The sequence below is a fragment of the Cannabis sativa genome, chromosome 4, assembly GCF_029168945.1.
Source record: "Cannabis sativa cultivar Pink pepper isolate KNU-18-1 chromosome 4, ASM2916894v1, whole genome shotgun sequence".
Classification (NCBI taxonomy): domain Eukaryota; kingdom Viridiplantae; phylum Streptophyta; class Magnoliopsida; order Rosales; family Cannabaceae; genus Cannabis; species Cannabis sativa.
The window spans coordinates 76,673,105-76,735,146 of record NC_083604.1 but is presented as its reverse complement, the minus strand read 5'-3'; the positions used below and the strand labels follow the sequence as shown (position 1 = coordinate 76,735,146).

The 62,042-nt window shown below is 31.0% G+C and overlaps 9 protein-coding genes across 11 annotated transcripts; 2 read left to right on the top strand and 7 right to left on the bottom strand.

Moving 5' to 3' along the window:
* Positions 1–2,540: 2,540 nt before the first annotated feature.
* LOC115714400 (proline-rich receptor-like protein kinase PERK4) lies at positions 2,541–8,014 on the bottom strand. Its single transcript, XM_030643089.2, has 9 exons — positions 7,842–8,014; positions 7,008–7,652; positions 5,327–5,899; positions 4,528–4,614; positions 4,348–4,418; positions 4,162–4,238; positions 3,918–4,062; positions 3,323–3,484; positions 2,541–3,142 (listed from the first exon to the last, which is right to left on the bottom strand). Exons 2-9 carry the CDS (start codon positions 7,570–7,572, stop codon positions 2,891–2,893), a joined length of 1,932 nt encoding a protein of 643 aa, XP_030498949.2. The 5' UTR covers positions 7,573–7,652; positions 7,842–8,014; the 3' UTR covers positions 2,541–2,890.
* Positions 8,015–9,784: 1,770 nt separating this feature from the next.
* LOC115714424 (putative F-box protein At3g23950) lies at positions 9,785–12,281 on the bottom strand. 2 transcript variants are annotated; one of them, XM_030643128.2, is made up of 3 exons: positions 12,086–12,281; positions 11,840–11,994; positions 9,785–11,112 (listed from the first exon to the last, which is right to left on the bottom strand). In XM_030643128.2, exons 2-3 carry the CDS (start codon positions 11,975–11,977, stop codon positions 9,964–9,966), a joined length of 1,287 nt encoding a protein of 428 aa, XP_030498988.2. In that variant the 5' UTR covers positions 11,978–11,994; positions 12,086–12,281; the 3' UTR covers positions 9,785–9,963. The 2 variants fall into 2 exon arrangements, with proteins under 2 accessions (XP_030498988.2, XP_060970550.1); XM_061114567.1 differs by having other exon boundaries at positions 11,840–12,281.
* Positions 12,282–27,138: 14,857 nt separating this feature from the next.
* Positions 27,139–27,769, bottom strand: LOC115714465 (uncharacterized). The gene has a single exon (XM_030643189.2). It carries the CDS (start codon positions 27,767–27,769, stop codon positions 27,266–27,268), a length of 504 nt encoding a protein of 167 aa, XP_030499049.1. The 3' UTR covers positions 27,139–27,265.
* LOC115714418 (acidic leucine-rich nuclear phosphoprotein 32-related protein) lies at positions 27,139–31,952 on the bottom strand. Its single transcript, XM_030643117.2, has 2 exons — positions 30,325–31,952; positions 27,139–29,087 (listed from the first exon to the last, which is right to left on the bottom strand). The coding sequence occupies exons 1-2, from the start codon at positions 31,432–31,434 to the stop codon at positions 28,764–28,766; spliced, it is 1,434 nt and encodes a 477-aa protein (XP_030498977.2). The 5' UTR covers positions 31,435–31,952; the 3' UTR covers positions 27,139–28,763.
* A 4,517-nt stretch (positions 31,953–36,469) lies between these two features.
* LOC115714412 (plant-specific TFIIB-related protein 1) lies at positions 36,470–40,010 on the bottom strand. The gene is made up of 3 exons (XM_030643110.2): positions 39,141–40,010; positions 38,103–38,261; positions 36,470–37,520 (listed from the first exon to the last, which is right to left on the bottom strand). The coding sequence occupies exons 1-3, from the start codon at positions 39,747–39,749 to the stop codon at positions 36,690–36,692; spliced, it is 1,599 nt and encodes a 532-aa protein (XP_030498970.2). The 5' UTR covers positions 39,750–40,010; the 3' UTR covers positions 36,470–36,689.
* A 1,291-nt stretch (positions 40,011–41,301) lies between these two features.
* LOC133037168 (uncharacterized) lies at positions 41,302–42,691 on the top strand. Its single transcript, XM_061114013.1, has 2 exons — positions 41,302–41,341; positions 41,880–42,691. The coding sequence occupies exons 1-2, from the start codon at positions 41,302–41,304 to the stop codon at positions 42,689–42,691; spliced, it is 852 nt and encodes a 283-aa protein (XP_060969996.1).
* Positions 42,692–44,864: 2,173 nt separating this feature from the next.
* Positions 44,865–47,370, bottom strand: LOC115714464 (uncharacterized). The gene is made up of 3 exons (XM_030643188.2): positions 46,921–47,370; positions 46,601–46,816; positions 44,865–45,171 (listed from the first exon to the last, which is right to left on the bottom strand). The coding sequence occupies exons 1-3, from the start codon at positions 47,152–47,154 to the stop codon at positions 45,094–45,096; spliced, it is 528 nt and encodes a 175-aa protein (XP_030499048.1). The 5' UTR covers positions 47,155–47,370; the 3' UTR covers positions 44,865–45,093.
* A 1,943-nt stretch (positions 47,371–49,313) lies between these two features.
* Positions 49,314–51,594, bottom strand: LOC115714434 (uncharacterized). The gene is made up of 3 exons (XM_030643141.2): positions 51,167–51,594; positions 50,748–51,095; positions 49,314–50,045 (listed from the first exon to the last, which is right to left on the bottom strand). The coding sequence occupies exons 1-3, from the start codon at positions 51,452–51,454 to the stop codon at positions 49,563–49,565; spliced, it is 1,119 nt and encodes a 372-aa protein (XP_030499001.1). The 5' UTR covers positions 51,455–51,594; the 3' UTR covers positions 49,314–49,562.
* Positions 51,595–54,283: 2,689 nt separating this feature from the next.
* On the top strand, positions 54,284–56,300 carry LOC115714463 (thiosulfate sulfurtransferase 16, chloroplastic). 2 transcript variants are annotated; one of them, XM_030643187.2, is made up of 7 exons: positions 54,284–54,708; positions 54,795–54,854; positions 54,939–55,052; positions 55,150–55,223; positions 55,681–55,751; positions 55,848–55,901; positions 55,993–56,300. In XM_030643187.2, the coding sequence occupies exons 1-7, from the start codon at positions 54,614–54,616 to the stop codon at positions 56,062–56,064; spliced, it is 540 nt and encodes a 179-aa protein (XP_030499047.2). In that variant the 5' UTR covers positions 54,284–54,613; the 3' UTR covers positions 56,065–56,300. The 2 variants fall into 2 exon arrangements, with proteins under 2 accessions (XP_030499047.2, XP_060970549.1); XM_061114566.1 differs by having other exon boundaries at positions 54,424–54,708; positions 55,848–56,300.
* Positions 56,301–62,042: the final 5,742 nt, after the last annotated feature.

Below are 62,042 nucleotides of genomic sequence, written 5' to 3'. Positions count from 1 at the left end.
CTAGTTAAAGAACCCTAATTATTAGTTCTTTTTCCCAAGAAATCCAATCTCTATCCGTTCGCATGAAGGAGTAATGTTCTATTTATAGAGAAGAATCGAGTATGAGCGTACCCGAACCCGATACGATTTTAAGGTATCAACAACAACTAGACCATTGGATGGAGTAAAATACATTATTTATTGACTTTTGGGCCAATTCACTCTTATATCCACATATTCGTCTTTTCTCTTGCGCATCTTGCTCGAAAAGGACAACACCCCAATGTTGGTCAGTGACATCTGTTTGAAGAACGCATGTTACGTCAGAGGGAATCTATAAAGGTGGTAGATGTTGTGTGATTTCTTTTACCTTTTGACTGCTACAATTTGGTTATGTAACCATTATGGACTATTCTTCTTGAGTATATTACTGAGTAGTCATGTCAGTATAGAAATTCGGGGAATAAATTCTCAAATAATTGATGATGCCCAAGAATTGTTGGACCTGAACTTTCGTGAGATTTTCATCTAAAAATTTAAGTAGTTCATGGGCTATATATGGTTGGGCTTTTATATTGTCCTTTGGATAATTTCATCCTAAAGAATTCTATTTGCGTCTGTCCAATAATCATTTTCTTTTCAAACAACATGATACCATGGGCTTTAGTGATAGAAGCAAATTGGGCCAATAACGATTGATGGGCTTTTTCATCAGGAGACAATAGTAAAATATCATCAATATAGATGAGAGTCTTTTTCCAATATCGAGCCATATACCTTGGTCATAGCCTTTTGGAATAAAGAAGGGGCAGTTTTGAGCCTAAAAGGCAGGACGATCCATTGAAAATGATGATTTAGAATGCAAAAGGCTGTTATGGGCCAGTCATTTGGTTTGATGCCTAATTGCCAAAATTCCGCTTTTAGATCGAATTTCAAAAAAATATGGGCTTTGGATAAATTGGCAAACAATAAATTATTATTTGGTATTGGAAATTTATCATCTGCTAAGAACTCATTTAGGGGCTTGTAGTTGATGACCAACCTTTGCTTTTCTTGAACTTGCTCTGATCGATTATTAACATAAAATACATGATATACACATGGCGAGGAAGTTGACTCTATTAAACCATGTTGTTGTAACTATTTGCATTCAATGGTCGCAATTTGTTGATGTTCTAGATTCATGCCTGGGTGACTAGCTTTTGTAGTACCTTCAGGATACTAAGGATTACAAACTTATGTTAAAACGAACCCGATAATCTAAAAGTAGTTGGCTACTCAAATTTAGATTTTGCTAGTTATATGTTTCATGTAAATATCATTATCTAGTTACGTGTTTATGTTTGCTGGTGGAGCTGTGTCATGGAGGAGTAACAAACAAACCTTGATAGTGACTTCTACTATAGAGGCTGAGTTCGTTTCATGTTTTGAGGCTACATGACATGATGTATGGATAAAGAGTTTAATTTCAGGTCTTAGAGTTGTTGATTCCATATCAATGTCATTAAGAATGTTCTATGACAATTCAACTGTTGTTTTCTTGGCTAAGAACAACAAAAGTAGAAGTCAAAACAAGCACATCGACATTAAGTACTAACTATTAGAGAGCGTATCAAAGAAAATAAAGTGGTCATTCAACACATTACCACTGAATTGATGATTGTCGATCCTATGACAAAAGGCTTGTCATCTCATAAATTCAAGGATGATAGAGAACATGGGACTTGGTTCCTTTATATGTAATTTGTACAAATAAAATTATTATTAATGAAATTCTTATTTTGATATTTTCTTATATTTATGCACATCTTAATTTTTATTTAAGAAAATTTTAGAGGACCAGAATAAACATAATGTTTAAAATTTATTCGCTTAAGTACATTACTACATAAAAAATACTGTTATGTACTGAATATATCATTATATATGGAAAATAATACTCGTCATATAATAAGAACTTAATCGCTATGATTTATATGTTTATTATGTAATGAGGAATGTTGAGTTTAAGTGGTAAATCTAAATACTGATCAAGTGGGAGAATATTAGAATATTTCTAGTAATAGTACAACATCATTCAATTTGATTTTGCATTATCTCGCTGACTGTATTTGATCACAAATCAATATGTAATAAGTATGAATTTTCTAAATATAGTCAGTTTACGATTTACCGAATCATTCATTTCCTGATTTAATTTTCTAAATCAATTATCAAAATATTTTGACAACTAATGTGGAACAGATACTGATAAAGTATCTCACCTATAAATATAGGGTCTCGGTCCCCGTGGTCCTGACTCATTTTGTAAAAACAATAAATTCTATCTAAAAAGAGTAGAGATAGGTTGGAAGTCCGATTACCCAATTCAAAGTTACATTGAGAATGAAGCTCAAAGATCAATAATTAAAGGTATCAGGATCTCTTTCGTCATTCACATATACACTCGATTTGTTTTTATTATTCCCCTTTACAAATCCATTAATACTGTATATACTTTATTTTTTATAAAATAATATCTAACAAACAATTGAACTTTAAAGAAAATTTTACACACCTCATCAATCAAGTAAAATGAAAAATATAGCTTAGTAATTATTAAATACACAACAACAATTGATCTCTTTTACTCACTCACTCACTCACTCACTCACTCACTCACACTCACTTAGACACACCAAACATATTAGTTAAAATAATTTCGTAACTTTTGAAGTAAGTTTTATAAAATATCATGAACTAAACATATCAAGTTATCACAAAGTATATTCTCACATTAATGTTGTAACCCCAAATCCCAATTAAATGACAACAAATAATGTTACATAATAACAAACAAAAGCATAAACTAGTTGCTAATAAAAACGACTGCGTTTTGTTTTTGTTGCGAAGTCGTATTGATTTGCTAAACTCAAAAGTTTTGCTTTTGGTGTCCAGGAAGATTGGTCATTTCACGGGACTCATCACTAGTGGAAGTCCCAAACTCACTGCTCGGATATTCCTGGCTAGTCAAAGCCATTTTTCTAAACCTTTTCATGTCAGCATTATATGCACTCGCATCATAGTCTGAGCTCTCACTCGATGTGTAAATTGAGCTATAGCCTGGTCTCACACCTTCGTTCAAATCATCCAGCGAAACATCTCCTTCTAGGGCCCGAACAATCTGTTTTCACCAAAAACCCCAAAACCAAACCAAACATGTCTGTGTTAGAGTCTCACATTATTAATGTGTAAAAAGATAATACCGTATACCAATTTCATTACCAATTGGTTAGCTTATTAGGTTCTTAATTTTATTTTTTTCACTTTCTTTCTAGAGGCATTTTATCGAACATGTTGGTACCTGACTCATTTTGGGGCGCTTTCTGGCCGAATGGCGGATGCATGCGGCGGCAGAAGCGACCATGCGCGCCATCTCATGTGGGTTGTAATTGTCTTCCAATCGTTTATCAACTAACTCGTCATAAACACCAGTCTCAAGGGCAACTTGCATAAGTGGTCTAGCCTGTGTGTAATCACAAATTCATGCATGTGTCAACTATTATAACAAAGAGACCAATAATGTAAATAATGTATACAGAAATTTCATGGTGCACCCCAAACAAAATGAGTATATTGATGGCATGCATCTTTTTCGTGCATAATTTTATTTGTCAAAAATAAAATTCAAACAATTTATTGTTTTTATGTCTTTTTATTATTATTATTTTATACACTAGTGTCATCATAGAGTGTTTGAGTTTTATAAATTATTCTGAAATTTTATAAAAATATCTAAAATAATTATAATATAAAAAAATCGTAATTAATATATAACTAGATATCGAAAACACAATAAGAACATTGGTATACTCATTTTTCTGGAGTGTACCCTTAATCTATATAGTTATATATATTTTAAATGGTAAGAGGATTTGATCATGTATAGTTGAAATTACCCAATCAACCAAGCTATCATCCATTGCACTGTTAGGATCTACAGGTCGATGTCCTGTTATGAGCTCCAAGAGCATAACCCCATATGAGAAAACATCAGATTTATCTGTTAATTTCCCACTTGATGCATATTCTGGAGCCAAGTACCTGCATCATCACCATCATCATCTCATATACTTTCATACATTAATTAAATCAAACTTATTAATTAGTTATGTATTTAATGATCACTTAATAATTAATTACCCGAATGTGCCCATTACTCTTGTAGATACATGGGTATAGTTATCAGAAGAAAGCTTAGCCAACCCAAAATCAGCCACCTGCCATACAAAAACAAAATTAACAATTGTAAGATTAATTAAAGTGAGTTTTTAATATTTAATTTTATTTCCTTTTAAGAAAAAAGAAAATGAAAGAAATATATAATACCATGGCTTCAAAGTTGTAATCGAGGAGAATATTAGCAGTTTTAATATCCCTATGAATAATTCGTGGATGGCCTGAACATACCAACAATATTTCCAAAGTGAGAATATATAAACCATATATATATTTAAATATTTAATAGAAGTAGGAATGATATTTATATATATAAATATATATTATTACAATCTTCATGAAGATAAGCAAGCCCTTTAGCTGATCCCGTTGCAATTCGAAGCCTAGTTGGCCAATCCATACATGGAAGACCTTTCCCTGCATTGCATGCAAAAAATCAATTAACCAAAACATCATTATATATTCATTGCAAAATTTTACATCAAAAAAGTTAAAAAAGTCTAATTTTTCTTAATATGATGACAATGGTGTATGAAACAAGGTCTTTAAACCTTATAGTTTACCATATATCGAGTTTCATAACTCTTTTTCTGATTTTTTTAAGTTAATAATTTAGAGTATTTTCATTTTTACATTTTAATTTTTTTTTTTTTGATAATTTTACTAAAATTCATTAAGAAACCACATAGTAACCAATGGAGGAATCTAAATAGTAACTCAAATCTACGTAGCAACTCAATAATAATTATCGGAGCAACCTACACCGTAAAAATAAAAAAAAAGAAAAAATTAATCAAAATTTCAAAAGAAAAGTTATAAACATGAATGGGACCAATATAGGTGGTAATTCTATAAATTAAATGTACTCCCAAATCGTTTTAGTAATTGGATAAAAGTTATATTAAGTGTGATTAATTTGAAAAAAATTATAAATTTTATAGATTTTTATACTATTTGTATATGTACGAAAATATAGCATTGGAAAAATCAAAATAAAGGTAACCAGTTACCCTATTTTAAGAATTTTTACCTTTAAACCATACAAATAAAATTCCCATTAATCTAAAAAAAGAAAACTATAGTAGAATATTTATTTATAAATATATAAGAATTAAAATTAGGTACGCACCGTGAAGATGATATTCCAAGGTGTTATTAGGAACAAACTCATAAACCAACATTCTCTGTCCACCGGCAATACAATATCCGACAAGTGACACAAGATGTCGATGGTGTACTCTGCTAATGATCTCAACCTCTGCCTGAAACTCTCTCTCACCTTGACCACTTCCCGATTTTAGGCTCTTCACCGCAACTTGTTTCCCATTAGGCAAAACCCCTTTGTGCACGTACCCAAACCCGCCTTGTCCCAACAAATTCTCCTGCGAAAACCCGCCCGTTGCCGCCGCAAGCTCGTCGTAAGTGAAGGTGCTTTTGTTGAACCCAAGAGCCAGTGATGGAGAAGGAGGCGGCAGTGGTGGGTGTCGTGGTCCCGAGTAATTCGAGCTCATCTCACCGCTATTCATGCCTGGAGGAAGTGGCGGAGGCGGTGAAGGCCATGGACCGCCACCCCCTGAACCGCCACCTCCCGAACCGCCACCTCCTGGTGGCGGATTAAGCCTTACCACGTGATCTGTTCCTTGTGGGCCCATGTTCCAATTTGTATGAGGTTGATTGTTGTTGTAATAAGAAGCATTATTATCTGTTTCCCCAAAATGAAAAAAACAGAAGATCATCAAACTAAATGTACGTATGCATGTTTAGGGTACCAACTATTATGAGAGTTGTATTCATCAAAAAAAAAAAAATTAACCAATTATGAGAAATGCTAAAACAAAAATGTTGTGCATTTTGAGAGTTCTATTGGTGCTAGTTTTCAGAATAAATTAGTACATATTTTGATTTAAAATATAATATGTGGGAATTGGGATCCTCTAAAGAGCAATAAGTGTTCAAATGGAAAAATCTACCGTATATCTCCAAAGGGGTACGCTATCTTAGCATAAGGAGGATTTTGTTTTGTTTTCTTTTTTTTTTTTTGAGTCAATAAGGAGGATTTTATTAGTTTAGTTTTGTATGTACGATAATGTACCGCTGTATTTACTATGGCTATTTGTAAATTTACAAAATTTCTTGTATATTTTCACAGGCAATTAAGGTAATTCAACTAGTTATTTACTACCTGTATAACAAAAATTGTTGAAACTAGCATTTTCAAACAACTTCGATACAATAATCTATTAAGTAGTGTTTGGTTGGGAAGAATAAAAATATAAGAATAAGGAGAAGAATGAAAATAAGAATAAGAAGAGAATAAAATTTAAAATACATACAAATAAAATTGATAAAAAAATCATTAAATTTTTTATTTTGTTATATTGGAATGATCTTTCTTTATTTTTTAAAATGGAATAATCATTCTACTAAAATAGTAGAAAGAACATTCCATTGGAATGCGGAATGCTATTCTAATACTTTAAAATGTAACCAAACAAAAGAATAGAATGAAAATTGTTTTATTTCCATTCCATTCTATTTCATTACCTCAAACCAAACGCCGCTTAATATCTTGTCTTTCAATATTGCGGTGCAATCATATCACATCTTAACTTAACTGGGTATGTTATTGTTAAGCTTTCACAATTTTGGTTTGTATATTCATAATTATAGAACGTGTTTTAGGAGGTCCCCAAAATATGTTTTCAAATATGTTGACTTGGGGAGGTGGTGATTTTGTGAGTATTAAAAATTTACTAGTAGTATGAGATTATTTAAAGATACGTATTGTGGTATTATTAAAAAGATCAAACCTCTTGGACCTTGAGAAGGATCAGCGCCATAATATTGCACATGATCACTTTTCCTCTTCTTCTTCTTCCCAAAAACTAAACAAATGGCGATCAAAGCCAATATAAAAACCCCTGCTCCAACCCCAACTCCTATTACCAACTGCTTCGTTGAGCTTGACATCTCCGAGCTCGACGAGCTATTCGACGATGAATTCGAATGAGACGGCGGAGATTTAATGGCTCGCGGTGGCGGTGGCGGCGAAGATGAAGAAGAATGAGATGGCGGGGGTGGCGAAACAAACTCACTGGGCGGCGGGTTCAAAACATTGTTGTTAGGAGGTGGTGGAGGAGATCCATCGATGGAGGAAGACGGCGGCGGCGGCGGCAAAGAAGGAGGTGGCGGTGATGATGTTGTTGCATTTGGAGGGGGGGAACTTGTCGGTGGCGGCGGCGGTGTTGATGATGTAGGCGGTGGTGTTATCACCAACGGTGGCGAAGGCAACACCGGGGACGGCGGTGGAGTGGTGGCCGTGGAATTTGAATCCGGGGAGGGAGCAGTCACAGAAGATGATGAGGAAGACATCATCTAAAGTTTGGGAACCAATATTTTGTAGTTCACGAACCTTCACCTCCCCTGCAACTGCTCATCTCAAAGATTTGATGTCTCTATATACATATATATATATATATATAATATGAAAATGTTAGAAGCTATAGTAAATAAAAAATTAATTATGATTGCAAAAATGGAATATTCATTAAATCAAATATCAGAATAACAGTAGTAAAACTAATTTTCTTTTGTTGTATTATGAGTTATTTATTTTATTATGGGGTAGGGGACAAAAGAAATACCTGAAAGAAGAGAATGGGAAAGTTGGATTAATCCCAAACTAAAGAGAAGAAGAAAGGAGAGAAGGTTGTTGTTGTTGTTGTTGTTGTTGCAGAAAGAAATTCAACAATAGATTTGGGATTACAGAGTTCCTCCTCCAATGAGACTCCTACAAACTAGGGCTCTTCTCCTTCAAAAACTAATTTCTTAACTTAGTTTAATTTTGTTTTATCTTTTACTATTTTTTTCTATAATTAGTCTTTCATTTACCGCTTATAAATTATAACCACATACATTAGTTAATAATTATTTTCCAATTAATGAAACAAACTAACTAATTGCCAATTGGTCAATGTAGATTCAATTAAATAAAATTGTATAGTTAATTTTTTTTGTTATTTTTTAATGAAAAAAATGGTGTAATTGTATAGCAAGCTAAAGTAACCATAATAACCATCATGCAATTCTACCTGTTTATAAGGAAAATATCAAATGATTTTTTTTAGGGAAATAATTACCCATATACTATTTTTTAATTTTTTTTCTTTAAATTTACGGTTTGGATTTCTAAAGTGGTTTCAACGCTAGTTGCAATACGGGTTTCTATAAGAGGAAATTACATTCTATACCCTTTTCATATTGTCCTTTTTCATTTTTACCCTCTTTTTTAAAGTCTATCATTTTTACCTCTTTTTTTAAACATTGTACCAATTTTGCCCTTGTCACTTCAGGATACTCTCCATGTGACTCTCTTATGTCAGGGTATTTTGGGTACAACACATACAAAAAGAGGTATGTTTCAAATAAATATAAAATTAAAGGCAAATTTGGTTAATTGATTAATAAAAGAGACATTTTTCAACTTACCCCTTTCTATAAAGAATTTCGTAAAAATAAAAAAAAAATATTTTGAAGTGTAAAAATGAAAAAAATTCATTTTTTTAATTACATTGTTATTATATTAACCACTTATTTATCTAAAAAAAATCACTTATATAATATTGTATTTATCTTACATTACTCGTATAACAAGTCATAATCCCATGGTATAATTTTGATAATTGAATCAATGTGTTTGGAATTTATCAAAAAAAAAAAAGGAAACCACTTAATCTTTTTTTTTTCTCAAATTAACTTTATTTTGCAGAAAAAAAAAACAGACTTAAGATTTGAAACAAAGAAAAAACAGCCGTGAAACAGAGAAAACATCCTTTATTTTTATTTTTTTTGGAACATAGTGTAGTGTAGAATCGGCATTAAACTTTTTTTTTTACAGATATTGTATAATAATTTCTTTCTAAATGCAAATCTTCATTCACATAATGTGCAATTTAGCTTAGTTTAATAGAATTATAGAATTCTATATCCACAATTATCTTAAATTGGAAGGAAAAAGAACTAGCATAACTAACATAAAATTAAATATTACTAAATTACAAACAATAAAAAAATGACAATAGGCAATAAAATATTGTGTTTTCCTTAAACAAGTAATTTGATGACCCTCCAAACAAATGTGCATGTGTTTGTCATGAACTGAAAAGGTTTGAGTTGGATAAGAAGAGATTTGGTTTAATACCATATGTTGGAATTTTTAAACTAAAATCTACAACTTTTGATTTATATTTGTCATTTTGAAACCTGTGATTAGTGTTATACAATTTTAGGTGAATCTGTAACAGTACACCATATATTTACTTTCTTTTTTTTTTTTTGGTAGAATTCAATATCAAATTCTCAGGTATTATTGAGAAAATTCCCATAACAAAACGAGTTTATTCAGATGAAACTTCCTAATGATCAATTTTTTTAGAAATGGCTATAATAATCTAATAGAAAGACCATATATTATATATTACATTCATATTTGTGCAAAGAAAAACATAATAAAATATATTACCTTCTAATTATTTGTGCAAAGAAAAGAATACTGATCATTTACAGTCACAAATAATCACAATATAAATAATAGTTTCTTAAAGTGCAATTATCAGTCAAATTTAAAAATAAGGAAACTCCAACATTTGTTATTACAAACAAAAATAGATATAAAATACTAGCCTGCTTTCCTTTGGGTGAAAGAAAACACTGTTTAACACTTGGAAAAGAATTTTTGCCAAAATTGCAAAATCAGTACAAGATAGTTCAGTGATAAAAGTCTTGACTCTCAACAATCTGACTACCAACAGATACAAGACTATTCACATAAGGCAAACACTTAACATATTCATCACTCGTTATGCTATTATCATGACCATAACTAATGCCACTCAATTTCATCTTCCTATCTTTCACTTTATAAGCACCCAAAAATCCTCTTTTAGAAATAACCATCACAACCTCTCCATTAACACAAGGCAGAACCCTCAACTCGCCATTGGTTTGGCTTGGAGTTGAAGAATCCAGAGATATTCTGTACTTGAAACTCATATCCCATCCTCCATGGATGTCAATTCTTAATCCATCTATATTTTCATGAACCACAAAGTAACACAACTCCCCATTGATTTGTGTCAAAAAGCCTTGTGATGATGATGATAAGGATGATGATCCAGTGGTGGGAGGTGTTATTAACATACCATATTCCTCATCACTCAAATAAAATGCCAAAATTGTACCACAACAAGTTTCCCAAAATGCCACCCCATTTAAGCAAAATCCATCTCCTTTAAGCTTCAAAGCATCTTCTTCATAACATTCAGTACCCGAAATTCTCCAAGAGCCTGATCTCGAAGAGTAAATCTCGAAACAAACAACATGGTTTTCGGGTACAGCCACAGCACACACAAGCTCAAAATTCGCCTTGAAATTGAAAACCGAAGGGTGGAAATTGAGAGCTACCGCGGCTGAGTTTTGCCAATGGTAAAACTTCGGTTTTGGAAGCTTTTTCCATTCCTTGGTTGCGGGGTTGCAAATGTAGTAGCGAGGATTGTGTGTGAAGATGCTTTGGCAACAGAGCAAGCCGTGGGAAGCGGCTCTGATGAAAACAGATTCGGGTAAGAAACTGAGGGTGGAACTCTGAACCCCACAAGCCGAATGGTCTAAGGAGATGAAAAAGGGCCTTTCTGAAAGAGTTTGACAAAAAATTCCAGAGATGTCTTGGTAATTGTAAGAGTGTAAGTGAGCTAGAAAAGGTTGAGTGATCCAGTGATTCCAGTCTTTGCATACTAATCTGAACCTGCATAGTGATTTTGCTGGGAGAAAGCAAAGAACATGTTGTTTTACAACATTTTGTATAGTCATTTCCTCCTTATTATCAACTGAATTTTGGCCAACTTCTTTGTCTGGATGTAACTGTTACCATAAATTTGCATAAAAGAAGTGAATCAAATGAGTGAGTGCACAAAGAAAATGTATTTTAAAACTTTTCTTTAAAGCATGCATGAATCCATCAACTTCTAGTTAGGAGAATTTGTCAAACTAACAATATGTAAAATAACTACATTAATTTTTCACTAAATAAATTTATTTTTATAAGGATTAATTCACTATTTAAAAAATTTCATAAAATCTAGACACTTTTCTTTTTTTGAGATCAAACAAAATTCTTAACAAAAATAAAAATAAGTTAACCAACCCGTTTACAATAAATTAGAATAAAAAAGTTGAATAAGCCACCAACAAAGAACTAAGAAGCATAAAAAAACAATATAAAATATACTAAGTTTTCAAATCAAATATTCACCTACAAAATACTCAAAACATTATATACAACCAAAGTTATTTGGAGTGTTTTATAAAAATAGTTTTTTAAAATTTTTTATTAGCAAAAACAATTATAAATTATAGATTAATATTATGCGACAATCATGGCATTAAGTGAGATTATTTTACAAATTTTAACATTTCATATCGTTAATTTAACGAATTTCACTTAGATCAGTCTGCGTAATATGAATCAAATATCAAAACAGATCAAGCCACAACAAATAATATTCAACTGCTTCCAAACCAAAAAAAAAAAAAATGGAAAGTACTTACAACCAAAAAATATATATATGGTTTCGATATGAAAACGTACCTTGCCACAATTCGATTGAACCATTGAATTGGTATGAAAGTCATCACAAGTAGTTAGACTTTCCTCAAAAGTATTATTATTATCATTTTCAGTCCCACCAATTGTATCATCATCATCACCACACTTCATTCCTCTCATATCCCAAATTTTATTAACTGAAACAAAAAAAAACCGACTTTCATGTTAGAACAAGAATATTCACACACAAAACAAATAATAAAAATTGAATAAACAAAGAGAGAATACATTTGTTGATAGCCTAGAATATGAATGGAAGGAGACGAGAAATTAAGAAGTAAACAAACAGAGGTTACTTGTTGGGGAAGTCACCGAGTGGATTTCTTCTAATATTCAACTAGGAAAGCGTTGATGATGAGATATATATAACCAACTGTTAGCGTTTTCTTTAAGTTATATATCATGTTTTCCAATCAACCGTATCAATTTGGGCCTATATATTTATTTGGTATTTAAGTAATTTATTCAAAAAAAAAAAAAAAAGGGAAATTTACATACATTACTAACTTTTCTTATTTTATTACTTTTCTACTGTCACACGCTTATTATTACTTTTATACTGTTTTTTTTTTCTACTGTGTCAATTATTTTTACAATGTCTTTCATTCTTACTTTGACATGTTTATACTGTTCTTCTTGGTAGTCTTATATAAAATATGTATCATACATTGTTGTCATATTTATGTTTTCATCATTTTATAATAATAATAATAATAAAATAGGTGTTATAAAATAATATAAAGTAGAAGAGAAGAAAGAAGAAGATGAAGAGAGAGAGAAAGTGAATGAGAATTTTTGAGTTGTTTATTCCAATGGGGTGAACCCCTATTTATACAAATACAAGAGTGAGATATTAAGAAACTAAGAAAAAGGGAAACTAAGAAAAAGAGGAATATTGATTACAATTAATGGTAATAAATAAAAGATTTGGACATCCACATAATTATTAATATTTATAAAACTCCCCCTTGGATGTCCATAATAACTGCCTTATTAAAAATCTTGCTGAAAACTTGATCAAAGGAAAAAGAGTATAGTGTAAACTAACTCCCCCTCATTTAGGCATTTGTGGAGATCTTCTGATCGACGAAGTTCGATCTTGTCTGCCGTCTTCTCAAATGTTGATGTTGGTAATAACTTTGTGAATAAGTTTGCAAGATTGACACTTGATTGAATATGTTGAACACCAATATGTATTTTCTTGAAGCGTATAAAGAAGAATTTCGTGAAATGTGTTCTAACTCTATCTCCTTCAATGTACCTCCTTTTAGTTGAGCGATGGAAGCAGTATTATCCATAGAGAACTGTTTGTGTTGATACTTCTTTATAGAGTGCAATCCATATGTTTCCCGAATATGCTATGTCAATGATCTCACTCCCACACATTCTCTACTTGCTTCATAAAATGCAAGTATGTTAACATGATTTATAGTTGCCTCGTTAAAAACCTTGCCAGAAAAATCCAGTGGGACAAAATCTGAGCTAGGGAAAAAAGAGTACAATATATATTTCATATTCATAACTATTTGCAAGTTGCCTCGTTAAAAACCTTGTCAGGAAAACCCAGTGGGACAAAACCTGAGCTAAGGGAAAAAGAATGCAACATGAATATGTCTCCCCATCATGCACATATGATCCATAATTCTTTTGGTGATAATAGATCTCATAAGATTATTGTTATCATTTTTAAAATATCACCATATATAATCTTTGATCATATATTTTCTATAACTCTTCCAGAGTATGTATGGACTTCTAAATTATAGATGAGGGGTTCGTGGAACATTAATCTTTATCCAACTAATTGTATCATTCATGTGTATATACAATCTTGTTCATACTAAAATTTAACATTTCAAGTAGATATGAACATAACACATTAATGATAATATAAATTTTCGTTTGTAACAATGATGGTACTTCAAGACCATATATTTGTTCCATCTTGTTGTATGATCTTAATTTCCATATCAAATGATCATATATCTATAATTCTTAATACATGTGAAGTACTTCAGGACTTCAATACTAATGAACAAACTTTATACATTTAATATTTATCGATATACAAAAGAAATAAAAGTTTGTTTTGCAATTAATCAAAAACTCTTCAAGAGTCTATCACAACGTATAATTTACGTATTTATACTGCATAGACAACTATACGTATTTTTCAAACAATAATTTACTTATATGTCTTTATTACATACAAAGATCTTTGTCATATAGTGCGCGCGACTTTGAATTTATATCACTTAAGACATGTATTAAATTCTTCTAGAATTTTTAGATAAGGCTTATTTCAAATTCTCACTATATTAGGAGCTCCAAATAAATAACCTTTTGTTGCAACATTTATGTGACGCTTATAAATCCTCGTAAAATATATTCCAGGCTATAATCAAATCATGATTATATTTTCTCAATATTTAAGCCTTACTTCAATCAATCTCATGTCTATGCAAACTTTGTACAACAATTCATTATGTACAAATACATATATGCAAATTTTTCATTAGAAATATTTATTTGCACACCCTACAGGTCTTACTTCACTTTATGTGAGTAAATTTTCCTGGACCGCGTCATAATATTTTGGCCAAAAATCAAAATGTATGTCGATGATTCTTGACAAATCTAATACCATGATCCTTGCTATCTCATGTTAATTTATTGCATATGCAAACATTCAATATTTATTGTCGACAAAAATTTCAATAAATGATAATTTCCTCCCATATTGACATAACTAATAGAGATCTCTTTAAATTATATATTTTTCAAATATGTTTATCATTTATAGGTACCTATATAGAATCACTTCAGGGATTCAATTATGATCAAATGTGTTATGTCTAACTTCTCTTGGGAGTCTTTTCGAGTACCGTTTTCATCACGGTTATCATTTTAATACTTTATAACATTAAGGTATCTCCATGAGTACCTCTAGATTTAACAACTTCAGGGCAAATCAAATGAACATTTACTAATAATTTCTATATTGTTCATTTACGCTTTAGGCGTTTTCAACTCATTCTATCTCAACTTTGAGTAATATTGATTTGCAGTTGGTATATATCATTTTGAACTATATCGTTCTTATAACTTTGTGCAAGGATCATTTTTCAAAAATTATCATCGATCCCAACTGCTTCTCTCCCCCTGATCGAGAGAATTTTAAGAAATTGTGATATCTAATAATATTAATACACCTGTAGGGATTTTAATATATCACAATGAATCAATATCTATTTAAACTCATATATATTATATGACATTGAACTTCAGGTTCAATAACTTCAGTTTCAAGTTCAATACTTATGAACTTAATTCATTTATAAGAATGAGTCATACGTGTATAATTAGAAATACATAAATTTACACATTTTGTAAATGCATGATCATATAATCTTATCACATCGATAAGAAACTATGCAATAAAAATCTAACAATGGCTCAAGATTGTTAAGAAAATATAATTTAAATATTTTCTATGTGGAAATATATGCACATTCTTCTTTTGAGCCTTATAAATAACAATGAGAAGAATCTTCTGGTTCTTCAACAAAATTTAGTCAAGTTCTTTGACAATTTATTGCATATGATTGATCATGTTAAAATAATTCAATTCATGAACTTCAGGTTCACTATAATTTGTATTTCAATGAAACTTTCAAAATGTAATGTAAATTCATTACAACATAATCATTACAAGTTTCATTTTTATATACACGAATAATATAATTATATTATTCTCAAAAACATATACACTCTTCAGGAGTCACTATTATGTTTATCAAACTTTATATTTCTTCAGGAATCACTATCATCAATTCAATGATGTGTATAATGTAAAATGTATATGACAACTTCATCATGTTGTTATAATGGTCAAATAGATATAACCATAATATATCATTCATGTTTCCTGGTATCTTTTTAACAAGTCGTCTAATTTATTAATAGACTATTCATCAGTCTAATTATCATGACTTGATATATTATATATTTAAATGTACAACCAGTACATATAATAAGTCATCTCTTATTACTTTCATAACTAGATAAAAGTTATACATCTAGGTACATACCAAGATATTTTACTACTCAAAGTAGCAATTGTATGTAAGAGTACTTCTTCAGGAAGCTTTTCAAATAATCATTTTGTGATTCTTTATCACTTTGATTATATTGAATCACTAACAAATATTAGTAAATTATATATCCACTTTTGGGAATATGCAAACTGAATTATATAGTAACTATATATATACATATCCTGTACTAACAATAGTTTGAAACTATTGATTTCAAGAAATAATAAAATATGTATATATTAATTTGCTTCTGGCATTACCAATATATGTGAAATCTATATTCTTTGAAATAGAATTTCATGCCTATTCATTCTCTTTAGGTAATGATATTTAAATATTCTAAATGTACAATAAGTTTGTACAATTCACATTCTATTAAATAATCAAGTATACTTTTATCTTGATTATAAGTGTGTCCGTACTACAAGTACGCGACCACTATTATTCAATTCCACACATGATATATAGATTTCATGCACTTTGATTGTGTGTGGTATCTCATATTTTGGTTGTTTCCACTTTTTTCTGGAAATATTTGAGTAGTAAATAATGTCATTAATTATTTAAAATCATTACATTCACTTCGGGGAATGACGTTGAACAAGTAGAACATTATTATAAATTTCTTAAAAATTTATTACTTGTTCATCCATAAAAATATAAGAAATTATTCAACAATTTCTTTTACGATATTTCAAAGAATATATGAATGCAATTTTTGCATAGTCTCCAAGATGTATGCAAAATTTAATCTTTAATATATGTCAGATTCAATAATTTCCAACATTGCAAGTAATAACAATGTATAATAACATGACTAATACGAAGAATCTTTAAAAGTAATTGACTTCAATTCGTATCATTCTCTGCAGGGAATGATGAACAATAAATACATGCCTCATGTATTTAAATAACATTAGTCATGCTCATTGTTATTCTTATACTTTGATGTTTCAATGCAATTTTTTTAACATTCTTTTTTGGTATTCAAAACCCACTATAAAATTGCATCAATAATAATCATTTTTAATGATTCTTTAGTTGTATTCACATAAATACAATCATTTTTTTTTTACAAATATAAAACATTTACTTCAGGAAATGTTTGTCAAAATCTATATCGATATTAGATTACTTTTCATTGTCCTCAAAGAATACAAGAACATATATATAAATATGTATTCATCTCTTTCATTATATATTCATCAACTATATAATGAATATTACGTTTGCATAATCTTCAGGATATATGCAAGATTTTATTGAGGACGCATAATCATCAGGATGTATGCAATATTTTATCGAGGATGCATAATCTTCAGGATATATGCAATATTTTATCGATGATGCATAATCTTCAGGATATATGCAATATTTTATCGATGATGCATAATCTTCAGGATATATGCAATATTTTATCGATGATGCATAATCTTTAGGATATATGCAATATTTTATCGATGATGCATAATCTTTAGGATATATGCAATATTTTATCGATGATACATAATCTTCTGGATATATGTATAATTTATATAGATTTTCTCTATCATATCATAGGCACACATATATTGTAAATATTATGAATGATAAGACCATTATATATATGAAATCAATAATAAATATATAAAAATATATACATACATATATAATATATAGATATATAGATAAAAAAAAAAACCAAATGATTCTTGAAATTGTTTCAGTCAGAGGAGTATATATATAAATATATATTTAGTGTATTTTGACTTTGAAACAATTCAAGAACTTTAACAAGATACTTACATTGGGACTTGGGTAGAGACTCATGCTTGAAGCTTGGACAGAGACTCATGCTTGAAGCTTGGGCAGAGACTCGTGCTGATAACGTGTTATAAAATAATATAAAATAATATAAAGTAGAAGAGAAGAAAGAAGAAGAAAGAAGAAGATGAAGAGAGAGAGAAAGTGAATGAGAATTTTTGAGTTGTTTATTCCAATGGGGTGAACCCCTATTTATACAAATACAAGAGTGAGATATTAAGAAACTAAGAAAAAGGGAAACTAAGAAAAAGAGGAATATTGATTACAATTAATGGTAATAAATAAAAGATTTGGACATCCACATAATTATTAATATTTATAACAATAGGAAATAATAGTAGTTGTGTCTCCTCACATCAAATTTTACATTTTTTTGTTTTATTAGAGTGATTGATTGGACGTGAGATTTGACAACTCTTAGACACACTATTCACTAAAGCAACTCTCTCATCAACTCTATTTATTTATTTATTTTTCTAATTTTAATTTTCTTTTTCATACAACTACCTTCATATTTCCTCTTTGCCTGAAAAAAAATAAATTTAAAAGTGACATGTTTTACTTTTTCTTTTATTTAAATAAATTTAAAAATCACACCCCATGTCTCACTCTTTTTCTTTTATTTAAATAGATTTAAAAATCCCACTCCCATTTCTCACGATTCATCTTCTTCTTCATCTTTATCTTCTAGCTTTTCACATAAATCTCACCCCCATGTTCTAATATTCATCTTCTTCTTCAAGTTTTTTTTCTTCATCTTTACCGTTGTTTTAGTATTGTTCTACTGTTGTTTTTCATGATTTTTATTTTTTTTTCATGTTCAGTTCTTCTTCTTCATCTTCTTTTCTTTTCTTCTTTTTTTTTTAAAAAAAAAAATTTTGAAGTTCTTAGTTATGTTTTTTTTTGAAAATATAAGAGTTCGTGTGGGTTTTTTTTTGTTCTAATTTTCTAGAACTTTCTTTGCAAATATAGTGCATTTAGTATTGAGGATGTGTACAACATAATTAATTTTTGATCATTTTTTTCTTTTATTGTTTTATTTGTTTTAGTATTGTTTTAGTATTGTTTTACTGTTGTTTTTCATGATTTATTTATTTGATACCGATTTCACTGCCCTTGCTCCATCTCGCTAGAATTAATAGGTGTTTTCTGGGTGTTCTCGTGTTGTTGTGATGGTTCTGTCTGTGAGTGTGGAAGATGGAGGCTATAAATACATTTCTTCTTCGTTCTCTTTGGCTATTTTTGTGGTTTTTTTCTTTTGGTTCTCCTATAAATATATTTGACGAGCTCACTCACAAGAGAGTTTTGAGGTGTGTGTTTCTTTTATATTTTTCTAAGTAGTTATATTTGCTTCATTTGTTTTTGTGTTGTTTCAGTGTTGTTTTAGTAGTTTTTTTTATTATAATTTTCTAGGAATAGACTTGGAAATATAGTTGATTTTGCATCTGGTGTTGAGGTTGTGCCGCAGATTGTTTGATTTTTTTAATCATTTTTTTTTGTTTTGTTTGATTATTTTAGTGTTGTTTTACCGTTGTTTTGCCATGATTATTTATTGACGTCGATTATACTGCTTTTGTTCAATCTTGTCGGAATTAATGGTTATTTTCCGGTTGTCTTGGTGTTGTTGTGGTGGTTATGTCTGTAATTGTTAAAGATGGAGGCCTCATACTTTTGTTTTGGTATTGACAGTATAAAAGAAAAAAAAAAAGGGGAGGACAGTATAAATGTTAATTCTGCCGTGTGACAGTAAAATTGAAAAGTATTACCCCAAATCCAGTATTTTTGTAAAATGCCCAAAGAAAATACAATAATTTAAGTTTATATATAGGGAAATTTTATTAACACCCTACAATTTTTTAAGTACACCTTATTTTAATAATTTTTATTTTATATAAAATTTATATCTTTAATTGTACTAGGTATTTTTAACTTTTCTCTTTCAAGTTATATTCTTAAAAAATATACCTCTCAAACAAAATTAAATTATATTTTAAAAATTATGACAAAAAAATTATATGAAATTTTCTTAGAAAAAAATATATACATGAGTTAGAAAAAATTAAAAAAATTAAATCAAAATAAGTATTGAAATTAACATAAAATAATGTGAAGAAAAAATTTTAAAAAAATATTATGAGTAATTTTCAAAAATTAATTAAGTTTATATATATTTTTTTTAATAATAGAATGTATTTATAATTTTATGAGATGCAAATATAACTCTCCTATATATATGACATTTGATTTATAATAATAGTAGAAATTTTCAATGTATATATATATAGTTTAAGAGAGAAATTTATATTATGAACAATTTTTTATTTTTTTAATTAAAAAAGTAAAAGTACTTTTAAAATAAGAATGTTCAGTTTTTAAAATGAGAATGAAAATTTTGCAAAAAGAAAATTACTTTTAAAATTTATTTAACATATTCTCTTTCATTAATATTTTTGAACTCAACCCTATCTCGAGACCTCAAACACCAATTTTGGCTCGGATCTTGATTTTGGCTTTGACTTTGACCAGAACTTACACTCTCACCTAAGCCCTCGGCCCCCAAACTCCGACCCCAGCTCCCGAACCTGAACTTGGACCCGAACTCGAACCTACTTAGATCCACACCCTAACCTTTAACCCTAACCTTAGACCCCGACCCCTGAACCAAGACCCCAACCTTTAGCCCAAATGCAATAACCGAACCTGGGTTCCTGGCCCGAATTGGCAACCCAGTGTCGATCGACCCACTTTCATAGTTTATTTTTTGAATTGTTAACAATACTCCTCAAAATATTCAATTTTTTCGTAAAATGAGTGACGTGGTGGATACTAGTTGATAAATAGATACAAATTATATATTTTTTTTACTCTTTTTTACGTTAATAAATAATAAAATAAAATACTTTTTTAATAATAATTTAAATTCATACTTTTATTTTTTTAATTATTAAGGTAAAAAAAAATAAAAATTATATGATTTGCATCCATTTATTAACGATCCAAGATCCTCAGCTAAAAGGTAGTATCTTATAGTGTGTTAAACCAATTTAAGTTTTACACGTTAATTTATTTTTTATTTATTAAAAAATAAAATTAAATAAACAAAAGAAATTAACATATTTAATATAAATTAAGTTAATTGACGTGTCAAACTTAGATTGGTTTAACACAGTATGTGATACCATTTTTTAACAGGAGTTCTTGATAATTAAAATAACAGTGGAACAACTAAAAAATAATCGCGTAACAATAGTAAAAACTTAATACAGTAGAAAGTATAAAAAATACACAGTATTTAAAAAAAAGATATCGCCCCGCGGCGAAAAAGAAGAAAAAATTAAAAATTTCAGCATATAGTGTAAGAATTCCAAAAAAAAAAACAACATGAGGAAATTACACTTATTATGGAATTTTAAAAGTTCTAATGATAAATATATCACATTTAAGTTTGATCAATTTATATGGTATTTTTTTTTTGTTTTTAGGTCTTTTTATGGTATTTGATATGACATATATATGTAAATTAGGTTTTCAAATCTCATATTTAATGTTTTTATTTGTTTGGGTAGTTTCATTTGTCATTGATGCCAGAAAAATTGTCAGAGTTGCTGCCGACGTCGGAAAAATCAGTTACTTGATGAAGAAACCAGTTACTTAATGAAGAAACCAGTTTCTTGGTAATTTTTTTCGATGATTTTTCTAACGATAATGCCAATTCTGACGACTTTTTTAGCGTTAGCAGCAACTTTGACGACTTTTCTGATATCAGCAGCTACTCAAGTGACTTTTTCGGTACCAACAACAAACTTTGGGAAATTCATCAGAATTGGCAGTCGCCGGAAAAATTAGCGAAAAAATCTCCAAGAAACTTTTTTCTTGGTATTTTTTTGTGGTTTTTGTTGGAAATTATTTTACCAGGATTTAGATTTACTAACAAGTATGTTTATTAACATCCTAATATGAATTCTAAAACAATGAAAATAAACACACATAAAGTTTAGAAAACCTTACAGTGGGTGCAGCGGAATAATATGACTCCTTCCATTCAGATCTCTAGCCCTTGATTCCTTTCTGTAGCAGAGCATAATCAAGATCTGAATCTGGATCTTCTTTTCTCCTTCTTTGATGCAGAATTTCCATAGTCTTACATACTATGATTAAGATACCACTTGATGTGTGTGGGCACTACTCATTCACTCAAGGAATTTCGAAATTTTCTCTCTTCTTTTCTCTCTTAATTTCGTGAGCTATGATCATTCAAGAGAAGAGAACAAGGGCTGCTATATATAGGGAAAAGGGAGAGCTCAACTTTCCAAATAAGCAGTTTCCTCTTTTACTGTGTAATTGATTAACTGCCTTATTTAGTGTGATCCACCACTTTCTTATTATTGTTAGGCTTTGATTAGCAATTACATGGCAATTAAAATTGAAAATAATAATTGGGAAACAAGCAAAGAGGTGGCCGGCCATGGTGTGTTATGGGCCTCACTTGGATTTTGCAGTTTCCTCAATTTTATTTCTATTTCTCCAAAAATGCTATTTTTCCAATTCTAACCATTTAAATGCCAAAACTAATTATTTAATAACTAAAATAGATTATTAAATAATATTTTCATTTAAAATAATTATTAATTAGACATACAAAGTCTCTCAATTAATAATTAAACCTAGAAACCCTTTTATTTACAATTTCATCCTTAAACTGTGAGAATTCACAAATTAGACATAGTCTAACTGTTAGAATTTTAATTGATTAATTAAAATCAATTAACTGAGTCTTACAAGCAGTATGGTCTCAACTAGTATGGGGACCATGGGTCTATATAACCGAGCTTCCAATAAGTCGAACCGAATTTACCAAGTAAATTCCCTAACCTATTAATTCCTCATTGAATCCACACTTAGAACTTAGAATTGCACTCTCAGTCATATAGAACGTTCTATATGTTCCATGATATAGACACGTCATTAGTTATCCATTGTTATAACCCTAATGTGATCAATGATCCTCTATATAGATGATTTACACTGTAAAGGGATTAAATTACCGTAACACCCTACAATGTATTTTATCCTTAAAACACTTAACCCTGTATAAATGATATTTCAGCAAAGTGAAATGAGATCTCCACCATTTATTTTCGTTTGGTTAAGCTCGAAGGAAATCATCCTTTACTTTCTATTCGCCAGATAGAAGTTATAGATTCCATATTTATGTTAGCGCTCCCACTCAATTGCACTACCGTGTTCCCAAAATGTACGTATCACCCTGACCCAAAAGTAGGCTTAACTAACAGATCAAAGAACACGGATAACACTCTTGAGATTGAACCTAACCATATCAGGATTAAGATCATTTGATCTAGGATCAACAGGTGATATTGAATTGAATAGATATTACGGTAAGTTTTAATATATCTAATCAAAGTTCAATATCGGTCCCTTCCGATGTATACTCCATACATCCGATACTGGTAAACTTTGCCAATGTCCTGGAAAGGACATAACACTTTTCCAAGGTGTAAGAATACCTATCGATGATTATACCATGTGAGTCTAAATCCAGTGTTCTAACAAATTAGGGAATAAACTTTTGAACATATAATTAAGATTATATTCCATTGTGCTGACAACACTATAATCTTTAACAAACTCATATGTTCTGGACTTAAAAAAAAAAATCATACATTATATACATATAATCATGAAATAAATCACGTGAACCATGCAACATAAAATGTTATTTCTGATCTTTATTAATAAGTAAATCTGATTATATTGAAATGAGTTTTATTTAGGGCATAAAACCCAACAGTTTTTCTAGCGACAATGCCAATTTCAATAACTTTTTTGGCGCCCACATCAACTCCGGTGACTATGCCAATTCCAATGACTTGTTTCAGTTAACTTTATTGTTTAGCATTTATATTTCGTTATGATTTTTCATAGTGTCAAATCTGGTTTCATAGGGTTCATAAGTTCGAAACTGGTTTTACAGGTTTTAAGGGTTCTGTAATGAGGTTGCTCTATTTTATGATGTTATTGTATATTTTTTATTTTAAGTTTCTTTTTATTATTTTGTTTCTAGGTTTGAAATTGGTTTTCACACTTATATTTTGCTTTAGATTATTGTTGTACATTGTGTGTTGTTTTGTTTATATTTATGAGTATTTTTTTGTGTTTTTTTTTCTCTATTTAGTTGATTGATGAAATTGGTTTCAATTATTTTCATTGTATATCATTTTTGTTTTGTTTTCATAATCTTTATTATTGTTGTGTGACGAAACTAGTTCCTTGGTGAAGAAACCACTTTCTTAGTGAAAAAATCAGTTTCTTGATGAAGAAACTACTTTCTTGGTAATTTTTCCGGTAATTTTGCTGGCGACAATGCCAATTCTAACAACTTTTTCGACGTCGGCAGTAATTCCAGCGACTTTTTCGACGTCGACAGCTACTCCAGTGACTTTTCCGGCACCCACAACAATCTTTGGAATAGTCGTCGGAAATGGTATTATCTTGGTGATTTTTCATGTGATTTTACCGGCGACAATGCAAATTTTGAAGTTTTTTCAGTGCCGACGGCAACTTCAGCGACTTTTCCGGCACCGACAGCTACTCCAACGATTTTTCCAGTTCCAACAACAAACTCCAGTGACTTTTTCGGCACGAGTGACAACTCTGACGATCACTGTAGTTTCATTTGTTTTATTTTTTTAAAAAAATAAATATGAATGAAATTTTAATATTTTTTATGGTGATTCAATTAAATTTTTATTTTTATGAATTTTAAATTTTTTTAAAAAAATATATTTTAATTAATTAGTTAAATAATATTATATTTAATGACATTTATTTTTTATGCTATATTTATAGTAACTTTAATAATTTTTCTCATATTTTTAAATATAGTAAAAAAAAAAAAAATTGCATAGAACTCATATGAAACAAGAGGGGGCGGCTGGCCCGTTGAATTATTACTTTTTTTTAAAAAAAAAAAAAAATAGGTATTTTAGTTAATTATTGTACATGTTTTAACTTTAAGCAATTATTCGATAAAAATGAAATATTTGGTGGGGTGGTTGTGTTAATTTATATTTATCTCAAGGGTTCAAGTTCCCATAATCCATTTTTCTTTTTAAATATATGCAATTTATTCTAAAAAGAAAACACCTTGAATGCTTTTGTAATGGAGTTAAATTATAATTTTAGAGAACCACTTGGGGTTAGCTCAAGTGGCCATAGGTGGGTGTGTGAGTGTTGGAGGTCCTGGGTTCGAGTCCCAGGTAAAACATGATGTAATATATAAACGCTTAAATCAAAAAAATTATAATTTTAGAGCATTTCAATAGTGGTGTCTAACACTTTTTGATATGTCGTCTTGCGATTGGTTAATAATATTCTCTAAAAGTTATTATATTAAATTATATGAGACTCGATACTTAAATTAATAGTGATATTGACATATAAGAGAATGTTAGTCACTACTGGTGCCATTTAACATTTCTCATAATTTTATTGTTAATTGTTATTATTTTTTAATTATAAAATAGAGTGCTACGAGTATCTTTAATGGAGTATTAAAAAAGTGGTGTATTATTATATTTTAGTATACATAAAAAAAATATTACTTTAGTGGTGCTCTAAAAAATATATTAAATTTGACACATGTTAAAAATTATACTAAATTTAACACAAAATATAACATTGTGCCAAATTTTACCCACAATAATAATTATATATTTTAATATTTTTACATTAGAGTACAATTGTAAATAGTAAACTAAATATTATACAAACTCAATTTTTGTGTCAAATTTTACATCTTGTATTAGTGATGGTCTAAGTCTACCAATGATAAAGTGTGATAGAATGATTATGTTAATGTAAAAATAATATTTCGAGAGATATTATTAATAAGTAGTATATCTTAAGGGCACATGCTTAGTGTTACAGGCTCACTTTTCTAGACAGCGGAATACTCGTGCGACACCTTGACTTTTGTAAGCCAAAGTCAACCTTCCAACTATCTGAGTAACAATGGGCTTATTTTTTGCGCGACCGTGTACCTCGTGCACACTTTCGTCTCTCAAACAACTCCCGCTGAGTCATGCTCGCAAGCATCCATGAGTGCATCAAAGCATCAAGGCTCTCTAGCCAAGATACTCGCACTGTCTATAGGTTCACACTATGATAAGATAAATCTCAATACTGTCGCTCACCTAGTCAGTCGTGACCAAGGTAGCATGTGTGGCAAGATGCCAACATTAAGCTGACGTGTCAACGCTTCTTATCATGCCTCATTCAATACTATCCGAACAATCTTCCTCATCGTCCAAGGACTCCCATACATCCATGGTCCAATCCTCAAGGCACCATGCCTCCACGCATGTTGGCAGGCCCTCGAGACAAGCAACTAAACTAGTATCATACGTTAGACCTCTGTCTCTTTCCAGGATGGTGCATCCGTCCCATGCGCGTATGCAAACTAGCCCACGAATGACTTCCCATGTCATCTCGTGTTGAGACTCGTGGCCAAGACGCACCACAACGTCTCTTGGAGGTTTAGGCCATGTCTCGTGCAAGCGGCATACCGACAAGCTAATAGAAACGTACCCACTAACCTCTGACAACATTCTTAGATGCACTACCGGGTCGGCCCGATAGTGTCCATGAGTATTGCAACTCATGGAGACATATGAGTCCCCTCGTGGTCCTCATATGTCTGCCCTTCTTGTCATGCTAACTAATAGTAGCTCACTTAGCACAAAAGTGTCAGGGGGTGTGGAGAGCTGACACCAGGTACTCTCCCCTTAAAGAGCATTCTAAGTTTTTAACCTTCCATCAGGAACATATATAATTTTTGCTTTGTAGACATATGGTCATCACCATATACCAAAACACAGAGTTTCTCAAATCTGATTGCGCCATTGTATTCATAGACCCAAATATATAGCGAAAACCAAGTCCTGTCCCAATTCGAACAACATTAAAGATATTTACAAAAATATCATTATTGTACAAACTAAGCATTAGCATGCACACTAACATCCGCCACCACTTAGCCAACTTTTGAGCATGACCCATATAGGGGTCTACACCATTATATAAAAAAATAACTATGCAAAGAACATAACTAAAAGTGCTTTAAAATTTGGCATAATATAATATCGTGCCAAAATTTTACATTTTTATTTTGACTTTAACAAATCTTTACATTTTTTTTATTTACCATTATTCAAACAATAAAAAGAAATAAATTTTTATATTCTAATTAGTACATCACTATCATTACTAAAATTAAATTTTATTTCCTTGCCAACGTTACACAAATTTTAACCTTAGAGATGTCTAAAAGTTAATAAGTGAGAGAGCTAAAAGGAGTGGTTTTGATCATATTTAAGAGCAAAATATCATATCAACTTATGTAGGTAGGTACACACAGAGATTAGATTAAATGGTGGCCACAGAGAAAAAGATAAGAAATGTAGTGGCCAAAAAACGACACACACACTCAGCCAAAGCACTGATCAGTAGGAAGTGGTCCAGGAATGGAGCCTTGTTCCAAGAACTGAAGCCCAAAAACCACCAAAATCCCAACCAACGACAAGTAAGACAAACCTTCTACAGCCCCCAATAACCCAAAAGGGCCATTGGGTAAACCAGACCCAGTTTTCGCTTTGGTATACAAAGACCAACCCACAATTCCCACCACGGCTAAGTAGCTCACTCCTTCCACCGCGCCGATTGAGCCGCCGGGACCAGGTGGCAAGCCACACCCTGTGGTCTTCAGAGTGTACAGAGACCACCCAATGACTGGTGTCGACACTAAGCCACCGATGATAGCCGCTGTCTCCGCTACTCCACCACCTCCCTCAGTTTCTTCGCTGGTTTCCTTTGCCATGGCTATGACCTTGAGCCGCCGTGTGGTTGTTAATCTGGGTTTGAGACTTGAAATTGTGGGTTTTATTGAAGTGGGTTTTGGAGAAAAGAGCAACATTTTTGCTGCGGCTTCCATGGTGGTAGGAGAGAGAGAGTTTGGCTTAGAAAAATGAATATTGAAAAGTCACCTTATCACCATGAATGAACTATTTATTTGGCTTAATATAACATACTTTACTTCTAATATGGTAATGGATGGTACCAATGGAATCACTACAGCTCAGCTGAAATAAAAACAAGACCATATAATGTGTATCATTTATATGTTATTAACCGTTGGATCAAAATTTGGGTACAATCTAAGAGGCCCACGTTACATAACCATTACAACTCAGAAGAGCCCATCTCATTGCCACCTGGCATATATGGACTATACTATTACTACACCACCATAATTACAGACCATAGAGGATTAAAAATAAGGAATAAACAAAAATTACACGTCACATGGTTGAATAATGAGAAAAGATAGTCAACAGGTCAGAATACTTGAAGTTGAAGCCCCATTTGATTGAATGGAATATGAGGGAAATGAAACCTATCCACATGCGTTTTTTTTTTTTTGTTTTTTTACATGCCCCTTTTTCTAAAAAAAAAAAGAACAAATAAGATAAAAGAAAGAAAAGGGTACTCTGCTTGGGCAAACACAAGAAAAAATATATATATTAACTAAGTTCACAACTTCCCTTTTTCTCTCGTTGTTTCCCTCCAAGAATTCCCCCTTTTGAAACCTAACTCTTGAAATCAGAACATGTACTTGTGAACCGCTCTTAACTGTCTTTTGAAATGTGAAAGAGTAACGGCTATTATGTAAGAGTTCCAAAGCTGGGGGGAGAAAAGACTAACGAACTTTTGAACTGAAATCCCACCCCCAAAGGCCAAGGATATTAACGATATCATCATATCTTCCTTCCAACTATATATATTTAGAGCCAAAATCACTACTACCAGAGTACCAACCAATCTAGCTAAGGTTTCTCCTTGTCTTCCATACTAAAAAGACATGAACAAAAGAAAAACAGAAAAACATTAAACATGCAAAGATCAGATTAGATCGATGGCAGAGTGTGTTAGTGATGCTTCTTCGAAGACTTGCTAAACTCAACAACATCATCATCATCCTCATCATCCCCACCATCATCATCATCGTCGTCGTCGTCATCTTTGTTTCCTCCATCTCTCTTCCTCTTTAGCTGGGAAGAAGAAGTAGATGGAGGGGGTATCACATGAACTTCATCATCATCTTCAACCTCTTCTTCACCATCACCTTCTTCTTCATCATCGTCATCTTCTTCTTCCTCTTCATTCCCAGGATCCATGTCACTACCTCCACCATCTTCTTCCTCAGCTTGAACCACGGGTTGAACCAGGTAGCCTTCACCATAGTCATCATCCTGCAATCCCAGAAAACAATTAATGGATCAAAAAAATACAAAATTTTTTGCTAAACAAAGTAAAATTAATAATTAAACGGAGCAGATCAAATATCATTAAAATCAACAAGCAGCCAGGAAAAAATAAAACTAAAATCGATAACAAGCCTGGAAAAAATAATCATTAAGAAATTTAAACAAAAATTCTAAAAGTAAGAAACTTGAAAGCAACCAACACAAACAACAACACTAGCAGCTCACAAATGGACATAAAATGTGAAAAATTAAGCAGCAAAATTACCATAAACATACAAAATTTGCATGAATAAACCTCAGAAAAGCCAAGTAGTTTTTTAAAATACAAAAATAAACAGAAAGGCAGCACCAAAAACTTGGAAAACAAACGATAATCAATTGGTTCCATGAAAGCAGCAGCCAAAACAGAAATACCAATAAGCTATTTTCTGGAGCACAAATTGGCCAGAATATCTCCAACTCCACTAAAAAAGCAAACATAGTGTCAGTCACTGATTTGAAGTATATTGATGACACAGTTGCATCAAATAGATATAACAGCGGCGTATACAATCAGAGCAAATAAAATGGCTTAACAATAAAAAAAAAAAATCAACTCCACAATTACAGTTGAAAGGAACTGTTTTGAACAAAATTACAATTAGATAACGTTAAAAATGTAAGAAGAAAACCCCAAAACAATACATGCAGAATTTCACAAATTATAAAAGAGAAATAATGTCGCAAATCACAAAAAGAAGTCATAGATATGCAAAATAAGAGACATCATCTCTCAATCTAATTAACCAAGTTTTTTCTACAATAACAAAAAACAAGAAGAACAAGTTAAAAGAGCCAAAAATCTAAAACATGATAAACAACATAATATCTATTCAGACCTCTAAGATCAAAACAACTATCGCTGGTTTCCAGCCCAATATCATAATATGCACTATGTGCCGATGTATTCACATAAGACAACACCTATTAGCTCAGAAACCATCCTTAAGAGCTTGACACTACAAAATTATTGTAGAACTCCAATTTCACACAAACATACACCAAAAAAGCAACTCTTGCAGCCATGCAAAGTGGTTTCATCTGGTAATCTAAAGAAGAACAAAACAGTTAATGCAACAGAGCAGATCAAGTAATATATAAGTGCAAAAATTGGGAAATAAACACAAAAAAATATAGCAAAGCACATCAAGAACAGCTATTTCACTAGAAATTAAACCCTCACCTCTTCTTCCCCATCTTCAAACTCTCCGTCTTCTTCCTCTACGGGCTGTTCTTCCTCTCCAGTCTCTCCATTATCATCCTCATCTGCGCCATCCTCCCCTTGCTCATGGCCGTCAATCTCACCTTCGGTGCTCGTTATCCGTCCTGTACTCTCAGGCTCGGCAATATCGGCCTCGTCATTATCCACCTCTTCTTCATCCTCATCGTCGTCGTCATCATCGTCATCCTCATCATATTCAATCCCATCTTCCTCATCACTATCTTCAATCTCATGAACTTCAACAACATCATCTTCCTCCCCTTCATCTTCATCAATTTCATCTTCCCCAGATTCATTATCCTCTTCATCTTCCCCATCTTCCTCATCATCATCACCATCTTCTCCAACCACGGGAGCAACACGAAACCCATTCGCCTGGTGATTATTATGCCCATTAACCCTCCTGGCCGTCTCAGTCTCCTCCTCATCAGCATCACTCTCTTCGTCCTCATCAACATCAACAACTCCTTCAACCACCTCGCTATGGCCGTTATTCATCCTAAAAGGCCGATCCTCACCATCAATTTCTCCACTTCCAGGATCATCTTCATCTTCCTCTTCTTCCTCATCCTCGTCATCAGACTCAGGTCGCTCATTCTCATCAGCATCCATCTTATCCAAATACTTAAGCGATTTTATCAACCCAAAGACCCTAGATCGATAATCTTTGACTCTTGTAACCGGACACTTGTACAGATCAAGGGAAACAAGCTTAAGCTGAGCAAGCGGAGCAAGATCTTCAATATATTGAATCCGGTTGTTCGAAAGGTCAAGGTCACGAAGCGAGTCGAGACCGGCTTCAACAAGAAACTCAAGACCACCAGCGATCCGATTGTCGGTGAGGTTAAGCTTATCCAGGTTCGGAAGACGTGGAAACTGCTCAAGCGAAGAAGCACCAATATTAGCAATAGAAAGGTGCTGAAGGTTCTGGAACTTCTCTAGAAGACTCGGTGGTGGTAACTTCCCCTGTATGCACTTTGCTGCACCGTCTAGAGTCAGCGTTCGAGCCGAACCGTAGTCAGTTTGGCCGTCTAGAGCTGTTTCAACAGCTCTCTCCCAAATCTCATCCATCAAATTTCAAACTTTCCCTTCTACTTTATCTCATACAAATCAACACACAAAAAACTATATCTACACACCTACACCGAATCTATCGATATAACCAAAGAACAGGAATCGATTCAAAGCAGGAACCAGTACCAATTTCTCTTGAACAACTTTCCAAGAAAATAAATAACCTTTAAATCAAACTCTCCTTATCCTTTCGTAACCCTAACCTGAAAAAGATCAACACACACCCCAGTCAAAATTCTTAATCCCCTTTCTGTAAAACCCTAGGTTTTTTTTTCTTGTTTATTTTTTTAATTGGAAATGTTTCAGAGAAGAAAATAAAAATTAGACCTAAATTTCTCTTCTTTCTTTTTTTCTCTCTCTTGTATTTGGTTAGAGAGAGTGACCGGTTGTGATAAACCTCACAATAGAAAAGAACTCACAGGAGCGTGGCAAAGCCGCGTGGTATTAGATTTAAGGCCCCGTTTGGCTTATGCCTTGTTTGGTATGATGGATGGAAAATAGTAAGGATGGAAAAAGTAGCGGTGTTCATCAAACCACCCACACCGCACAAACTGCCTGTACCGTACCACACTGCACCGCACTACGGTTGCAGTTTGCATGCACTGCACTATATATATTACAAAATTATTAATTTTTACAATATAATTTTTATTCTTTTTTCATATAAGAACAAACATATGTATATATATATATTACATTTTTTTAGAGACAGTTTAATATATTGACTTAATGATTAGTATATATGTTATGATGTTAAAATTTTAATAAGATTTTTTTTGGATTATTAACTTTATAGATTATTTTTTAAATTTTTATTATAATGTTCGATAATGATAGTAGTGTAAACTGCTCAAATCGTACTGCACTATACTGTGTTTTCGTAATGTGATTTTTGCGGTTTTAAGATCTTGCGGTGCGGTTGCAGTTTGAGAAATTATAAAAACTATATATCTGATTTGGTTTGAAAGAAAAAAAAATATTGCAACTCACACCACCCATACAGTATACACCCCTAACAAAAATAGAGGATGAGTTTGATGAAGAGCACTCTCATCACCATACTCTGTTCTTCAAAATATATTTCTAATTTTTTATAATTATTTTACCTTATACTTACGTTATACATGTGTTTCTTTATATTTAATCTATATTATTAAACTAATATATTTTAAATACATTAATAAATATATTATATTATTTGAGCTAAAATATATATAGAGTAAAGCATGTGATGGAGACCTATTTTTACTACTTTTGAGCTAAATTTTTAAAATTTAGCTGGATAAGCCAAATACATCATATTCAATCCCTCCATCCTCGAACACCTCCTACCAAACATACTTGAGATTTTTTTTTAGCATTTTTAGAGTTAAAAAAATTATTTTTTTGGATAAAAAATAAAAAATTTAAGTAATAAACTACAAATATTATTTTTAAAATTAAAACAATTTACATCATTTCTAATTTACTCTCAAAATATCTTTTTTTTAATAATATTTAAAATTATTTTTCATTTAAAAAATAACTTCATATAATATTTATCTAAACGATAAAAATAAATCAAAACTTATACTTATTTTATACTTAACGAGACCTTAGTAAATTATTGAGAAACTTGAGATGTTAAATTTGTAGTTGCAGATCAATAACACATTGAGATTGAACGGTTGAGATTGAATTTAAGTTTGTTAGATTGTCGTTTTGAGTGCACATAACTTTAAAGATAGTTATGAATTGTAGTCATAAGCAGACCCATATAGAAGCGAGTGCAAGACGGCAATCGTCCCTAAAGAAAATATATATTTTAGTTAGTTACGACATATATTTGTAATAAAAAATAATAATTATAGATATAATAATAATTTTGGTATAATGATTAAGCAAGATTATATATAGAATATAGGGCATTGTTCAAATTCTACTAAGAAATTTTTTTTCCTTTTAAGTTTATTTTTGTCCACCTTTAAAAAAATAAACCCCGCTATTATTTTTTAAGTGATACAAGGGTAAATTATTCTCATTATTTATTTAGTATTTTTTTACCTGTATAATGTTTTATCATTATAGATTTTTCATTTCCTAATATTTATTTTCAAAAAACGATGAGTTAAGTTTGCTTTTGATGATTTTTTTTTTAAAAAAAAAAAATTGCTTTGATGATATATATTTGTTGTACTTAATTTTTGAAAAAAAAAAAAAGAAATGATTATTCCTACACAAGGACCCACATGCCAAAAGTACATTTAGAACACCTAAGTCAACCTTTGGGACTTTGATTAAGATTTATAAATGTCAAATAAGTTAAGACATCCTATTTGAGGGTCTCATGACACCCTTTAGTAGGGGTGTTCATTGGATCACATCCAATATCCAATTATATATTAGATGTTAGATTTTACCATCCAATCCAATTTAAATAATTTCAGTCATCCAATCGATCCAACATCCATTGGATGTTGGATTGGATAGGTTCTATCTGTTGGATGTATTTCATATATATTTATTAGTTTAATTTAGGTTTATTTAATATTTTAGACCTAGTATTTTTTAGATCGGATTGGATCCATTCAATATTTTAGGTCCATTATGTATTGAATTGGATTGGATCCATCCAATCCAAAAAAAAGAGTAAAAGTTTTAATGTTAATTTATATATATATAGATATATATTTTACGTATAACTATATAAAATCTAATTACTCATTTAAACTAAATGAAAATACTAATTAGTTCGATTGGATGTTGGATGTATTGGATTTTTGGACACCCCATCCAACATCCGATCCGATCCAATTGGATATTCAAAAATAACATCCAATTCAATCCGATCACAATTGGATATCCGATGTTTGGCGGTCGGTTGTAATTGGATCGGTCGATTGTCATTGGATTGGATAATTTATGCACACCCCTACCCTCTAGGAGAAACATTGACTCACCATTTGGTGTTGGGACTCACACACCCAAGTGTGTCCAATATAGGGTTTATGGGCCCGTGAGAGCGTTTTCATCCTAAAGACCTCAATCCGATAAAGAAACCAACAAGGACTTAACTCATTTAGGCATAAAAAAGTTTAGCCTTGAACATAAAGTCAAAATTACACAAGACCCTCATGCAATATGGCCTACGCGACCACTACTACATGAAGATTGTAACGTCCCCGCTTCAAGCCTCCATTGGGTCCTTACACCCACAGACTAATGGCTCTTATACACGAGTACGGCACTCTGGCTGCTTCATGGACTGATGACTGACCCTACAGACCAACACGAGTGTTTTCAGCGTGCTTTGTCCTCACTCGCACGCATCCTGGGAAAACTTCCCAGGAGGTCACCCATCCTTGAAATTGCTCCCAGGTCAAGCACGCTTAACTGTGGAGTTCTTTCGTGATGGGCTACCTGAAAAACAAGATGCACCTTGTTGACATAGGTAGTACCAATCAATCCATTTAAGCTCTCTTCAACTGTGTAGTCCCATACCTACACAGTCTCAGAATCATCCCACTTAACCTTCCCCAGGCGGTGTGGGATTGTACAGCTTACCCGGTATTTCCCCTTACGGATCACGGGACTACTGACTGTCACAATCACCCCCCCTTACGAGGTCCGACGTCCTCGTCGACCACACTTCCGGCTGGGTCAAGGCTCTGATACCATTTGTAACGTCCCCGCTTCAAGCCTCCATTGGGTCCTTACACCCACAGACTAATGGCTCTTATACACGAGTACGACACTGCCGCTTCATGGACCGATGGTGACCCTACAGACCAACACGAGTGTTTTCAGCGTGCTTTGTCCTCACTCGCACGCATCCTGGGAAAACTTCCCAGGAGGTCACCCATCCTTGAAATTGCTCCCAGGTCAAGCACGCTTAACTGTGGAGTTCTTTCGTGATGGGCTACCTGAAAAACAAGATGCACCTTGTTGACATAGGTAGTACCAATCAATCCATTTAAGCTCTCTTCAACTGTGTAGTCCCATACCTACACAGTCTCAGAATCATCCCACTTAACCTTCCCCAGGCGGTGTGGGATTGTACAGCTTACCCGGTATTTCCCCTTACGGATCACGGGACTACTGACTGTCACAAAGATGGCAGTGTTCTCCTTCTTTTTGGAGAGCACTGCTACATGAAGATGGTAGTGTTCTCCTCCTTTTTGGAGAACACTGCCATAAGAAGATGGCAGCTCTCGCCACTCACTCAATACCAAAGGAAACTTGTCAAAATGTGTTACCTCAACACCAAATGGGGATAATTTTTTTTTTTGCCAAAAGTACTTTTTCATCACTAACATGTCAAAATCAAGCGAGAAAAGCCATCAAATGGTATAGAAACCACTTGGTCGACCACTGCCATTTTTTTGGCACAAATGATGGCAGTGGTCGGCCACAACATAGAATGATGAGTTTTTTTGGCCAAAGTATATTTCCAACTTCTACATATCAAATACTCATAAGAAAAGTCACCCAAGGGTCCATAACCCTCACATGCGACCACTGTTATCTTTTTGGCCAAAAGGATGCCAGTGCTCTCTTAACCAATTGGCCAAGAACCAATGTGGCCAAATTAGTTTTCTAGCATCCATATGACTAGAATAAGCAAGAAACACCATCTAAGGCTTCCCATAAGCCATGGTCGACCATTGTCACTTTTAAGTCTCGACTGGTGGCAATGGTCTCCCATTAGGATTTTAAACGTTAAAATAGGTTTTAGGATCCCAGGACCCCCAAAATATGACTCACCATAAAAAAAAAAGAGTAAAAACACACCCTTAGGGGTTCAAGACAATGCACAGCCGAGAGCTGCCATTTGGTCGTGTCAGTACTCGCATCTAGAAGAAAATAGACAAACTGCCTTCAGTAAAAGGTGTTGGACACCACTAATGTCAAATAACAATGTTTTTTTTTTATGCCTAGTATAACACAATTTACTCTTCAGCACTTCATTTAATTACTCAATCATTACTCTAACAATACATCGTCTTATTTAGGTAAACGAATATTTTGACTTAAACATAATGATCAATAGATATAAATCAAAACAAAACAAAAAGTAAACATTACAAGAAAAAGATTTTACAACTTCCAAAAATATTGGTATTTTTATATTCATTGGAATCGTTACAAAGAACTTTCCAAGGAACAAATAAACTCTAATCAAACCCACAAACTTCTACTCTAGGTGGTCTTTGACACTTAACTACTCACAATACAAACAAGACTTATGTACACTTGCAGAAACAATGATCGAATCAATGTTTGGAGCTTTTACTTCCATTTAGACCTGAGGTACTTTTGAGCTCAACAAAGCCTGGAGCTAGCTTTGTTGGCTGTCCAAATAATTGAACATTATTGGAGTGGCCCAATGAAGAAGATTGAGGCCTAAACTGACTGGCAGACAAGCTATTATTGGAAGTTGAGGAATTCAAGAGTTGAGTTTGGTCTGAATGGTTTGAAGAGCTGTTATTAGTAGCAGTCATCGGATCCTTGTCTATCTTCTGATCTAACAGTTGATGATTAGAGTGATTCTCATCAATGTCCATTCCTCGAGGACCCTTATCGCTAGTTGATCTAAAACCTGATGTACCGAATGGAAGTTGGTTTTGCCAAAGCAGTGTTGGTCGGTTTGGTATAGAGGAATGAACGCCACGAGAAATGCCTTTACCTTCAGCATCCTCTTTAACTCTTGCCTGTAGGCTTGTATCTGAAAGCTCGTTCGGTTTGTTAAATTTCACGTCAGGCTGCTTCTCTCTGTCTAAAGAAGTAGTCACTTCCATGAAATCAACTTTGGTTGCTGAAGAGCGGCCCGAAGCAATTACTGTAGTTGGAAATGCTCTTTCTGGAGGTACAGCTGGAGTATAGTTAGATGGAAGCAGATCATCCCAATTCTCCAAGAGCTCCTTGTAGACTTTTCGGAGAGTGACTTCGGTAAGGCCAGTCACCTTACAAATCTCTGCCTGTGTTTTGCGTTTGTCTTCAAGTTGGCAGGCTAAATATATGGCTGCAGCAGATATGCTAATAGGATTTCTACGTGTGCAGAAGCATTTATTGATGACAACCTCTCCGATGTGAGTTGCCAGTTCCTAAAAGAAAAACAAGAACAAGATCAAGATCAAGCCAAGTCAATGTTAGATTTTGGAAAAGAGGAAGTAGAAGTTTTATCATCACATCAAAGTTCAATACCAACCTTACAAATCACAAAAATCTGAGTCATCAAATGGAGTGATTTCTAATGAAAGAAACCTCGCAAGACTATCTAAAAACATCTCATTACAAACCGGAGTATGTCCTTAAACTTGTTTGTGAAACAATTGAGTAACTTTATGAGCATACTAAAATATAAAGACTGTGACAACCTATAATAAATTTGAATAATGTAGCTTCAAGGTTTCAAGAGGAATGGAAATTAATGGATCAGACTACAAAGTTACCAAAGCTAAATTTAAAATTAGTGTCTCGAATCTCTTCCCTTCAAGCCTCTTTCAATGTGCCGTCTCCTACGTTCACATTGAACATACCATGTATTCTAAACTGAATATTGCCATGACATGTCTCTTACATCAGATAACTATGCATCGTCACAGTTATGAACCCAAAAGTATATTTGGTAATTTAATTTGAACAGTTATGTTCAAGTGGTAAACCTTAAACAGTGATTGAAGTACCTGAGCAGATTTATTAAGTTGAAGAAGCGTGCAAAACCTTGGCATATGAACCGATATGGAATTGCTGTTAAGGGGCTGACTTAGTTGTAGAGCTTCTCCAAGAATCTTGATGTACTTTCCAATTTCCTTCTGGGGTACATTGGCTGCAATTGAAATTTCCTATGATAGATTAAAATCATTTGTCAATTCAGAGAAGCTCTAAACAGTGAAAAATCAAAATGTACCACAGCTAATCAGAGATGAAACATACTAATGTAAAACTAGGCTTCACTCACTACAACCAATATGCTTACACAAACACATCAGTTATCATTGCAATAGAATCATCATGGAAGAAAATAAACTACAATAACTACAGTTCAAGTTAACCGAGGAAGCCCAAAAAACAAAATATAAATATTGGGAGTGTCAGCATTATTAGAGAAGTGGTACTCTCCTGTGTAACACTTCTAAAATCGAATAATCTCTCTGACCAATCTGATTGAAAGTAGGAAACAACTATGATGAAAGTTATTGGGCCTAACTCAACCTGACAAAACTAGCCTGTTAGGGAAGGATTGCCCTCACCTTATTTAGAGGATCGAATATTTATCACCAACCAATGTGAGACTTTAATATGACCCCTCACACACAGCATAGACTATGCGAAACAACAGTGAACAAATCAATGTTTGGGGTACCCAATATTGTAAAAATGGACCCTTTTTGATACCGTATTAGAAAAATGACTAAGCGTAACCCACCCTAAAAAAATCAGCTTGTTAGAGAAGATTGGCTTCACCATATTAAGTGGGTCGAGTATCTCTCTGATTATTCTCATTGAAAGTAGAAAAGCAGTACTGTATTCATACATATAAACATGTATCTTAACTGAGTTCTGAATCATAGCAGTAATGGTTATAAACACAAAATCTAACTGAATATAGAAAATGAAATTCAGAAACTAACCTAAAACAATTCATTTCAAGAACCTTTAAGACTGCACAAACTTTCAAATTAGTAATAAAATCAATAAAAATGAATGGTAAAAATATGTACTTGTAGGGTTCTAGGCTCCTGTGCTTCCCTAATCGCCTGAACAAGAGCGGCAGTCGCAAGAGCTTCAACACTCCGATTCCTCAAACAAGTAGCAGAGCAGCAATCCCTGAATAGCTGAAAGGCGTGATCAGAAATATCGTAATCCAATCCCAAAATCGAAGCCACATCCACAATCTGCATATAAGCCCTGAGATTATCAACCACAACTGTCGAAGAAGAAGAATTCGATTGAGAGGAGGATGACGTTGACGAAGAAGTAGATTCGAGTGTGCGCTCGAGCTCGGCTAGGTGACCGGAGAAAGAGAGGCAGGAGCGAAGAAAGAGCGGAGTGGACTCTAGAGACCAGGTGGAGAAGGCGGTGATGAAGCCGGTGGGTTCGAATGGGTCGTCTTCGTCTTCGCGGGGCTGGAGAGTTGGAAGGTCGGAGGTGACTAGGCAAAGAGGGTTGTCTTGTGCCCGTTGGTGGAAGAGATGATGGGGCTGAGATTGGCGCTCCTCGACCACACGGCCGCAGGAAGAGCACTCCGTTATGGACTTGCCGGAGCTTGTGGTGGCGCACCGGCCTTGTCCGGCCGAGCAGTACGGACACCTCATACTGATACCAAACATTCAACAATGTCAAATTAGGGAATTGAGAAAGAAACCCTTTCTTTCTTTCTCTACTTCTGTAAAGAAACGACACGTCGTAATATATTCAAACTGTCGTTTAGTGTAAGACATGTTTTAGTATTCATGTCGTTTCTTTAGGTTATTGTCGTATAGATCAATGTTTTTTTGTTTCATATTTTTTTTTTAATTTCTCAATTTTTGAGTGGCAAAACCTCTCAAATTTCATTTCATTAGCAAATCCAATAAATTTTGCGGCAAAATCTTCTGATCTCCAATGTTTTGGATATATTTATTATTTATATTTGTTTACATTCAAAACATTAATAATTTTTTATTAAGAAAAGCATTAATAATTTTATTTGAGAATTTTTTCTCATCTTAATTGTTGCAGAGTAATATATGAAAAAAAATAAATTATTAAGCCTTTTATTTAAAAAATATATAATATATTTGAAAAATACTAAAAAAAATATATACATTTTTTAAAGAAAATATATATTTTTTTGGCTAATTAGTAATTTTTCTCCCGAACTTTGACATGTACTAAATCAAGCCCCTGAACTTTTTTGGCCGTTAAAAATTCTCCCGAACTATTGAGATCGTTAAATTTAAGGACTTTTGTCTAATTTTAATAAAAAAATTCTAACATGATGAAAGTTCAAGAAGCATGATTTAGTACATATCAAAGTTTGATGGGCATGATTTGGTAGATATCAAAGTCTGGGGAACATAGTTTAGTACATAAACAATCACTGAAACACTAAAATTGAATGAAATTAGACAAAAATCTTTAAATTTAACAATTTCAATAGTTCAGGACAAATTTTTAATAACCAAAAAAGTTCAAGGGGCATAATTTAATACATGTCAAAGTTCCGAGAAAAAAATTACTAATTAACTTTTTTTCTTTTTTTTTTATCTTTGGACTCCAAAACCGACCGTATAAACCTTTCAATTCGTTTTGTGAATAAGTAAAAATTATATTATTATTATTATTAGAACCAGTTGATTTTCTAAAAAAAAAAAATAATAACCATAGTATTATCATGAATACATAAGTCAAAATAGCAGCTGAAAAATATTCCAACCAGTAATCTCACCTTTTTTTTTTTAATAAAAAACCTCACCTTCTTATATAGTGAGCATCAGATTAAAATAAACCCAATAAAACTAAATATACACCCAAAAAAAATATAACACGAAACTTTTTAATAATTTACTTTTAAGAAATCTTATTCCATTCCATTAATAAAATTAATAGTAGATTCAATAACATTTCTCCTAAATATTTGATTGCATTCTTTAATTTGAATTCCTAAATATCGTACCAAGTTCATTTGTTTAAAATGTATTTTCAATATTCAATAACTAAAAATTATCTCATTTAACCACAACAAATAATTATAAATTTAATTTAAAAGGGAGTATGATTTATAAATTTCATATCTTTTTTTTAGTTATAAAAAATTGTAATTAAGATATTTATATATATCATGCATCATTAATTTAGAGAAGTCGAGAAAAATTCTTAAAGAAGAAATTAACTACGATAATGGCGAGTCTATCTAAGGAACTGCTTATGGAAATACTGTGTATGTTTGACATCATAACTAAAAAATTGTTTTTTGTTTTTAAAAATAGAAAATTATTTTTAAAAACAATTTGACTTGTTTGGCCTTGTTTTTTAAAAACAGTTTTCAGAAAACAAAGTTACAAAAAATAAGAATTTTGAAAGCAACAAGTTTTAAAAACCAATTCACTTTTGGTCAATATTGTTTTTAAAAATCACTAACCAAACGTGACTTGTGTTTTAAAAACTTCAAAAACTATTTTTTGTTCTCATTTTTAAAAACAATTTTTTAAAACAAAAAACAGAAAACAATACCAAACATGCTCTAATATTATCTCAATTAAGTGTGAAGGATTTGCTTCGTTACAGGTTCGTATGTAAAGAATGGCATAATCTAATCGACAGTCCAGATTTCATCAAGATGCAACTCAAGTCATGAAAGCAAGGACTCTTTATCAATACCCAAAAAGACTTGTATTGGTTGGACCTCGACTCACTCGACTCGGTTCAACAACTCGACAAAACCAAAATCTCCTTTGACTCTAATGGCCTTATTGTAGCTAATAATAATAATAATGGTCCTTCAATTTGTAACCCATGTACTAGAAAATACACTAAATTATTACCTTATGATAACTCAACAGTACCAATTGTAATTGGATTTGGTTACGATCCTCTAATAGATGACCATAAGTTATTAACTTACACTGTAAAGATTCTTGATGAGATTGACATTTCATGTTCTTTATGTGAATTTCAGCTCTATTGTGTGAAGGCCAAGACTTGGAAAAAGGTTAATTGTAACAATAATGCCTTTGTAGAGAATTATGGTTACGAGTTATTTGGTTATGCAAATGTTGAGAATTGTTTGTATTGGATAGTGAATCCAAGGTTGAAAAAGGACAATATTTCTTTTATTTTCGGGTTTGATCTTCAAACCGAAAAACACAGCGAATTGGCTCTACCATTTGATCATAATGATGAAGCTTCACTTCTCATGTTTGGACCTCCTGTGGGATTGGAAGGCTGCCTTTGTGTGACTCGACGAGTAATCGATACGCGCCATCGATGGAAGTTTGAGATTTGGGGGGTGAAAGTGAAGAATTATGATCATGATCATGATGATCACAATAAACAATGTTGGAGTTTAATGTTCACTTTGGTGCCTGATCATCCTAGTAGATTTCTATGCTATTTTGATATTATTCTTCCAATAAAGAATTTCAGGAGTACAAATCAACTTCTCTTAGATGTTAATCACAAACTTTTTCTATATGATTTGGAAACTGAATCAACTAAGCCTCTACATGTTCCCCTTTTGGATGATTCACAAAATTTCGAAGCATTTTTGGGTGTGCAAAGTCTTCTTTGATGACTCTTTAGATTTGTTTTTATTATTTTTGCTCTAATTAATTTTCACTCATTCTTGTATGAGTTAATTATTTTTATTTATATTAAAGGAACAAATAAAGATTTCCTTTCAATTCAAATTACAATTTAATAAATTTGTCATAATAGTAAATTCAAAAAGATTTAAAAGAATGTTTGCTCATATTTTAACGACCTTAAAAGTTTAGGGGGCATGATTTAGTATATGTCAAAGTTCAGGAGGTAAAAATTCAAATTAGCCAATATTTTAGGAGTACAAATCAACTTCTCTTGGATGTTCACCACAGACTATTTCTATATGATTTGGTAGGGGTGTGCAGAAAGTCATCCGATCCAATCCCAACCGATTCAATAAAATCGGATATCCAATCATAATTAGATCGGATCGGATGCAAATTTAAATAATCCAATTGGATCGGATCGGATGTTGGATGAGACATCCGATCCAATGGATAACCGAACCGATCCAATCCAATATCATCCAATGTCCATCCAATCATATTTAATATTTATAATTTTATATATTTAATTATTTTATTTTAAAAAAATATATTAATTATTAATAGGTTTTACTGTGTACCTGCACACATATTAAGACTTTTGCTTATTAAGTTAGATTTGTGTTATATTTTTATTATGGGATCATAAAAATTAGGTTAGATTTGGATTAAACTATTGTTTATTATATTATCTATGTTGGATTATTAGGTTTTAAATTATGTTTTTTTCATATTTTTTTTAATGAAATCTGCCTAAATAGTGGCTAAAATGGATTGGATTCATTGATTTCATCAATGGATCCAATCCAATCCAATAAAAAACCAGTAAAAGCATCCAATGGATGGAACCGATCCAATCCAATACATCCACTGGATCGGATCAGATCGGATCGGATGACTCAATTCAATTGGATTGGATCAGATGGCAAAATCTAATATTCAATAAATAATTGGATTAGATCGGATGGATCCAAATTTATTGAATGTGATCCAATGAAACTCCTTTGATTTGAAAACTAAATCAGCTATACTTAAACATGTTCCTTATTTGGTCACTTCATCAAGAGATATTGAAGCATTTTTGGGTGTGCAAAGTCTTCTTTGATAGCTAGGATTCTCTATATTTGTTTTTGTTATTTTCTCTAATTTTCATTCTATGAGTTACTTTGTTTAGTATTATTGTTAAAGGAGCAAGTTATTTTTTATTAAAAAAAAAAAAGAAAAAATTCATTAATTTATAATTAAAGGTCCTTATTATTAAGATGAGTAATACGAAGTTCAATTATAAAATCTAATAATCGACCATTACGTATTATATATCCCTAATTAACACGAATAACATTCGAATAATCACGAGCTCAATGGAAAGGGAGTTGAGTGAAGGAGAGGATCTAAGAAATTAACAAAAGTATATTCTCATAGTCATATGTAATGACCCCAAATCATTTACAAACGAGAACATTCCTTTATTATTTATAAAATTTTTGGGATGTGATTTTGTCCCGTAATGTACGGAATGTATTCCGTAGTATATTAGATGGGTTTTAGGGTACATTAAATGAATGTCAAAGTACGTTTTTACTTTTTAACCCTAATTACCCCTAGATCAATCTCAGTCGTCAGATCAAATAACTCTCTCATCTGACGGCTGTCGTACATCACAGATTACAATCCATGAAAGTACAATAACGGGACAAAATCATATCCCTAAAATTTTAATAGTCAATATGGAAAAATATGGTTTATTTATATTTCTAATTTTTCTAAACTTTTATTTTATTTTGGTCATTTGAGGAAGACTGAATATTTTGTTTTCCAAAACTTGTTGCCACTAGTTCTAAATGATGTCCTAGGAACCTTATCATTGAGAAAATGGGAAAATAAAAACAATAATATTTATACTTTTGACAAATATAGCCAAGATTACCAAGCCATCCCATGTTAAAGAAAAGAAAATGACTCAATCTGATATTATATATATAGAGTTTAATAAAGGGGGGATGTTACAACCTTAATAACTCATTGTGTTATCAAGGCACAACAGTTCTGCATATCAAAGACCACTACAAAATAATGATACTTATAGCAACAAATTGTTATACTGGTCTTTCACATATATTCTTTTTTTTCACTAACTTGTATGAAGAAATGAAAATATGGTTGCAAAATTCTTTCACTTGAACTTACACGCTCAAAAGGTTTGTTCACAGTTTAACATGGACATGTTGTGACATTCCACAATTAAAAGAATGATAATACCTAATAAGATACATAAAATTTTCCCAACTGTGAACTTTTGCACATATCACTATAAACCCACAAATTATGTGCAGGAGCTGTGACTTTGCAGAATAATGTAGATTTCAAACCCTACACTATTCAGATATCAACCGCTCCTAGTCGAAATCGCAGCCTCTCCTCCTCGATCTGCTTGCCTTAAAGCCTTTGTAAGTTCTCGTGCACTCTGTTAGCGGCAGGAAAGACACAATAACAAAGCAATTATAATGAATTCAATAATCTACAAAAGGTTCTTAGGTATTCAATACTTTTTACACTTAAAGGACTTCAAACTTAAACTGTCAGATTAAAATTTCTCTATAGTAGAATTCTATAAGCATAGTGAAGGCCAATAATCATTGCAAAATGATTTCAGAAAGATTAACAAAGTAAATAATAGAGCCATAATCTTGATACAAATTTTAAGTACAAATTTTGTTAAGGACAGAACTTTGACCAATTTCAGACAGACAAACAAAGTAACTATCAATAAAATTATAAGAATTTTGCCTAGGGTAGAACTTTATCAAAATCATTACATAGATAACAAAAGATATACTTGCTAGACGAAAAAACGACGTCGTAAAATTTTAATGATACATCATCTAGGCAGAATAATTGGTTAACCAAAACTTTGGGCAATTTGTCATGATTCCCAAAGACATACACAACCAAACAACAAACAAAATACGCCAAGGAGAAGATTCTGAGAATATAAACACATGACCCAAACAAGAAACAAACAAAACATGGGTATACAGAGATTATTCCTAAGAGAATTACACATAACAAAAACCAGAAACAAGCAAAACATATGCAAGAGAAATCAAATCACATAAGTTATTTTGAGTAAAATAATCCACTCATAAACCTGGTTCATGCCCTTTCAACAGAAAAGTGTATCACCTAAACACGATGTACAACAATCTGACTTTTACTACAATATTTTGATCCTTTTAACCTTTAAAAGTTAAAATACCACAATGCACAAGTATACTACTGATTGAAATTGGACTAACAATTTAGGGTATGTTTGGTTGGGAGTAATGAAATAGAAACAATTTTCATTTCATTCATTTGTTTGGTTGCTCTATAAAGCTTTGGAATGTCCTTAAATGGCTTTTCTAGATGAAAGATCATTCCAATACACAGATATTAATAAATTAAATTCCATTCCATTCCTATTTCCTTTCTCTTTCCATTCCTATTGATCTGTTTTCAATACTCCCAACCAAACACACCCTTATTCCTTTCAACCCTAATGATAACTGGAAAGTGGAAAGGAATAGCACCCAAAATGTCTCAAAAGCCTGAGTTTTCTACTCACTAGTTTATAATGTATGCATAATCCATTACTGAGCCTAACCCAATTATAAAACCATAAAAGCTGCTAATCTAAGTAATGCTTTCTGATTTTTGTCACCAGATTCAAAAAAACAACTGTTCTTCTATAAACAAAACACAATCATAAATCCCACAAAGTTCAATAAACATGAAATTCAAGATCCTCAAGTGCCAACATAGTTAATAAACGATAATTCGAGCTAATTAGTTAAGAGTTCTAAGCTTAATTAACAGCGACTTCTCCATTAATTCAAACAGCATTGATTACTAACCGTTGATTGAACAGGAGGAGGGTCAATATTAATGGAGCGTACGGACATTTTAGCGATCTCTGTAATGGCAGCCTCCCTAACACCAGGTGCATCACTGGTCAAATCCTCATAAGCAGCTTCAAACGCCTCTTGCCAAAACTTTGGTAATCTGATCCGACGGCTGTTGGTGTACACATCCCACATATGCTTTACCACCTTCTCCCTCTCCTCCATTTCCTAAACCCAAAAACCTAAATCAAATCAGAGATCCACAAACACAAACACAAACCCAAGATCCAACACCCAAAAAAAGAATAAAAACAAAATGGGGGAATACTAACAAGGACATCAAGATCGTCATGAATTGGGGTATCAAAATCATCAGTGATACGATTTAGATTACCGGCAGACCATCGGAGAGTTACGGTTCCGGTGAACATAGACCAAAGTGCGAGCAATATAATGGCACCCAATGCCCAAAACTTGTACCTTCCTTTACCAAATGACTGACCCGAATCCGAACTTTCTTTCTTGGTGGTCGCCGTCGTTGTCGGAAGGCCATCTTCGTCCTTCATTTTCCGATAACGATATATACAGAAATATATGAACAGTAAAATTCCCTATTTTCTGTGTAATTATTTAATACTATTTTTGGGTTCACAACGTTCAATTGCTGAGATTTGTAGAAGAAGAAAAATGGAAAGTCGATCTGATACGAAAGGGAGAGAGAGAGAGAAAGAAAGAGTGTCGCTGTGTGATGAGAAGGATGAAGAAGGGTTATATTCGAAATAATATTAATTTGTGGGGGCCACTATGTAAATATTATATTGTTTTTAGGTTGACCTTGAATGGTGTGTTTATGGCTTGATGATCTACTGAGCGTCTGAGATAGAATTCTGACCCTTGGATTTTAATACCTTGAAAAGTATTATTTAAATCTTGATTTGACGTATGTCACCTGTTAACAGTACTGACTCCGAAGGCTACCGACGCTGTACGACGTCGTTATTGTCTATATCTTTTGTTTTAAGAGGATAGAAAAGAGTTGTTAAATAACACATGAATAAATAATTATATTAAATTCATAAAAAAAAGCAAATTAAAAAAAAATGAGTTATTTTTACATATAATCTCAAAATATAATATTCTATTTTCTTTTTCATTTATATTATCTTAAGCTACTCCACACCTAAAATTACTCCAATATTGAGCATATCTAAAAAAAAAAAATACATTTATGAATTCACACATATCATTATTTAATATATCTTTCATTTTAATATATCATTCAAATATTTAAATTATTAAACTAAAAAAATTCAACAATCACAGGAAATTGGTTGCAACAAAACTATTGTAGAAGCTTCACCAACCCACACCAATACATAAGCCACGATTTTAAACGTGCCTTAAAAATTTTCGTGTATTTTTATATAAGAATTACCGATAGTTTTTAATTGTCTGTGATTCCCATATTTAAATTTAATACGTTTCAAATTTAAAATTTTATTTTTCGCATCTTAAATTTAATTTCTCGCCTCTTAAGATATAACCCCACGCGCCCTCCCCAAAAAATTAGATCTCATTTTTTTTTTAAAGTAATTTGTAAATTTCATTTTATATTTTGGCTCTCTCTCCTCCGCGACCACAAACCGCGTTATCCCTCTCCTCCACTCTCTCTCTCTCTCTCTCTCTCTCTCTCTCTCTCTCTCTCTCTCTCTCTCTCTCTCTCTCTCTCTCTCTCTCTCTCTCTCTCTCTCTCTCTCTCTCTCTCTCTCTCTCTCTCTCTCTCTCTCGTGGCAGCACAAAGGTAAGTACAACATTCTCTTATTTATTGTTTAAATTTTTATTATTCATGATTTAATTTGTTGATCTTGATTTGTGTGTGTGTGCAAAAGAAATTCGAATAAAATTTCGAGGATCATCAAGTGAAAAACAATCTAAAACTTGTAAAAGAAAGTTTTGAGGAGGATGAAGACGAGTACAACGACGGTGGAGGGATGAAGCTTGTAAAGATTTTGGAGCGGCTACAAAATATGTGAAAAGTGGTTCCGAGAAGGATGAAGATGATAATTTTTTTAAGGAATCCACTATAGCAACGATTTAAAATCGTCTGTAGATGGCAGTTTATAACCGTCAACTATAGTATAGCTGACGGTTTTAAACCGTGACCTATATAGTATCGACTATAGTTGACGATTTTAAATTGTCGGGAATTTTTTTCCCTGACATTTTTCTACCATTGTCTATTCTACTCAATATTTGCAACAATTTTATAGATCGTTGAGAATTTTTTACTCGATAGTATAAAATGGGCGAAAATTTCAAATTTTTTAGTAGTGACTCTTGGGTTTCACGATAATGGATCTTTGGGTTTAGACCATGGGGAGTGGATTCAACAAATAGAAGAAATAATTAGAGATATTGAAACAAGAGAGAGATCGAGATAAACAAATTAATGAGAAAGAGAGAGAGAAAGATGTATTTAATGTGCAAATGGAGAGATTAACATATTTTGGATATTATAGTGTATAAAAGTGAGGCATTTTAAATTAGGAACCCATGCACTTTTAAGCATAGAAACTCCATTTTCTTTACAAATTTATAATTGTAAAGGATAGTTTAGATACTTCCATTCAAGTAGAGACAAGCAAATACCTCAAATTAGCACAATTAGTTATTTATTCATTTGCACATAATGACTACCAACATTCTATATATTTATAGAGCTTGATTCGGAAATAATGCAAATTTATACTAATTTAAACTCGAATTATAGAACTATTTAACATCTTGATTTTACTTCTTTGATACATGTGATGATTCATGATTGATTCATTCCAAATAATTAACTAAAATTCTCAACGAAAAGATACAAACCTAACTAACCTAATAAATTTACACATTATTATTTTCTTTTCTTTTTTTTTTTAAATAAAAAATAAAAAATGCATACTTAAACAAAACGACAACAAAAATGCTCTTAACGACGTCGTTGATATTCAGTGGGAGGCAAAAAGCTTTCCATGGTCAAACCCCAAACATTAAAGTTGACTTCATCGATTTTCCACGTTTCTTCCATCTCTCTCTTGTGATTGGCGGATTGCTCTCCATATCTAATGACAGTGACACGTGTCTTACCACTATGAGCTATGTTGACTCCGTCAACGTACCTATAATCCCTCATTACCGATTCCGTACTGGTCTCCCAAAAAACGTCGTCGTCTCCTTTGTTGGTCATCCTTAGTAGTCTAGAGTCCTCAAATTGTATCAATAGGCCCGATCGTTGGCTAAAGTAGCCCCAAATGGTGTGGTGAATGATCTCATAATTTGGGCCACTTTGGGCCTCACGAATTGCTGGGCTTGTTTCTAGTTTCAATATGAAACAGTCTTCTTCGTCTATTATTTTCTCACCAATACACGTTGCTTCTAAAAATAAGCTGGTTGTTGCTCTTGGATCCAAACCCTGCAAAATCATAAAACATAATATAAATATAATTATCTCCACTCTCATAATATAAATACCTTTTTTTATTAGATAAATAGAAATTGTAAATTCGTAAATTATCAAAAGTTTTATTTAACGAGAGTTAAAAAGTATATTGGTCATAGTACATGGTGAAATTTCTTCTGAACAAATAATCTCATTTTTTATTTGTCATAATACATGGTAAAAATGGTACTATCATTGTGCATTGGGTTAATAATACTATTTTAAAATTTGTGTTTTGTAAAAATTAATAATTAAACTATCTATTTTGTTAAATAATAAAACAAACTTTATTTTTTTTAAAATAGTAGAAAGTGAGTTCAATTTTTGATAATATTTTTTTAATATAAATAAATTGAACATAAGTTCTTATAACCTCAATATGTTAAATAATTCTCTACACCAACAGTTTGGATAAGTTCTTTACACTTTCTTTCATTAATTTTCTTCTCACATACTCACTTAAGCACAAGAGAGATCAATATTTATTTATTAATGAGTAATGATATATGAACAAAAAAATATATGCATTAAGTTTTTCAAGCTATCACATTATTTATCTAAATTAAAACATATTATTTTAAAAATGTGACATTTCATTAGTGTTTATTATTAACTTTTGATGAAATACCAATTTATAAAAGAAACTATAATATTTTGCAATGATAGAAAAATGACCTGAAGAAATCGGCGCAAGGGGCGAGGAGGGCCTTTAGAGATGGGAGTTTGTTGATTAGAGGAATGACGCCATGAAAGCTTGCCATTGCTACCACAAACAACTTTACAGCCAGACACAAGAATATCAATACTCCACATATCAGGATTCTTTTGCCAAAGCACAAATCCCCCCAATTCTTCTGACCATTTCTTTACATCAACAATCTCTTTCCCATCGCTTTCTTGAAACTCCGACGCACTCATCTTAACCGCCCCCGTCACGCACATGCTGTTCACCGAGTTCAACGCCGGCTGCCCACCCGTCGCCGCCACATATTGTTGAACTATGTACTTCGCCGTAGAAGCTTGCTGTAATTATAAATTAATTAAATATATATATATACATAATTATGAGATCGAAAATAGAAATGTGTTCTTACGATTGAACAATCTTTGAGTGGGCGATGAATGGAGTGGCCTAATTGGACCTGAAGAGGAATAAGAGGAGATCCGACGAGGTAGAGAAGGAAACGTAACTCATTAAGGCGGCCGGCGATGATTGGAGCGGACCATTTATCGGAAGTTTGAGCTTTCATCCATGTTAACATATTTTGAAATCTTACATTGGAGTTGTTACCCATGCTTTTGAACATTTCTTCAGGTATAGGAACTTCAAGGACCGTTTCAAGTCCATCATCCCTCTCAATGTTAGGGCATAGCTTCCTCATCTGTATATTGTATCTATATGTGTATAATAATGATAATATTTATATAATAATTAATAATTAAGAGTAATTAAAGGGAGAGATTGCAATGGGAGGAGATTAATTAATTATAATTAAAAGGAGGTTGTGAAAATGGATGGGTATGAATTTTTGCCTAAGGCTCTCCTTGCTTTTAGGTATTGTGTGAGCACGATTCATAAGCTGCATTTCATTGGTTATGTTTTTAATTAATTACCTAATTATTAATATTGACAAACTAGTAACATGCATTATCCTTAATTATAATTAATCCAACCAATAATATGTTGACACGTCATAGTAATTATACGTGGCATGAGATGAGTGGTACAACTCACACTCGCAAAATTGAATATTGTGAAGGAAAATAGGCACCGTATTAATTAATACACGCATACACATGTCATGTGATACTATTCAAAAGTTAAAAATTTTCATTAATATTAATGAGCATTGCTATTAGGCACCCGTTGTGCCTAGTATCTTCTCGACATGTCACGTTGCGATTGACTAGCGATACTCTTTAAAAATTATTATATTAAACTATGTGGGACCCGATACTTAGTTGGACCAATAGCGATACTAACACATAGGAGTATGTTAGACACCACTAGTGCCCTTTAGCATTTCTCAATATTAATTTAGGCTAATTAGTAATTTTTCTTCCTGAACTTTGACATGTACCAAATCATGCCCCTGAACTTTTTTAGCTATTAAAAATTTCTCCTGAACTATTAAGATTGTTAGATTTAAGGACTTTTGTCTAATTTCCAAGTTCGGGGGAAAAATTATTAATTAACCAATAATTTAACATTATTTATCTAAATTTTGTAAAATACTCCAACCTTCTCATTTACATTTTACAATACCTGAAGCTATTTTATATATTGCAGAAAAAATGTATATATAAGAGAATGTATGTATTTTTTATTTTTATATTTGTACTTATATAAATAATCATTTATTTCATTGATTTGAAGAAAAGAAAAACAACATTTATCACACTATTTTTTTTTTTGAATTTTTATGTTTTTTAATATAAATATTTTTTATACATTTATTTTACTTTATTAATAAAAATGAAGGCGATGTCCAAATTTCTCAAGATATATGAATATGTTAATGGAGAAATTCATAAATTTAATGAACAACTATGTACTACAAGCTAATAAATAAATAAAAAAAAAAGTAATAATATAATTGGAGATCATAATATGTTTATATGAATTATGGAAGATCCTAGAGTTTACAATTCAATGATCATTTTTAAGCGAGCAATTATCAAAAATGAAAGAATTACGGTTATAACTTGACTACGAACTCTATTTTTTTTTTTATTTGAACATTCCATTTTATTTTTTACTTTTTGACTAAAGAGTTTAAATATTTGTACTATTTATATCAAATATTTGTACTATTTATATCAACAAGGTGTATTTTATTTTTTTGATAATTTATTATAAAAAAACTTCACGTAGCCATAGTGACGTATACTTTACAAATAGTATCAAAGCCTTTGTACTACTTATGATTTAGAGATGTATAGAGAAAATTTTAGTTGATAGTATTGCACTATCAAATTAAAGTAATTGTTTTAGAACAAGTACAAAAACCTAATTATTATCTAATTATTATATATAGGGCCCGTTTGGTACGCAGGATTGGACTTGATTGGATTGAAAAAGATTGGACTGGACTGGACAAGATTGTATTATGCTGAAAGTAATCCTGTGTTTGGTTTAAGAATGGACTGGACTATTTTATTTATTTGCTTTTAGAAAAAAAAAACTTAAATTCAATAAAAATATATAATAATAAATTAAAATTAAAATATATAATTATAAATAATTCGTCGCAAAAAAAAAAATAATATATCATATATAATTAAGAATATATCATAAATATATAATAAAATATTTTGTCATATTTTTTATTTAATAAATAATAAAAATAGTAATATAAAAATACTTGAATAATATAAAATTGCTTATTTTAAACACTAATTTAATATAAATATTAATTTTTTAAAATATTTATATAAATTTTTTAGTAATTTAAAAATAATATATAATTTTATTGTCATATTTTTTTTTAGAATCAATTTAAGTAACTATTATTTAATTAATAATATTTTAAATTTTAAAAACTTATGTATAATAATTCAAAATTATACATTTTCACTAATTTTAATGAATAAGTTTTTGATAAAAAAAAATGTATAAATAAATGTGTGATAATTATTTCCTTTAAATTCTTATTAAATTTAAAATATATTAATAAAATTTAAATTAAAAAAACGATAAAAAAAAAAAAATCTCACCTACATGAGATTATTTATCCCACCCATGGGATAAATAATCTCAGACAGATGAGGTTAACTGGATTAGTTATCCAGACTTCTAACATGCTCAAACACTGGATTGGACAAATTAGTCTGTCTAATCCAATCCAGTCCTGCGTACCAAACAGGCCCATATATTATAATATTTTATTTTATATAAAAATTTTATATATTGGGATTATTAATTTTCTAACAATAAATATCGGCCATATCATATTTTAATTAATTAAAGAGTAATATGATAAGTTAACCTAATAATATCATACTATTTGTTTGAACAGTGGATCATATCTTAATAAATATGCACTTATCATTAACACAAAAATTATATAGCCATTAGCAATAATAATAGATTAGATTGGTTTGGAGTTTGGATAAAAAGTCTACGTGTACAAAGAGACTTAATTTGGTCATGGAAGACTGTGCCACACGATTGTACTCACTTCTCCACACTCGATCTTATCCAATGCAATGCCTATGCATTGCCTACTTTGCTTATCAATTTAGTTCTCTTGCTTTTGGGTTATCTGAAACAGTTCAAAAAACTCCAAAACGATGTCGTGTCAGCCATGCCTTGTTCCATCACAACAACTATATAAACCCTTCACTATCATGATTCATATCTCATTAACCAAACCATCACGGATTAATAAAGTTACACACTTTACTTGCTTGCCTGCATGCCTTGTGTTTGTATAAATTTCAAAACGAAACTACTGTATCAAAATCAAACTTCTCCATTGCCTCTTCTTTCTTTCTTTCTTTCTTTCCCATATATATAACATAAAAAAGCTCAAAACTTTATGAAGGAAATCATGGCTTCATCACTTGTATCCTCCTCTTACTTAAATGGGTCTTTTCTAGTTCCATCAATTAGGCCTCAGATTCTCACTCAAAGGTTTGTTTTTTGATCTGGGTCTTGTGCTTTCATGTTCAACTTCTTCTTCTCTATTGACCCGTTATTCATTTTTTGATCTTGTTCAGGACACTAAGTCAACACTTTTCTCATTCAAGAGTCAAACCCAACAAAGCTCCAAACTTCTGGTAAAAGATTTAAGCTTGTTTTTACTCTGATATGTTATGAGTCTAGTTTTTTTTCTAACTTGTTGTTTGGATGGTGGGAAAAAGTCCTAAGGCTACAACTCTGAGAAGGAATTTAGAAGCAACCAGAGTGCCAATTTCTGTCCCAGTTAGAGTTGCTCATGAGCTTTTACAAGCTGGCCACCGCTACTTAGATGTTAGGTGTGAAATTTTTGTTGCTTTATTCCAAATGAGGAGAGAATTATCTGTAAATTTTTCTGTTTGATTGATAGAAAAATGGGATTTTCGATTGTTTTAGGACTCCTGAAGAATTCAGTGCTGGACATGCCCCTGGTGCTGTTAACATCCCTTACATGTACAGAGTTGGTTCAGGTAAATCATAAGAATCACATCACATTTTCTTTTTCTTGTATTGGATAGTGATTATTGGTTAGAGTCTGTTATGAGCTATTGTAATGTCAATTGGATTTGAGTTAGAATTAGAGTCAAATATTTCCAAATATACATTTATAACACTATTGGATAACTCTATAATACATTCTCCTAAATATAGAGTTTTTAGCTCAATTTTGTTAATAATTTACACTAACGTTCAAATATTTTGTTGCACATGATCATAAAAAAAAATTACACTAAAAAGCCCTACTTGATGCCAATAAAAATAATAAGAATGTATTGAACATTCTTTTAGGGGGTGTACTGCAAATTTATCCAAGACTATTATTGATTGATTTTGAGTTACAGCCTCTTGTTAATTCTTATTACTTTTTACATAACAAAATTGTCTAACAATATATCCAAAAAAACTAAAAAAATTGATTCAATGCAGGGATGACAAGGAACCCTCACTTTGTAGCAGAAGTATCATCACATTTCAGAAAGCAAGATGAAATCATTGTTGTGAGTTAATTTCCATTTATTCTGTCTTGTATTGACTTATGATTATCTAATAAACTAAAGAACCCAGTTTTGATCTTTGTTTAATCATTATTACAGGGATGTCAAAGTGGAAAAAGGTCTATGATGGCTGCAACTGATCTTTTAGCTTCTGTAAGCAAAATATGGTTTGGTTGGTTGAATATCAATATCATCAAACCTAACATTTTTAGTATCTCATTTATGCTCTTTTTTTTTTGGTCAGGGCTATACTTACATTACTGACATAGCTGGTGGATTTGCTACTTGGTCTCATAATTCACTCCCAATGGAATAGTTGAAGTAGTTTGAAGAAGTAATAATAATATTAATAATAACTTTATAATGGAAGAAGATGAGTGTGTTGGAATGGGGTTGTTGTTACATAAATTGTATTTAAATGTGGGTAATTATGAAAAGGAAAAAGGGTATATAAATGGTGCATTTACAAAAATGAAAACTTGCCAAACTTTGTAAAAAAAAATTCTATTACAAATGACTCATTACCAATAATAAATATTTGTTTTCAATGTACTAATTATGTCGATAATCTCTTTTTTATTTTATTTTTTTATTGATGTAGAAAGGAGTGTTAACATCTTTACAATATGAAGATTAGGACTAGATTCACATTTAAATATTATTATATTAAAAAATAAAAGGTGTTCAAAATTAAATTAAGTGTTTTATTTTTATCATTTTGAAAAATACAGCGTTTATTTATCATTTAACAAAATACAGATTTCAGTCGGTAATTTTTGTAAAATACAAAGTTCAAAATAGTATTTACCCAACATGTATTTTATTTTGTTTAAGCATTGAAATTGACTGTGTGGGGTACCTAATTCTGCCAAATTCTTTTTTAATTTTAGATACATAGATTCATATCATTAGTCTATAAAATCAATGATAGATCTTTTTTGTCACAAAGGCAATAAAAAACACAATCCTATCTTACTATTTTATTGTACTCTTTTTTTGGATATTAAATGGTAGAACATTATTATTAAGCTCCTAAAAGTGTCCAAATCTACATTATATATATAGACTAGCAAAAATCTACGCGCGAGGTACGTATACTAAATTTTATGCTAATTTTTTTCTATGTTATTTGAAAGTGATACAATTAAAAATTAAAGAAAAAATATTATTAGTTATTAGGTGAGATTATTATTATGTCTATAGGAAGAAATCAGAAATTACTTAATGTTATAATCTTAACTTTAATCAAATAGGGTTCTAGATATATGAACAATAAATAATCATGTAAAAATAAAAAATAATTATTTGAATAAAGAATTCAATATACACAGTTATATATATACTAGAAGAAAGTTACGTGCAAGGCACGTATACTTAGTTTTATGTCAGGTGCTCTATAATTTAATTGAGAAAGATTCAATAAATAATCATATAATTTAAAATGGTTTAAAAACTAATTTTAATTAGTGTGTGGGGTTATTTGAAAATCAATAGTGAAAAGTCAAATTTAAAATTTGTAGAAAGAGAAGAGGAGAATGGAGATTAGCTTGATATGTATTTAAAAAATAATAATGCTACACACTTACTACGGACACTTAACTCGAGCCGGTAATAATAAAATTATAAAGAATAGGGGTAGCAGGCATATAACTGGACATATGAAAGAAAGAATATAAAAAACAAGAAATATGATAGCTTCCAAATAATATTATAACAAAGCAATGCTCTCCAAATTTATCTTAATATCATTCTTCTCTTGAAGCCTCTCATCAATCTCATAGTACTTCATGATAGATTCAACAAAATATATGTGTTTGTGTATATTTGGATTCAACAAAATATATGTGTTTATGTATATTTGTTTTGAGCAAATCAGTAAACATATATTTTCAACAAATTAACCTGATAAACTCAAGATCCACATATATATAGCTAAGTATTCAAATACAATTGTAAAATCTAAACTTAAAACAAAATCAAATGGACAATTCATGCTCAACTAAAGCTATATATATACTGTTATGATTACATCAATCCAAATATTCTTACTTGCTATAACCGAATTATAAAAATTAAAAAGTATAATTTGAGATATATAGACTAAAATCATCCAAATAAACAAATAAATTAGTTACACATAGAATTATAAATGATACTTTTTTTAGAGTGTGTTTGAAGCTTATGTGAAATTTTTTGGATCTCTTCACTACTATTTTTTATCTCTATTTTTTTTTTATAAATATATATGTATATAAAAAATTTATATTAAAAAAATGAAAAATATACGTACATATATTTTATTGGTGTTATTTAAATTCAAAATAGTATAGCAATAGAGAAAATTTAGAAATTAGATTTTTATTATGAATTTTTATTTATTTAAAATAATTAACTTTAATAAAAAAAAATTAGAAAAAATGAGAGATATAAAAATGAGAGATATAAATTTATGGTTTAAATAATATCACATGAGAACAATATATAATATTGTATATATATAAATAATATCAGTTCAAATATCAAATATCAGTTTAAATGGAATTTGTTTTATTTTTATTTTATTATTTTATTATATATAAATAATATTTTATTATTTTATTAAATATAAATAAAAAGTCACACCCATGAATTTCTCATAAACCAAGAATTCAGTTATATAGGCACACTTTATATAGAATAGATATATATGAATCTTATTAATCAAAAATAATTATTCAATATATAAACAATAATTTGTCACGCTATATGTTTCCCAATAAAGAAATCCACCTCCTCATAGTCAAAAATAAATAATACATGTAATACAGATTTTTGTAATAGAGTACCTAAAAGAAACAAAACTTCAGTTACCATAATCGGAAAAGGTTTAAGTGAGCTAAATAATGACTAAGAATATCTAAATTACAATGAAAATAACATGTCTATATGAGTATGATTTTTTTGCTATATGAGCATGATTGATCTAAGAGAAAATAGATAAACCTATAAACATATAAATATACTTAATATTAATTTTGACAAAGAAACAATTCAATTATAAACAATTCTAAATATCAGGTTGACAATTTCAACACACTAATTACTCATTAAATAACCATAATGTATACTTAATATTAATTTTGACAAAGAAACAATTCAATTATAAACAATTCTAAATATCAGCTTGACAATTTCAACACACTAATTACTCATTAAATAACCATAATGTATACATCATGATAATTTTATTTTATTTGATATCAAATGATAGAGATTATTGAGGTTTTCAGCCATGGAAAACACGCTATGATCAAAAAGTAATGCTCATTAATTGTATATTTCAAAGAAACCCAAATTTTCATGAATGTCCCTAATAAGATATAAACAATAAAGTTGTAAATTAAAAAAAAAAAACAAAAAAAAAAGAGAAAGTAGCAAAATTTCAGTTAATATAGGAAATAGAACAAATTGAAGATTTATACAATATTGGAATTTGAACTCTTAGAGGCCATTAGCAAAGGGGCGAAACTCGTTAGATCCCGTAGTAGAACACTACCTTAATGGTTTGAACACAAAAATTGTAGAAATCAAAATATGAATAAATTAGCATCATCAACAAAAGGAAAATTAAAGGGAAAAGACTTAATAATTACGTGACAAATAATTATTAATTGAATTAAAAAGTTAAGATTATAAGACTACTTTAAATTATTGTTCATATATTGGTTAATCTCATTAATAAAAAATAATTCAATAGAACCCTATTTCACTTTAATCAAATAGGGTTCATATATTGAATTATTTTTTATTAATGGGATTAATAATATATGAACAATAATTTGAATTAATCTTATAATCTTAACCTTAATCAAATAGGGTTTATAAAAGAGGCATAAATAATCAAATAGGGTTAGAAATACAGTAATTAAAGAAAATCTAAAACCCTATTTTTTTTTTTTTGATTTAATGGGATTTATTTTATTTTTATTTTATTATATATAAATAAAAAGTGACCCATGAATTTCTCATAAACCATTTTATTTTTAATAATAAACCGTTTTATTTTTAATATAAATAAAAAGTCACCCATAAATTTCTTATAAACCAAGAATTCTGTTATATAGGCACACTTTATATAGAATAGATGTTAACGCCAATTTTTATTACGAGCCTAGGTTTTATAAATATATCTTAAAAAATCAATAATAGTAATAGTTAGTATACTGGAGAATAAATTTTTTACATAATTTTTAAGTTAATTGTTTATAGTCTACGAGTCTATTATATTATCAGAATTTGACAAGTTTACTGAGCATTAATAATATAATATTTTTGTATCTTCTCTTATGATTCTTGGTTTTTTTACCCTTTATGAATCTGATAATTCTTTCCCTATTTAAAAGTGCTTGAGGTGATAATTATTCTATTTTGATCTTATTTTTTTGATCTTTCATTACACGTGGATAATTCTCGCGTTTCATATTATAACACATGGAATAAATAAATAATTATCTTTTGTCATTATCCAAAACGATTGTGCTGCTGACTAAGTTTCTATGCCTCCCAACATATATTGGTAACTATTTATTGTGCTTATTTTGAAGGCAGCTTCTTTGTTGAGGTATTACATCTAAGATGCTCCTCGCACTCTTCCGTAATGTTAGTACTGACTAAGTGTATTTTACTTTTTATGAATATTTTGAGGTAAATTGACTTTTGCTCATACATCTTAGTCTTTCAACATACTTATGGGTATGTGGGTTAATGAGTTGCAAGCTCTTAAAGACTCATTATCTGCCTTTCCCAACGACTTGATGCTTCATAGTTTACGCTTGTCTTGTTTATCCTTTACTTTGTGTATCCCGAGATGAACTTTTTCTGCTAATTGTTCATCTCACTGGTCTTACTAATTAGTAGTTGTTGTTGTTGGAAGAATTTAGACAACCACCAAAAAGGGCTAGTATTCGAGTAAAGCAAGAACATTCACCCATAGCTATGCGAGTATTCAACTAGAATAGTGAGTACTCAAAGTTTAGGCTACAGAATAGACTAAAACTAGAGCAGAAATATAAAGGAGACAATATAATTATAGTGGTTCATTCAGAGTTCGGTAGCTTAGTCTACTTTTGGTAATATTTTCAGCTTAGTTTATTAGATTTGGATCATTCCTTTATATAGAAAGCAGGTGTTCGTTAGGATTACACAACTGGTCAGACATGACTGTTATTACAATAATTACACAATTTAATGAATAGATTCATTAGAGAATAAATGTAAGAACAGTTTCGTCAGTTCTTGTCTTAACTACAGCAACGTGTGCGACTTATTAATTTACAGTTTCTTCGGTCATATTTAAACGCACGAGCTCACAAGCTCTGTGGTGTTATACTCGCATAATAGGCCTTTGGACCTATTCAGTTTAATTCATGAATGTGTGTGACCACTATTGATCGTGTATTTAGACATTTTATGTGTTGAGTTTTGAGTTTGTAAGCGGCATAAACTTAATTATTTTTGTAGCAACATAAGTACTCAATGTTTATTAAACTGTAATTTTTCTCCATCCGCTTTGAATTTATTAAAAGAAAATTTGTGAGTAACTAATACTACATATTTTCATCGAGACCAATAATCTAGAATCTAAGTCTTCTCTTGATTTAAATGTAAGAAATATCTGACGTCATTTAATTGGATTTTGATTTCTCAAAAGGGGTGTTTACACTTTTGGTATACTGTGTTTTATCTAAATATAGGTTTGGTACCCTGTATTTTTAATAATGCTTAACATTTCAAAATCATTCATATTTGGTACCCTAAACTCAAATTTATTTGATAAAATTTTATCAATACAATCAAATTATCTTCAATTTTATAAAAACTGAAAACAAATTAAATTATTTTATTACATATAACTGAGAATCGTTTGGTCAAATTTCTTAAATTTTACTTTAAGGTACTAGATATGTATAATTTTAAAATAAAAGATACCAAATAAATATTATTAAACACATAGTACTAAATATAATTTCCAAAAAAACACAGGGTACTATAAAAATATATTCCCTTTCTGAAAGCATTTCCATTAGTTTTTCGATTTTATTTTTAAAAATATTTCACCAAAAGCATGGCTTCTCTATATACATTACTTACATAAAATTAAGTATACATGCATTTAAATAATCCATAAATAAATAAATAATCTTTTAAACCATAAATAAATAAAAAGAGAAAGAAGGAGATAGACGAATGGTCAATTTGGCACAACTGTGTTATGGAAAAAAATAGCTATAATAGTACTGTGAAAAAAAAAAACAA

Excerpts from the sequence above, each read along its gene's own strand:
- LOC115714465 (XM_030643189.2), bottom strand. The coding sequence starts at position 27,769 with ATGGAAGCCGCAGCAAAAATGTTGCTCTTTTCTCCAAAACCCACTTCA.
- LOC115714400 (XM_030643089.2), bottom strand. The coding sequence starts at position 7,572 with ATGATGTCTTCCTCATCATCTTCTGTGACTGCTCCCTCCCCGGATTCA. Across the intron at positions 4,419-4,527 it reads TGCTTATCTTCATGAAGATT|GCCATCCACGAATTATTCAT; the intron begins GTAATAATATAT and ends TGGTATGTTCAG. Across the intron at positions 4,063-4,161 it reads AGAGTAATGGGCACATTCGG|GTACTTGGCTCCAGAATATG; the intron begins GTAATTAATTAT and ends GTGATGATGCAG.
- LOC115714434 (XM_030643141.2), bottom strand. The coding sequence starts at position 51,454 with ATGAGGAAGCTATGCCCTAACATTGAGAGGGATGATGGACTTGAAACG. Across the intron at positions 51,096-51,166 it reads CACTCAAAGATTGTTCAATC|CAAGCTTCTACGGCGAAGTA; the intron begins GTAAGAACACAT and ends TTATAATTACAG. Across the intron at positions 50,046-50,747 it reads CCTTGCGCCGATTTCTTCAG|GGTTTGGATCCAAGAGCAAC; the intron begins GTCATTTTTCTA and ends ATGATTTTGCAG.
- LOC133037168 (XM_061114013.1), top strand. The coding sequence starts at position 41,302 with ATGGCGAGTCTATCTAAGGAACTGCTTATGGAAATACTGT. Across the intron at positions 41,342-41,879 it reads ACTGCTTATGGAAATACTGT|CTAATAATAATAATAATGGT; the intron begins GTATGTTTGACA and ends GCCTTATTGTAG.
- LOC115714464 (XM_030643188.2), bottom strand. The coding sequence starts at position 47,154 with ATGAAGGACGAAGATGGCCTTCCGACAACGACGGCGACCACCAAGAAA. Across the intron at positions 46,817-46,920 it reads ATGACGATCTTGATGTCCTT|GAAATGGAGGAGAGGGAGAA; the intron begins GTTAGTATTCCC and ends TTTTGGGTTTAG. Across the intron at positions 45,172-46,600 it reads CTCCTCCTGTTCAATCAACG|AGTGCACGAGAACTTACAAA; the intron begins GTTAGTAATCAA and ends TGCCGCTAACAG.
- LOC115714463 (XM_061114566.1), top strand. The coding sequence starts at position 54,614 with ATGAAGGAAATCATGGCTTCATCACTTGTATCCTCCTCTTACTTAAAT. Across the intron at positions 54,855-54,938 it reads AACAAAGCTCCAAACTTCTG|TCCTAAGGCTACAACTCTGA; the intron begins GTAAAAGATTTA and ends GGTGGGAAAAAG. Across the intron at positions 55,752-55,847 it reads AGCAAGATGAAATCATTGTT|GGATGTCAAAGTGGAAAAAG; the intron begins GTGAGTTAATTT and ends TCATTATTACAG.
- LOC115714412 (XM_030643110.2), bottom strand. The coding sequence starts at position 39,749 with ATGTTTGGTATCAGTATGAGGTGTCCGTACTGCTCGGCCGGACAAGGC. Across the intron at positions 38,262-39,140 it reads AGGAGCCTAGAACCCTACAA|GAAATTTCAATTGCAGCCAA; the intron begins GTACATATTTTT and ends AATCTATCATAG. Across the intron at positions 37,521-38,102 it reads AACTTAATAAATCTGCTCAG|GAACTGGCAACTCACATCGG; the intron begins GTACTTCAATCA and ends TTTTTCTTTTAG.
- LOC115714424 (XM_061114567.1), bottom strand. The coding sequence starts at position 11,977 with ATGAGAGGAATGAAGTGTGGTGATGATGATGATACAATTGGTGGGACT. Across the intron at positions 11,113-11,839 it reads TTCAATCGAATTGTGGCAAG|TTACATCCAGACAAAGAAGT; the intron begins GTACGTTTTCAT and ends TTATGGTAACAG.
- LOC115714418 (XM_030643117.2), bottom strand. The coding sequence starts at position 31,434 with ATGGATGAGATTTGGGAGAGAGCTGTTGAAACAGCTCTAGACGGCCAA. Across the intron at positions 29,088-30,324 it reads TTGAAGATGGGGAAGAAGAG|GATGATGACTATGGTGAAGG; the intron begins GTGAGGGTTTAA and ends CTGGGATTGCAG.